We start from the raw sequence: 72,089 nt of genomic DNA, 5'->3' as shown, positions 1-72,089 counted from the left end.
GCCTTCCAGGTAACTTTGACTAGGATCGAGAATAACAGTTTAATGGCAATTCTAAATACCTCAGCCAATCCTGATATGTGTTCAGGACTTTGCCAGAAGATATCATCATTTCTGCACAATTATGCAACAGTTACTTTCATTATCTGTGGATATTATGTATTGCCGTTAATCCTGAAATATATACGATATGTGCATAAAAGTTAAGGTGAGGCTCAAGACTCCGAGGGTTGGGTCATGACGGTGATGAGGGAGAGCGCGTGCTGATTGCCCTTCTGGGTAAGGTTGGCAGTGGATTGTATCAGGTGGGAGGTGGGACTCTGCAGTAGTCTGGTAGGCAGTGTCACAGGGGCTGCCTTGAGCCTGGGTTCCCACAGTGAGATGAGTAAGAGGTTGTTCTCTGAGAGAGATGAATGACCGGGATCAAGGGGCCCACACAAAATCCCTAAAAGGAATCCCATGCAGGCTGCTCCCATAGAACCGGTCAGCCTGCCCTTTAACATGTGCAGAAGATGCTGTGCCTCTGTTGAATCTGCTACTTCTACAAGAAGTGCATCTTCTATGCAAAATTGTTAAATGAGTAATGTGAAAATGTGCACTGCACACTGTCTGATACCACTCAGGTTGGCCACACACCTCTGTAACTAAACCCTTCACATGCCTGGAGGTCAAGCAGCTTGGACTCAATGCTGCTGACGTGGAGTTTGCATGTTCCTGCTCTGCCCACACAGGATACCTTCATGTACTCTGGTTGTCTTTCATATCCAAAAGATCTGCTGGCTAGTAGGTTAATTAACCACTGTAAGTTGCTCTGATCATGTAGATAACTGGCCGTTGATGGGAATGTGCAGAGAACAATAAATGAAAGTAGTGCAACTGGGAGCTTGATGGTTGGTACATAAACATCATTTTTTATTACATGACTCTGTGACCCAGTGACCAACTTTAAGAGTCATAGCACAATAGGTTGCTTAATTCTCTCATACCACACAAAAAAATTTCAAACTAGCATTTTTAGTCCTGCCGAAGGGTTTCAGCCCGAAACGTTGACTGTACTTTTTTCCATGGATGCTGCCTGGCCTGCTGAGTTCCTCCAGCATTTTGTGTGTGTTGCTTGGATTTCCAGCATCTGCAGATTTTCCCTTGCTTGTGATTTTTATGTAGAACTTATTTAAAGTTCCTGGTATTTTACGAAGTCACTCACAGCTAGTGATTCATTACCAGATTATGAATGTGTCGTACATGAGGCTGCTTAACAAGATAAGAGCCCATGGTATTACAGGAAAGATACTATCACATATAGAACACTGACTGATTGGCAAGGGCCAGTGAGAATAAAGGGGGCCTTTTCTGATTGGCTACCGGTGATTAGAGGTATTAGGACCGCTTCTTTTGGCGTTCTATGTCAATGGTTTGGATGATGGAATTGATGGCTTTATGGCCAAGTTTGAAGATGATACGAAGATAGGTGGAGGGGCAGTAGTATTGAGGAAGTAGAGAGTCTGCAGAAGGACTTGGATAGATTAGGAGAATGGGCAAAGAAGTGCAAAATGGAATACAGTGTCGGGAAGTAAATGGTCATGCATAAGAAATAAAAACCATAGACTATTTTCTAAAAGGGGAGAAAATTGAAAAATCCGAGTTTCTAAGGGATTTGGGAGTCCCTGTGTAGGATTCCCTGAAGGTTAATTTTCAGGTTGAGTTGGTAGTGAGGAAGGCAAACGCAGTGTTAGCATTCATTTTGAGAGGATTAGAATATTAGATCAAAGATGTAATGTTGAGATTTTGAGGCACTGGAGAGGCCTCACTTGGAGCATTGTGAAGAGTTTTTGGGCCCCTTATTTAAGAAATGATGTGCTGACATTGGAGAGGGTTCAGAGGAAGTTCACAAGAATGATTCGGGAATGAAAGATTTATCATGTGAGGAGCGATTGATACCTTTGGACCTTTACTCGCTGGAATTTAGAAGGATGAGGGGGAAACGTCACTGAAACTTGTCAAACGTTGTAAGGCCTAGATACAGTGGATGTGGAGAGGATGTTTCCTATGGTGGGTGAGTATAGGATCACAGGGCACATTCTTAGAATAGAGGGACATCCATTTATGAGAGATTTTAGGAGGAATTTTTTTAGCCAGAGAGTGGTGAATCTGTTGAATTTGTTGCCAAAGGTGGCTCGGGAAGCCAAGTCATTGGGTATGTTTAAGGCAGAGGTTGATAGGTTCTCCTTCAATCAGGGCATGAAAAGCTATGGGGAGAATGGATTTAAGATAGAAGTGGATCAGCCATAGGCTGAATGGCTTCATTCTGCTCCTATCCTTATGGTCTTACTATCAAGAAAGTAGCCAGTAAAAGAAAGACCAAATTCTGTGTTCAGCTACCAACTTAGAATGAGGAAAGAAAAGACTGAGTACCTGAAGTTATTAAATCAATCAGCGCTGATGGCTCTAATATATCCAAGCAAAAGATGAGTTGCCGTTCCTCAAATTCATCTGATGCATTTGGTGTTGCCAGCGAAGGACTGCACATGAGAAATGGAGAAGTGGGAAGTCGGGACTGTTTTCTGTAGAGCAGGAGAGGGTGAGAAGAAAACAAAGAACAGACCAAGTTGCCAAGATAGCAAATATTGTGGTGAGCACATGGTCCATAATGACAGACAAGGAAGCTTGTTAAACTCAACTATCGTTTTAATGTGATAAACACAAAACTGATCGGGCACTACTACCCGGAGAGTGAACCCCACCTGGTCTCACCAGACAGGGGAAGTGACCATTAGGTTACAGTCAGACCATCAAGTACACAAGTGTATTTGTGTAACTGTATAACCCAAGCTAAAATGTAAAAATAAATGAACTTGAACTTCCCAACATAATCCCACAAAAGCATTTTAACAAAAGAACAATAAACAGTACAGGTCATTAAAAATGCAGAGGCGGGCTGTGACCACGTCCCTCCAAGAGTATCACATTGCCCCCACCCAAAGAGTTAGCCCTCCCGGGCGGCCCTAGAGTCCATGACAAAGTTCAGAAGTCCCGGTGGGCGTTAACACTGCTGCCTGTTTGTGTGAGGCAAGAGGCAGGGCACCCAGTGTCACCTCCTTCCCTCAGCCTCGCTGGGTTAGTGGTGGCCAAGGCCTGACACGGTGCCAGCCCGTCCCGGTGCAGCACGACTGCCTTCTGCCGCTCAGGCAGCCGCACCCGATATACCACATTGGAGATGCGGTTGAGCACCTCTCCCGGCCCCTTCCAGTGGCTTCCAAGCCTGGGGTATAGTCCCTTTTCTGGAAAGGGCAATAGACCCATACTGGGGCCCCCACCATGTACTGCTGTATTGGCACCCTAGACTGCCGGCTGGCCCCCTCTGGGATGTGCAAACGTCACAGCAGTGCAGGAACAGCTCCACATCCTGCCTGTACCCAGGCCAGTAGAAGCGTTCACACAGCCTGCCCAACGTCTTTGCAACTCCGAGATGGCCGGCCCCCACCAGCCCATGCACCGACCGCAGCACCATGGCGCGGAGCCCTGAGGGGACCAGCTGCAAAAGATGTCTGTCACCATCAGACAACTGCCACCGCTGAAACAGCAATCTGTCGCGTTCCCCCAGCATTCCCCACTGCTAGTACAGGGCCTTGGTCTCCAGGTTCAGGGCAGAGACCTCGGCCCACTCCGGCCGTCGTCCCACAGTCAGCCATTCCCTCACCCGGCCCAACATGGGATCGCTCACCTGTTCGCTGCACGGCTGCTGGTCCATAGTGGGGAGGTGTCACTGGCTGTCAGCTGAAGTGCCGTCACCGTCGCTTACCCCGGTTCAGCTGTGTTGCGTTGGGCTGCTGCCGGGGCTGCTGCACTGCCGTGGGCCGCTGTGAAAGCGGGAGTGGTTGCTGCTCCTCCCGCTGGGACTGCTTCCTGGAGCTGCCCCGCTGGAGAGCCACGGCTTCAGCACCAAGTTAAGGCTGATTTATACTTTTGCATCAGCTCAACGCCGTAGGTACAGTGTCGCTGCAAACCCTACGCAGAGCCTACACGGATCCCTACGCCGTAGCCTGACGCGCACCTCTCCCAAAATGTAACTACACATCGCACAACGCAGACCACAACAACTGTGATTGGTCCACCTGGGAGCATCGTATTTCCTCCTACGCTGCAATCGCTTCCCATTGGGCGACTGAAGGGCAGGGAGGGAACTCTGGCTGCAATGCTTTCCATAAAGCTTTACAGACCTCCAAAATTATGGAGGACACATTTCGCTTTTACGAAAAAAGACACTCGCTTTTAACTTGTTTACCCCAAGAAAGACTACCATGACCATGAAGCCTTGCACAGCCAGGTGTGTGCGCATGCGCGACATGCCCGAATTGCAGAGCGATGCAGACACACCAACGCACAAGTATAAATGCTCACAATGCACGTAGGCCACTTGTGTAGGTTACGGCGTCCATTTGATGCACAAGTATAAATCAGCCTTTAGAGTGTTGCTCCCGACAGATCCACATGGGCTCCCCAGCGGGACAGTAGGTCCAGTCCAAGGATGCAGGACTCTCGGATGTCAGCAACCCACACCTCGTGCTCCACTGTGTTTCTCCCCACTGCGCTGCGCAGCCTCCTCTTCCCTCGCATCGCCGCACAGTCACCGGTGACCATAGCCAGCTCAACCGCCGTCGTTGTCCACCCAGGCAGGGGTGGCTGGTCTGTGTTGGGGAGAACACCGGGACAAATGACGGTGATGGTTGACCCCGTGTCCACCAACGTACAGCATCTGATACCCTCCACCACGCAGTCCACAATAAACTTTGCTCTTCACCCAAACGGCCCGCCCAGAGGGGCGACAACGGAGGGATTCTGCTGGTGCTGCTCATTCGGCATTTCCCGATGGCTGCTCTGAGCTGTGGCGTGGTGCCGGTGCGGGGAAGTCCCGGGCCAAGTCACCTGCCTCACCGCACCCGCAGCAGAGATTGTTTCGTGGCTGCCGGCGGGATCGGCGTGGTGCTGGCTGGACCTGTCTCACGAGCTCCAACCTCATCGGTTTCTTCCTCACCTTTGGTGACACAAGCCCGGTACTGGAACGCCTTGGGGTCTAAAATTGCCTCTGCCCTCTCCGCCTCAGCCAGCGCCTTGTCCAGCAACGATGGTGACGTCAGGAGAACTTGTTGCGAAGGCGTTCCGGCGTCAGCGCCTTTACAAAAGTGTGGAGGGCAAGCTCTTCCTGGGCTGCCGGAGGGAACTCGGGGTAGCCACGCTGATTACAGTGGCAGAGATCTGCTGCCAATGCCCCCAGACTTTCTCCCATTCGATGCCATCTGCTGCATTGTTCTTCCCTTATTGTTTCTGTCCACGGCCTCTGCTCGACACGCCACTCCAAGCGCCCTGTAGTCTCGCTGCTCCACCAGCGTTAGGTCGAGGAGGGCCCGCAGGGCATTTCCCTGCAGTGACAGGGCAAGGTGTACCACCCGTTATGCCATGCAGCAAGTTTGACTTGCGCCAGGTAAGGCTCCAGGCAGCTGGTACCGTCGTATCTGGGGAGCTTTGGGGTGAACCTTGAGGCACAAATCGTTGAGACCCTTCGATCTTCCTGTTGCTCCAGCAGTGTCTGCCATGGTGCCTATCCTCCCATGGCTATAGCATCTTGGGTTCCCCGGTGTGGGTCACTGCGGAGGGGAGTGATGCGCTCTGCTCTGTCCCCCAGGTTGGGGAGCCTGGGTACGCTCGCTCCATCGGGGCTCCCTGGGAAGGACAATGCTTGGTTGCCAGGTCCTCCCTCCGGGTCTCGTCTTCACAAGCCCTGCCCGAGGGTGCGGGGGAAACGTACTGCTCGGTCCCTCGTCTTATCCTGGGGTGTTAAGGAACTCTATCCGATGTCATAGCTCTTCAGTCTCGTCGTCAATCTCGCAACCCACTCCTGACACCAGTGTGGTGAGCATTTGGTCCATAATGACAGACAAGGAAGCTCGTTAACTTAACAACCATTTTATTGTGACAGACACAAAACAGACCAGGCACCATGACCCGGACAGTGAACCCCACCCAGTCTCACCAGACAGGGGAGGTGACCATCATGCACCCCAATTTCAGTCAGGGTGACCCACAAATACACAAGTGAATAACTGTATAACCCAAGCTAAAATGTAACAATAAATGAATTGGAACTTCCCACCATAATCCCACAAAAGCATTTTAACACAAGAACAATAAACATACTGGTCATTAGAAATGCAGGGGTAGGCTGTCGACCACCCCCTCCCCCCAGGAGCATTACAATATTTTAAAAACTGGCAATTAAAGTCAAAGAGAAATTTAAAAATTCAGAACATGGATTGTTCTGCAAATTAGAATGAGGAAAGAAAAGACGGGGTACCTGAAATTATTAAATCCATCAGTGCTGATGGCTGCAATATATTTGAACAATTGCTCTTTTAGTATTAAAAGTTATAACTATGTTGACACAGGCTATTAAGCGTATGCAAAAATGCCCCAGTCCTTTGAGACTTGTATTTAAGGTAAAACTATTGGTTAAGTTTAATTTTATTCAGTGGAATATTGTGCAAAATTTTGGATGACTGGACTCTTCACACATTCCCTTACTGAATGCTATTAAATCATTCTTAATATCTTACTGTAGAATAAATTAATTAGTAATTGTTTTTATCCCCCTCTCGTTAGTTCACCTTGCAAAAAGCAATCCAGTCGTTCTTCAGTTTAAAGGATGCATGTATAACTCCTGACCTTGGTTTGGAATTCACGTGTGAATATAAATGTGATTCGTCAGATGTTTTCCATGAGTGTACTACAAAAACAAAGGAACTGAATGGAAAAATCTTTGATCTCTCTTCTGTAACTGAAGATGGGCAAAGTAAAGTGATGAAGTTGTTGGACCAGATGAGTGAGGACTTTGCTGAAACGGAGACTGGACCTGCTGAGGTTTCTTCATTTCAAGCAGGTTTGTGCTAGTTCTGTGTAACACTGGTTTAATCGACATTGACATTTTCTTCACCTATTGTCTCTACATGGTAGTTGACCCTCCTTGACAGTACATTTTCCACCTTCTCTCTGGTTCCTTATTCCAGATGTGCTTTGACTCCTCTGTTTCCAGCTCTGCCACTGAGCACCTGCGTTAGTTCCTGATTTTGGAAAGTCTCACTGTCCAAATCCTCTCCCAACATTAAACACAGGACACATTTCATGCTCAGGTCTGTAAAAGACCTACTGGTGGCCATTCCAGATCAGGGGCATCGGTGCACCCGTACTGCCCACCTGAAGGTCACGGAGCAATGCAAACGGATGCCAGATTCCCATCTCTCCAGCTGGGATGTTTGCTGGCTGAACCCATGTCAGGATAACATAGCACAAGTATAACAACCCTGCAGGATCAGCTACTGGAAGAAAAATAAATAAATCTCATGGATTGATTTAACTAGAGATTTGTACCTATGTTTTAAATTCTGAGTTTCAAAGATTTCAAGGGTACATTTAATGTCAAGAGAAATGTATACAATATACATCCTGAAATGCTTTTTCTTTGCAAACATCCACGAAAACAGAGGAGTGTCCCCAAAGAATGAATAACAGTTAAATATTAGAACCCTAAGGTCCCCCCCAGCTCTCCACCCTCCCGCGCGTAAGCAGCAGTAAGCAACGATCCCCCCTCCCTCACTAGCAAAAAAAAGCATCGGCACCCGCCACCCGCCACCGAGCACACAAGTGTGAGCAAAGACACAGACTTGCGATACTCCAAAGACTACACATAACGGCCAGTCGTGAAACACTGAGAGCGGATCCCATTCCTGCAAAGAACCGGGCTGTGGTGGCCTGTAAAAAGCTGGTCTACTGGGTGTCTGCCATCGTTGGAAGACTTCCTACCATGGTTCAGGGTACAGACTACTGGCAAACTCAGGCTAGAAGAAGATCTCTATTACTTTTCAGTCTTCACTGTGGAAGTATTACTGTTCTGTTCACCAGTTGCCCATTTTCATATGGCTGTTCCTTCCCCAACATTTGCCTTTTCCCTCTACAGATTCTGGAGTATCCCAGCAAAGAAACAGTAGCTAGCCCAAATAAATAGAAATTAACACCTCTATGGTTCATGTTTCCTTTCAGCATCCCATTTCATAATCAAAACATTTACTTTATTGATCCTTTGATTGCTTTCCTCTTCTTACAGTGCTGTTACATAGGTGTTTATGTAAGCCAGTTAAATTTGTAAATTAATCCAAGGTAAACAAAGGGGCAGTTGAATCAAAGGAGACAGATAGGAATCTACACTATGGATCAGATAAAGTATTAAAATGAACAGACAGCTGCAGCTGAAATTTAATGCATAGTATTGGAAAACATTGTGCAGAAGGAGAAAATTAATGACTTGGTACTTTATTAATACCACATTAAAAATCTTCTTAGAAGTTTATTGGACAATGTACTTAATATTATACTGATACAGCTATCGACCTACCCAACTTTCTTTCCTCACATTACAAGATGACAACATGTTGACTTTGATCAGAAGTTATGGCTATACCCCTTAAAGTAAACTTGTGTATTAGATGATCTGCTAAAATACTTTATTAATGATAGTTAACACATTATAGTAGACTAATATAACAATCTGCTCTTTGGTAATTTAATTATAAGTATCTGGTTTATAATAAGGTAATATTTTGGAAACCAGCTACAATAGTTCACTTTAATGATACTAATGACACTCTCCAAATTAAGACCCACCTTGCTGTAGGTTTCTTTTTACCCCCGTTATAAGACCATAAGACGTAGGAGAAGAATTAGGACATTCAGCCCATGGAGTCTGCTCCGCCGTTAAATAGAGTCATAGAAAAGTACAGCACAGAAACAGACCCTTTGGCCTATCTAGTCCATGCCCAACCATTTAAACTGCCTATTCCCATCGGCCTGCACCGGGACCATTAGCCCTCCATATCCCTACTGTTAATGTACCGATCCAAACTTCTCTTAAATGTTGAAATCGAGCTTGCATGCCCCACTTGTGCTGGCAACTCTTTCCACACTCTCACGGTCCTCTGAGTGAAGAAGTTTCCCCTCATGTTCCCCTTAAAGTTCTCACCTATCACCCTTAACCCATGACCTCTAGTTGTAATCCCACCCAACCTCAGTGGAAAAAGCCTGCTTGCATTTACCCTATCTGTACACCTGATAATTTTGTATACTTCTATCAAAGTTCCCCTCAGTCTTCTACATTCCAAGAAATAAAGTCCTAACGTATTCAATCTTTTCTTATAACTCAGGTCCTCCAGTCCTGGTAACATCCTTGTAATTTTTTTCTGTGCTCTTTCAACCTTATTTACATCATTACTGTAGGTAGGTAACCAAAAACTGCACACAATACTCCAAATTAGGCCTCACTAATGTCTTACATAACTTCAGCATAACATCCCATCTTCTGTACTCAGTGCTTTGATTCATACAGGCCTATGTGCGAAAAGCATTCTTTATGACCCTATCTACCTGTGACAACACTTTCAAAGAATCATGGACCTGTATTCCCTGATCCCTTTTTCTGCTGTACTCCTCAGTGCCCTGCCGTTCATTGTGTAAAAGACAGTGGTTGGTTGGTCCTACCAAAGGTCACCTTGCTCTTGTCTACATTAAATTCTATCTGCCACTTTTCCAGCTGGTCCAGATCCCTCTTTAAGATCTCTAGTCTTCCTCACTGTTCACTGTGCTCTCAATCTTGGTGTCAGCTGCAAATTGGCTGATCCAGTTAACCACATAATCATCCAGATCATAACCACATAGACGGCAAACAACAAACGACCCAGCACTGATCCCTGCAGCACTCCACAAGTCAAAGGCCTCCAGTCAGAGAGGTAACATCTAGTACCACTCTCTGGCTTCTCCCACAGAGCCACTGTCTAATCCAATTTATTACCTCATCGAGCAACTGAACCTTCGTGATCAACCTCCCGTGTAGGATCTTGTCAAATGCCTTGCTAAAGTCCATGCCTTGCCTTCATCAACTTTCCTCAAAAAACTCTGTAAGACTGGTTAGACACAACCTACCCTGCACAAAACCATGCTGACTATCCCGAATCAGTCCATCTCCATCCAAATACTCATATATCCAGTTCCCTAGAATACCTTCAAATAACTTTCCCACATCTGCTGTCAGACTCACCAGCCTATAATTTCCTGGTTTATGTTTAGGGCCTTTTTTTAAACAGCAGAACAACATTGACTAACCTCCAATCCTCTGATACCTCTCCTGTCACTAAGGGTGATTTATGTATCTCTGCTAGGGCCCTGGCAATTTCTGCACTTGCCTCCCATGGGGTCCGAGGAAACACCTTGTCAAGCCTTGGGGATTTATTCACCCTGATTTGCCTCAGGACAGCAAACACCTCCTCCTCTGTAATCTATACAGTCCATGAAGTTGATGCCACTTTGCCTCACTTCTATAGACACTGAGTCTGTCTCCCAACTAAACACTGTTGTAAAAGAACATTTAATATCTCCCCTTTCTGCTTTGGCTCCACACATGGATTACCACGCTGATCTTCCAGAGGACCATTTTTGTCCCTTTAATCCTTTTGCTCTTAACATATCTGTAGAGTCCATGAGAATTCTCCTCCACCTTGTCTGCTAAGGCAACCTCATGTCTTCTTTTAGCCCTTCCAATTTCTTTCTTAAGTGTTCTCTTGCATTTCTTACACTCTTAAATCTTATACTCTACATTGTTCCTACCTGCCTATACCTGCCATGCACCTCCTCTTTTTTTTTCTTTACCAGGGCCTCAACACCTCTTGAGAACAAAGGTTCCCTTTATTCTGACAGGCACGTACAAGCTTTGTACTCTCAAAATTGCACTTTTGAAGGCCTCCCACTTACCAAGTACACCAGTGCCAGCAAACAGCCTGTCTCAATATATACACACCAGTTCTTTTCTGATACCATCAAAATTGGCCTTTTTCCAATTTAGAATCTCAACCTGGGGAACAGACCTATCCTTTTTCCATAATTACATTGAAACTAATGGCATTATGATCACTCGATGCAAAGTGTTCCCCTACAGAAACTTCTGTTACCTGCCCTGTCTTATTCCCTAATAGCAGATCAAGTATCATACAATCTCTCATTGAGACTTATACGTACTGATTAAGGAAACTTTCCTGAACACGTTTGACCAAGTCCATCCCATCTCCTCCTTTTACAGTATGGGAATTCCAGTCAATATGTGGAAAGTTAAAGTCACCTTTTTCAACAAACTTATGTTTCTTACAGCAGTCTGCAATCTCTTTACAAATTTGTTCCACTACATCCCTAAGCCTGTTAGCCCCATTAATGTGGTCATCCCTTTCTTATTCCTCAGTTCCACCCATGATGACTCACTAGACAATGTTCTTCACTCTGTGCTGACTGAGCACTGCCGTGACATTTCCCTGACTAGCAGCACCACCCCTCCTCCTTTAATCCCTCGCACTCTGTCATGTCTAAAACAACGGAATACTGAGCAGCCAGTCCTACCCCTCCTGCAACCAAGTCTCTCTAATGGCTACAATATCCTAATTCCACATGTTGGCTCATCTGCCTTTCCTACGATACTTCTTGCAATGAAATATATGCAACTTAATGATGAGTTGCATCACGGCTGATTTATTATTCTGCTCAACCCCATTTTCCTGCCTTCTCCCTGTAACCATTGATGTCCTGACTAATCAAGAACCTATCAACCTCCACATCAAATATGCCCAATGACTTGGCCTCCACAGCCATATTTGGCAAAGAATTTAACAGATTCACCACCCTCTGGCTAATATACCTGTATATTAAACTATTCAGGAATCAAGGGCTTGAGAGTCACCTTGGCAGATGGACAGATTTACTGGAATTAAAAGTAAAATAAAAATAAAGTTACCTGATTTTAGTAAACCCCCACCCCCAACTCCTTCCAGAAAGAAAATATGCCATCATTAGCTATTTAGATGTATGTGCCCTTGTCTCTTGCACTGGCCCAGCAAGACAATAACTACAGAGAGTAGTTGGGATGAATAATATTGTGTAATAATATTCAATTCATTTCAAACAGTTTAGTTTGATGCAGCTTTTCCTCCTTTCAAGAACTTCTAATAAGCACCCAAAATGTAATCATCTTTTTTAAAACAGACTTTTCGGGGGATAAGGTAGTCCATTCAACTCAACAATTTGCAAAGCGTTCATCTGTGAAGGAAACATCTTCATCGCAGTGGCCTGCAGTGAATGAGAAGTCGTACCTCCTTCAGTTTACACAACACTTGCCCAAATATATAGAATGAATGCCTGGAGGAAAATAAAATAAATTGCTACCATTTCAACTGAAAAAGAATGGCGATGTCCTGATTTATTACTTTGGATAAATGGAATGTGTACTTCTCAATCTGCTTGATGTTTGGTCTAAGCTGGTTTGTTTTGTGATGTCTTCTGCAACTACTTTATTGGTAAAGGTTGGAGTGATGTGTGAAACTATTAATATGAGTTAATACGGGTTGGCACAACATTGTGGGCTGAAGGGCCTGTACTGTGCTGTACTATTCTATGTTCTATGAGAGGAGGTAACGCTGGCTTATCTTTCACTCATCAGGAGATAGTCACACATGAAAATGTTGGGGGAAAGTGCAGATGCTGGAAATCTGAAACAACTAATTCCTGTCCAATGTGAATTCCACACACATTTGGAAGGACATTTTCATTTGATCCATGATTTCTACTGAGATAAAATCCCAGCTGAGCTCCATGGGTCATGGTATGAGTTAGAGGCACAGGGAGGTCCCCTAGCCCCTTGACCATTCAATAAGGTCACAACTGATATGATTTTAACTTCAGCTCCGTATTCTCGTCTACCAGTAGTAATCTTTCAACCTCAGCTTTCAAGAACCTACTTATCTGTTTTAAAACTGATCAAAGATTTTGCTTCCATAGCTCTTTCGGGAAGACTCAAAGCATTCTGGGGAAAAGATCACCCCCATATGGCTCATATGTGTGACCTATTATTTCAAAATAGTGCCCCCTAGTTTTAGTTTCTCATTCAGAACAAGAATCCTCTCCACATCCACCTTATTGCAAACCCCTTGGGATGCAATGAGAAGTCCTGCAAATTCTCATCATTGATATGCTTTTGTTCCAGTTTTTTGTTGCTAAAATACACAATTTATCATCTTCCAACAATATGCTTCATTAGTCAAATCTTTGTCTGCTCACTTAAGCCATCCACAGCCTTTTATCACCTCATTACCTTCTTTTAACTATTTACTCACATGACTCATCTTTGACTACGTCTACACTAGACCGGATAAATCCGTAACCGAAGCTTTTTCTCTTCGTTTTGACCCTCTGTCCAAATTGAAATGGCATTTTCCTCCCCTGAAAACAGAGCTTTTCTAAAACACTCTCCAGTGTTTAAATCTGAAAACGCCGGTTGGCTGTTGTAGTGTGTACAGGGTAACCGGTTACTTTTAAAACCGCTACCATGACGTGCCGGATCAAATGGTGGCGGCAGCGTGGCATTTCATTGTTTTCTTGAACGCAACCTCCAACACCACAACAATATCTGACAATAGACGTGTAACAGCCTCATGTAACATTGTATGGAAATACAAGATAACACTGATGCAGACATGTTTTATACATTTAACAAGGTGCTTTATTAATGTAATGCTTGTGCAAACATTCAATAGATGTAATTGTCACTTTTGCCCAGTAACTCGTTTTATTGCATATGTTAAATACAGCAAAATAATACACAAAGACATGGCAAAAGTAAAGGCAAAAAAAATGAGGTAACAGCAAATTTCACTTTTGCCCAGTAACAAGCCTTAATGTATTTAGTTGTAGCTGTCGTCCCTTTCATCGCTGAAGAGACTATGGCTGTAGGAAATGTTTCTGGACAAACGTGCACCAAGTCTCTCGTTTGGCAATTTCCTTTTAAGTTTTTCTAGTCTGTAACTGGACAAACGCGCACCAAGTATACCGTTTCCTCCTCGCTTGTTTTCTGTGTGTCCTGCACATGCCCAGTAGGAGGAGATTCGCCCAAATATCCGTTTTAATGTGGATGGAGGTATTTTCAAAAACGCCTGGTGTAGACGCCTATTGTTTTTACGTAAAACCGGCATTTTCAAAATTATCCGGTCTAGTGTGGACGTAGCCTAAGTTTCACCAGCAAACTTAGCAACTGTACCTTTGATGCAAAATCATTTATGGAAATTGTAAAGAGTTGAAGTCCCAGTAGTTCGCCACTAATTCTATCTAGCCACCCAGATAAGAGACATAAATGTTTGTTTATTGTTCGCCAGACAATCTTACATCCATACAAATGTCATCTCTCACAGCATAATACTAATTTTTCTGCAATAGCTTTTGGCGGAAAAATTTATGAAATGATTTCTGGATTCTGCTGGTCTCCTTTATCCACAGTATGTTATTTCCTCAAAGGATTCCAGTAAATTGATTGTCCTGTTTCCCTTATTTGTCTCTTGTTCTTGCGAAATACCATGCTATCCAATCCATAGTGTTGATATGTGTACAGAGGTGGCTGATTAGACCAATCTGGTGTAAGGATGCTATAGATAGACCCGTGACATTTAAAAAGAACAGGAAGATGGAGAATTTTTAAAAATACTAAAGATTGGTTTTATTTGTCATACTTACATCAAAACTTGCAGTGAAATGTGCCTTTTGTGTCAGATCAACTCAGGAAGGATTTTACTGGGTAACTCACAAGTGTTGCCCACTTCTGTCACCCACAAATCATGCACAGAACTCACCAAGCCTAAACCTACTTAAGACTCTTTATCCCATTGAGGTTGCTCTGCCATTTCATCATGGCTGATCCAACTTTCCTCTCAGTCCCAATCTCCTGCTTTTTCCCCATATCCCGTCATGCTCTCACCAATCAAGAATCTATCAACCTCTGCCTTAAATATACATAAAGACTGTGGCAAAGAGTTCCACAGATTAGCCACTAAAGAAATTCTTCTTCATCTCTGTTCCAAAAGGATGCTCCTCTATTCTGAGGCTGTGTCCTCTGGTCTTAGACTCTCCCACCATAAGAAACATCCTCTCCATATCCACTCTATCAATGCCTTTCACCATTCGATAGGTCTCAATTGAATTCTTTCTTCTGAATTCCAGTGAATACAGGCCCTGAGCCATCAAACACTCTTCATATGACAAGCCATTCAATCCTGGAATCATTTTGGTGAACCTCCTTTGAATCCTCTCCAGTTTCAGCAAATCCTTTCTAAGATAAACTGCTCACAATTCTCCAAGTGAGGCCTGACCAGTGCTTTATAAAGTCTCAAGTTGAGTTTATTGTCTTTTTACTGTCTTCATGTATGCAATGTATATAGAAATGAGACAATGCTTCTCTGAATCGTGGCCTAAAGCAAGTAGTTTGCATAATACATGATAACACGTGATAACTTAAGAAGGTAAGGATAAAATCTACAGATGAATCGCATATAAGTAACAAACTAAAGTGCATTAATATTAAATATTGTAAGATAGAGAACAAATTAACCTGTGGCATTTCGAGTATGATGCGGCAGAGAGTTCATAAGCCTAATGGCCTGGGGGAAGCAATTGTTTCCCATTCTGACTGTTCTAGTTTAACACATCATAGTCTCCTGCCTGATGGTAGAATGTCAAAGAGCATTCTGGGTGGATGGGTGGGATCCCAAATAATACTAATGGCCCTGTGTACACTGCGCTCCCGATAAATGTCCCCGATGGACGGTAGAGTGACCCCTGTGATCCTCTCAGCTGTTCTCACAGTACTTTGTAGGGACTCCTGGTCCGATGCTCGACTGCTCCCATACCAGATGGAGATTCAACTTGTCAGGACACTCTCAATGGTGCTTCTGCAAAATGCAGTTAAGATGGGGTGAGGGAGCCTTGTTTGCTTCAAACTTCTTAGGAACTGGAGGCACTGTTCTGCCTTCCTGTTCAGGGAGGAGATATTAAGGGAACAGGTGAGGTCATGCATGATGTGAACTCCCAGGTGCACTTAACTCTCTATTGAGGACCTACATATTCACAGAGGAGACGGTTTGTCTGAATCTTCCTGAAGTCCACAATGACTTCCTTTGTCTTCTCCAAGTTCAGGCTTAGGTTGTTCCTCTCACACCAATCGACCAACTGCTGCACTTCCTCTCTCTACTCCATCTCATCATCATTCTTGATAACGCCAACCATTGTAGATGACATGGTTTGAGTTGGATCTTGCGGGCTGAGCACGCAGCCTTGAGGAGTGCTAGTGCTCAGCGTGATGGGACTAGAGACGTTGCTGCCCACACAGACTGACTATGACCTCACTGTTAAGAAACACAGTATCCAATTGACTCAACATCCTTGTTTTAACATTCTAGTTGTCTTGAAATGAATAGTAACATCACATTTGCCTTCATCACCACAGACTCAACCTGTAAATTAACCCTTAGGGAATCCTACACAAGGACTGTCAAGTCCCTTTGCATCTCAGTTTTTTGCACTTTCTCTCCATTTAGAAAATTGTCAACCCTTGCATTTCTTCTACCAAAGTGCAGGACCAAACACTTCCTGTATTCCATCTGCCACTTCTTTGCTTATTCTCGCAATGTGTTTAAGTCTTTCTGTAGCCTCTCTACTTCCTCAAAACTACCTACCGCTCCACCTACCTTCATATCATCTGCAGACTTGGCCATAGAGCCAGCAATTCCATCATCCAAATCATTGACATATAATGTAAAAAGAATTGGTCCCAACACAGATCCCTGTGGAACACTACTAATCTTCGGCAGCCAACCAAAAAAGTCTCTCTTTATTCCCACTCTTTGACTCCTGACAATTACCCACTACTTTATCCATGCTGGAATCTTTCCTGTAATACCATGGGCTCGTAGTTTGTCAGGCAGCCTCACGTGTGGCACCTTGTCAAAGGCCTCCTGAAAATCCAAGAACATACCATTAAGTGATTCTCCTTTGTCTATCCTGCTTGTTATTTCTTCAAAGAATCCCAGCAGATTTGTCTGGCAAGATTTTGCCTTGAGAAAATCATGCTGACTAAGACCTATTTTATTATGTCCCCACAAGTACCCTGAGACCCAATTCTTAATAATGAACAACATCTTCCCAAACACTGAGGTCAGACTAACTAGCCTATAGTTACCTGCCTCTCTCCCTTCATGAAGAGTGGAGTGACATTTGCAATTTTCCTGTCTTCCAGAACCATTCCAGAATCTAGTGATTCTTAAAAGATCATTACTCATGCCTCCATAATCTCTTCAGCCACCTCTTTCAGAACTCTCGGTGTATACCATCTCATCCAGATGACTTATCTACAGTTGAAGTCAGAAGTTTGCATACACCTTAGCCAAATACATTTAAACTCAGTTTTTCACAATTCCTGACATTTAATCCTAGAAAACATTCCCTGTCTTAGGTCAGTTAGGATCACTACTTTATTTTAAGAATGTGAAATGTAAGAATAATAGTAGAGAGAATGATTTATTTCTGCTTTTACTTCTTTCATCACTTTCCCAGTGGTTCAGAAGTTTACATATACTTTGTTAGTATTTGGTAGCATTGCCTTGAAATTGTTTAACTTGGGTCAAATGTTTTGGGTGGCCTTCCAGAAGATTCTCACAGTAAGTTGCTGCAATTTTGTTCCATTCCTCCAGACAGAACTGGTGTAACTGAGTCAGGTTTGTCGGTCTCCTTGCTCGCACACGCTTTTTCAGTTCTGCCCACAAATTTTCTATCGGATTGAGGCCAGAAAATGATGTCAAGTCTGGTTCATCCATCCTTGGAAGCAATTTCCAAATGCGTGAAGGTACCACGTTCATCTGTACAAACAACAGTTATATATATATATATATAGGCATCCATTAGTCTCATGAGACCATGGAATTGCGCCTTGGAAGGTTTCCAGGACGCAGGCCTGGGCAAGGTTGTATGGAAGACCAGCAGCTGCCCATGCTGCAAGTCTCCCCTCTCCATGCCACTGATATTGTCCAATGGAAGGGCATTAGGACCCATACAGCTTGGCACCAGTGTTGTCGCAGAGCAATGTGTGGTTAAGTGCCTTGTTCAAGGACACAACACACTGCCTCAGCCGAGGCTCGAACTAGTGACCTTCAGATCACTAGACGAATGCCTTAACCTCTCGGCCACATGCCAAACAATAGTACGCAAGTATAAACACCATGGGACCACGCAACCGTCATACCGCTCAAGAAGGAGACGCATTCTGTCTCAGAGAGATCAATGTACTTTGGCGCGAAAAGTGCAAATCAATCCCAGAACGACAGTAAAGGACCTTGTGAAGATGCTGAAGGAAACAGGTAGACAAGTATCTATATCCACAGTAGAACGAGTCCTATATTGACATAACCTGAAAGGCTGCTTAGCAAGGGAGAAGCCACTGCTCCAAAACCACCATAAGTGAAGCATGGGGGTGGCAGCATCATGTTGTGGGGTGCTTTGCTGAAGGAGGGACTGGTGCACTTCACAAAATAGATGGCATCATGAGGAAGGAAAATTATTTGGATATATTGAATCAACATCTCAAGACATCAGCCAGGGAGTTAAAGCTTGGTTCCAAATGGGTCTTCCAAATGGACAATGACCCCAAGAATACCTCCAAAGTTGTGGGAAAATTGCTTAAGAACAACAAAGTTAAGGTATTGGAGTGGCATCACAAAGCCCTGACCCCAATCCGATAGAAAATTTGTGGGCAGAACTGAAAAAGCGTGTGCGAGCAAGGAGGCCTACAAACCTGACTCAGTTACACCAGTTCTGTCTGGAGGAATGGAACAAAATTCCAGCAACTTACTGTGAGAAGCTTCTGGAAGGCCACCCAAAACGTTTGACCCAAGTTAAACAATTTAAAGGCAATGCTACCAAATACTAACAAAGTGTATGTAAACTTCTGACCCACTGGGAAAGTGATGAAAGAAGTAAAAGCTGAAATAAATCATTCTCTCTGCTATTATTCTGACATTTCACATTCTTAAAATAAAGTAGTGATCCTAACTGACCTAAGACAGGGAATGTTTTCTAGGATTAAATGTCAGGAATTGTGAAAACTGAGTTTAAATGTATTTGGCTAAGGTATATGTAAACTCCTGACTTCAACTGTACATTCAGACCTTTCTATTTTCCAAGTATCTTCTCACTAGTAATGGTAACCACACACCTCATGATCCCTGACACCTGGAACTTCCACCAAACTGCCACCACAGTGAAGACTGATACAAAATAGTTATTTAATCTGTCCACCATTTCGTTGTCACCCATTGCTATCTCTCCAGTATTGTTTTCCAGCAGTCCAATATCCACTCTCGCTTCTCTTTTACATTTTACACATCTGAAGAAACTTTTGGTATTCTCTTTAATATTATTGGCTAGCCTAGTTTCATAGTCCTTCTTTACCATCTTTATGACTTTTTAAATTGCCTTCTGTTGGTTTTTAAAAGCTTACCAATCCTCTTACTTCCCACCAATTTTTGCTCTATTATATGTCCTCTCTTTGGCTTTTATGTTAGCTTTGACATATCTTGTTAGCCAAGGTTGTGTCATCTTGCCTTTAGAATACTTCTTCCTCATTGGGATGCATATATCCTGTGCCTTCTGTATTGCTTCCAGAAATTCCAGCCATTGCTGCTCTGCCATCATCCCTGCCAGTGTTCTTTTCCAATCATTTCTGGCCAACTCATCTCTCAAGCCTCTGTAATTCCCATTACTCCACTGTAATAATGATACATCTGACTTTAGCTTCTGCTTCTAAAATTGCAGGGCGAATTGGATCATATTATGATCACTTCCCCTTGTGGATATTTTACTTTAAGCTCACTGATCAATTCTGGTTCACTGCATAACACCCAATCCAGAATAGTGATCCATTAGTGGGCTCAACCATGAGCTGCTCTAAAAAGTCATCTTGTAGGCATTCTAGAATCTCTTCCTCTTGGAATCTAGCACTTACCTGATTTCCCCAATCTACCTGCATATTGAAATCCCCCATGACTATTGTAACATTATTACAATGTAACATTAAAACATTATTGTAACATTATTCCGGTTAGGAGTGGGAAGGGGAAGAGTCAGGTAATAGGGAGTACCCCGATGGCTGTACCCCTTAACAATAGGTACTCCTGTTTGAGTACTGTTGTGGGGGACAGCTTACCCGGGGGAAGCGACAGTGGCCGTGCCTCCGGCCCAGAGTCCGGCCCTGTAGCTCAGAAGGGTAGGGCAAGGAAGAGGAGGGCAGTTGTGATAGGGGACTCGATAGTAAGGGGGTCAGATAGGGGATTCTGTGGACGCAGTCCAGAGACCCGGATGGTAGTCTGCCGCCCTGGTGCCAGGGTCCGGGATATTTCTGATCGTGTCCAAGATATCCTGAAGTGGGAGGGTGAGGAGCCAGAGGTCGTGGTACATATAGGTACCAATGACATAGGTAGGAAAAGGGATGAGGTCCTGAAAGGAGAATATAGGGAGCTAGGAAGGGAGTTGAGAAAAAGGACTGCAAAGGTAGTAATCTCGGGATTACTGCCTGTGCCACGCGACAGTGAGAGTAGGAATGTGATGAGGTGGAGGATAAATGCGTGGCTGAGGGATTGGAGCAGGGGACAGGGATTCAAGTTTTTGGATCATTGGGACCTCTTTTGGCGCAGGCGTGACCTGTACAAAAAGGACAGGTTACACTTGAATCCTAGGGGGACCAATATCCTGGCAGGGAGATTAGCGAGGGCTACTGAGGTGACTTTAAACTAGAATGGTTGGGGGGTGGGAATGAAATTAAAGAGGCTAGGCGTGAGGAGGTTAGTTCACAACAGGGGGATGGGAACCAGTGCAGAGAGACAGGGGGGTGTAAAGTGAGGGTAGAAGCAAAAAGTACTAAGGAGAGGAGTAAAAGTGGCAGGCCGACAAATCCAGGGCAAGCATTAAAAAGGGCCACTTTCAACATAATTGTATAAGGGTTGTAAAAGAGCGCCTGAAGGCTTTGTGTGTCAATGCAAGGAGCATTCGTAATAAGGTGGATGAATTGAAAGTGCAGATTGTTATTAATGATTATGATATAGTTGGGATCACAGAGACATGGCTCCAGGGTGACCAAGGATGGGAGCTCAACGTTCAGGGATATTCAATATTCAGGAGGGATAGACATGAAGGGAGGGGAGGTGGGGTGGCGTTGCTGGTTAAAGAAGAGACTAACGCAATAGAAAGGAAGGACATAAGCCAGGAAGATGTGGAATCGATATGGGTAGAGCTGCGTAACACTAAGGGGCAGAAGACGCTGGTGGGAGTTGTGTACAGGCCACCTAACAGTAGTAGTGAGGTTGGAGATGGTATTAAACAGGAAATTAGAAACGTGTGCAATAAAGGAACAGCAGTTATAATGGGTGACTTCAATCTACATGTAGTTTGGGTGAACCAAATTGGTAAAGGTGCTGAGGAAGAGGATTTCTTGGAATGCATGCGGGATGGTTTTTAACTTTTTAAAAAAGGAGGGAGAGAGAAACCGGGGAATTATAGACCGGTTAGCCTAACGTCGGTGGTGGGGAAACTGCTGGAGTCAGTTATCAAAGATGTGATAACAGCACATTTGGAAAGTGGTGAAATCATCGGACAAAGTCAACATGGATTTGTGAAGGGAAAATCATGTCTGACGAATCTCATTGAATTTTTTAAGGATGTAACTAGTAGAGTGGATAGGGGAGAACCAGTGGATGTGGTATATTTGGATTTTCAAAAGGCTTTTGACAAGGTCCCACACAGGAGATTAGTGTGCAAACTTAAAGCACATGATATTGGGGGTAAGGTGTTGATGTGGATGGAGAATTGGTTAGCAGACAGGAAGCAAAGAGTGGGAATAAACGGGACCTTTTCAGAATGGCAGGCGGTGACTAGTGGGGTACCACAAGGCTCAGTGCTGGGACCCCAGTTGTTTACAATATATATTAATGACTTGGATGAGGGAATTAAATGCAGCATCTCCAAGTTTGCGGATGACACGAAGCTGGGTGGCAGTGTTAGCTGTGAGGAGGATGCTAGGAGGATGCTAAGAGGATGCAGAGTGACTTGGATAGGTTGGGTGAGTGGGCAAATTCATGGCAGATGCAATTTAATGTGGATAAATGTGAAGTTATCCAATTTGGTGGCAAAAATAGGAAAACAGATTATTATCTGAATGGTGGCCGATTAGGAAAAGGGGAGGTGCAACGAGACCTGGGTGTCATTATACATCAGTCATTGAAAGTGGGCATGCAGGTACAGCAGGCGATGAAAAAGGCGAATGGTATGCTGGCATTTATAGCGAGAGGATTTGAGTACAGGAGCAGGGAGGTACTACTGCAGTTGTACAAGGCCTTGGTGAGACCACACCTGGAGTATTGTGCGCAGTTTTGGTCCCCTAATCTGAGGAAAGACATCCTTGCCATAGAGGGAGTCCAAAGAAGGTTCACCAGATTGATTCCTGGGATGGCAGGACTTTCATATGAAGAAAGACTGGATGAACTGGGCTTGTACTCGTTGGAATTTAGAAGATTGAGGGGGGATCTGATTGAAACGTATAAAATCCTAAAGGGATTGGACAGGCTAGATGCAGGAAGATTGTTCCCGATGTTGGGGAAGTCCAGAACGAGGGGTCACAGTTTGAGGATAAAGGGGAAGCCTTTTAGGACCGAGATTAGGAAAAACTTCTTCACTCAGGGTGTGGTGAATCTGTGGAATTCTCTGCCACAGGAAGCAGTTGAGGCCAGTACATTGGCTATATTTAAGAGGGAGTTAGATATGGCCCTTGTGGCTACGGGGATCAGGGGGTATGGAGGGAAGGCTGGGGCAGGGTTCTGAGTTGGATGATCAGCCATGATCATAATAAATGGCAGTGCAGGCTCGAAGGGCCGAATGGCCTATTCCTGCACCTATTTTCTATGTTTCTATGTTTCTATGTTTATTCTGTTGGCATGCATTTTCTATTTCCTGTTGTTATTTGTAGACCACGACCTTCCTACTGTTTGGAGGTCTCTATACAATTCCCATCAAGGTCTTTTTACCCTTGCAGTTCTTTAGCTCTATCCACAATGATTCAACACCTTCTGACCCTCTGTTACTTCTTTCTAATGATTTGATTTCATTTTTTTACCAAAAGAGCAACACCGTCCCCTATGCCTTCCTGCCCGTCTTTTTGAGACAATGTTTATCTTTGGACATTAAGCTCCCAGTTATAATTTTCTTTCAGTCATTATTCAGTGATGCCTTCAACATCATACATGCCAATCTGTAACTGTGCTACAAATTCATCTATCTTATTCCATCTACTGTGTGCACTCAAATATAACACCTTCAGGTCTGTATTCACCCTTTTCGACTTTGTCCGCCTTTTATGTTGCAACTCATCCTGTTGACTGCAGTTTTGCCCCATCAATGTCCTCTCCTCGTTACACATTGCTTCTGTTTGTAAACAAGCTACCTCATCTTCCACACTATTACTCCGGTTCCCAATCCCCTGCCAAATAGGTTAAACACACCTGAAGAATTCTAGCCAACCTGCCTGCAAGGATATTGGACCCCTTCTGGTTCAGGTGTAACCCATCCTTTTTGTACAGGTCATTCCTTCCCCAGAAGAGATCCCAATGATCCATAAATCTGAACCCCTGCTCCCTGCACCTGTCCCTCAGTCGTGCATTCAAATCATCTGATTCCTACCCTCACTGGCACGTGGCACAGGCAGCAAGTCAGAGATTACTACTCTGGAAATCCTATTTCTCAGCCTTCTACCTAGCTCCCAAAAATCTCTCTTCAGGACCTCCTCACCTTATCCACTTATATCATTGGTGCCAAATGCACCAAGACCTCTTGCTGCTCACCCTTGAGAATGCCATGGACCTGATTTGAGATATCCCTGATTCTGGCACCAGGGAGGTAACATACCATCCAGATGTCTCTTTCATGCCCACGGAACCTTGTATCTGTTCCTCTGACTACGGAATCTCCTATCAACACTGCAGTTCTATTCACCTCTCTGCTGAGAAGTGGCAGATGGAGTTCAACCCAGATAAGAGTGACGTGGTTCATTTTGATAGGTCAAACTTGAAGACAGGATATAGTATTAATGGTAAGACTTGGCAATGTGGAGGATCAGTGAGATCTTGGGGTCTGTGTCGATAGGACACTCAAAGCTGTGGCACAGGTTGACAGTGTTGTTAAGAAGGCATCTGGTGAGTTAGCATTCAGCAACCATGGGATTGAGTTCAAGAGCCGTATAAGACCTTGGTCAAACCCCACTTAGAGTACTGTGTTCGGTTCTGGTCACCTCACTACAGGAAGGATGTAGATACTATAGAGAGAGAGTGCAGAGGAGATTTACAAGGATGTTGCCTGCATTGGCGAGCGTGCCTTATGAGAATAGATTGAGTGAAATTGGCCTTTCCTTCTTGGAACGATGAAGGATGAGAGGTGACCTATTAGAGGTGTTTAAGATAATGAGAGGCATTGATTGCGTCAATAGCCAGAAGCTTTTTCTCAGGGCTGAAATGGCTGAAAGATGCTTGGAAGTAGGTACAGAGGGGATGTCAGGGGTAAGTTTTTCACACAGAGCGTGCTGGGTGGGTGGAATGCACTGTTGGTGATGGTGGTAGAGGCGGATACAATGGGGTCACTTCAGAGCCTCTTAGATAGCTACATGGAGCTTAGAAAAATAGAGGGCTATGCAGTAGGGTAATTCTAGACAGCTTCTACAGTAAGTTACATGGTTGACTCAACTTTGTGGATTGAAGGGCTTGTAATGTGATGTAGATTTCTATGGTCTATGTTCCGCTCTTTTGAGCCGTAACACCAGACTCAGTGCCAGAGACCCCGTTTAGTGTAGCACCTTCCGGTAGGTCACCCCCTCAGTAGTATTTAAAGTTGTATAATTATTATTGAGGGGAATGGCCACAGGTATACTCTGCACTGGCTGTGCATTTCCCTTCCATCTCCTGACAGTCACCCAGTTACTTGTCTCCTGCAACCTCAGGGTGACTACCTCCTTGTAGCTCCTGTCGATCTCCTCACTCTCACGTATGAGCGGAAGGTCATCGAGCTGCAGTTCCCGTTCCTTAATACGTTCTCTCAGGAGCTACCCCTTTGGAATAGAACAACATATAACATAAAATAGTGCAGCACAGTACAGGCCCTTCGGCCCACAATATTGTGCCGACCCTCAAACCCTGCCTCCCATATAACCCCCAACATTGAATTCCTCCGTGTACCTGTCTAGCAGTCTCTTAAATTTCACTGGTGTATCTGCCTCCACCACTGACTCAGGCAGTGCATTCCAGGCACCAACCACTCTCTGAGTAAAAAACCTTCCTCTAATATCCCCCTTGAACTTCACACCCCTTACCTTAAAGCCATGTCCTCTTGTATTGAGCAGTGGTGCCCTGGGGAAGAGGCGCTGGCTATCCATTCTATCTATTCCTCTTATTATCTTGTACACCTCTATCATGTCTCCTCTCATCCTCCTTCTCTCCAGAGAGTAAAGCCCTAGCTCCCTTAATCTCTCATCATAATGCACACTCTCTAAACCAGGCAGCATCCTGGTAAATCTCCTCTGTACCCTTTCCAATGCTTCCACATCCTTCCTATAGCGAGGCAACAAGAACTGGACACAATACTCCAAGTGTGGCCTAACCAGAGTTTTATAAAGCTGCATCATTACCACGCGACTCTTAAACTCTATCCCTCGACTTATGAAAGCTAACACTCCATAAGCTTTCTTAACTACCCTATCCACCTGTGAAGCAACTTTCAGGGATCTGTGGACATGTACCCCGAGATCCCTCTGCTCCTCCACACTACCAAGTATCCTGCCATTTACTTTGTACTCTGCGTTGGAGTTTGTCCTTCCAAAGTGTACCACCTCACACTTCTCCAGGTTGAACTCCATCTGCCACTTCTCAGCCCATTTCTGCATCCTTTCAATGTCTCTCTACAGTCTTCGACAATCCTCTACACTATCTACAACACCACTAACCATTGTGTTGTCTGCAAATTTGCCAACCCACCCTTCTACCCCCACATCCAGGTCGTTAATAAAAATCACGAAAAGTAGAGATCCCAGATCCGACCCTTGTGGGACACCACTAGTCACAATCCTCCAATCTGAATGTACTCCCTCCACCACGACCCTCTGCCTTCTGCAAGCAAGCCAATTCTGGATCCACCTGGCCAAACTTCCCTGGATCCCATGCCTTCTGACTTTCTGAATAAGCCTACCTTGTGGAACCTTGTCAAATGCCTTACTAAAATCCATATAGATCACATCCACTGCACTACCCTCATCTATATGCCTGGTCACCTCCTCAAAGAACTCTATCAGGCTTGTTAGACATGATCTGCCCTTCAGAAAGCCGTGCTGACTGTCCCTGATCAGACCATGATTCTCTAAATGCCCATAGATCCTATCCCTAAGGATCTTTTCCAACAACTTTCCCACCACAGACATAAGGCTCACTGGTTTATAATTACCCAGACTATCCCTACTACCTTTTTTGAACAAGGGGACAACATTCGTCTCCCTCCAATCCTCTGGTCCATTCTCGTGGACAACAAGGACATAAAGATCCTAGCCAGAGGCTCAGCAATCTCTTCCCTCGCCTCGTGGAGCAACCTGGGGAATATTCCGTCAGGCCCCGGGGACATATCTGTCCTGATGTATTTTAACAACTCCAACACCTCCTCTCCCTTAATATCAACATGCTCCAGAACATCAACCTCACTCATATTGTCCTTACCGTTATCAAGTTCCCTCTCATTGGTGAATACCGAAGGGAAATATTCATTGAGGACCTCGCTCACTTCCACAGCCTCCAGGCACATCTTCCCACCTTTATCCTTTTGTTCTTCACATAATTGAAGAATGCCTTGGTGTTTTCCTTTACCCTATTTGCCAAGGCCTTCTCATGCCCCCTTGCTCTTCTCAGCCCCTTCTTAAGCTCCTTTCTTGCTTCCCTATATTCCTCAATAGACCCATCCGATCCTTGCTTCCTAAACCTCATGTATGCTGCGTTCTTCCACTTTACTAGATTTTCCACCTCACTTGTCACCCATGGTTCCTTCACCCTACCATTCTTTATCTTCCTCACCAGGACAAATTTATCCCTAACATCCTGCAAGAGGTCCCTAAACATCAACCACATGTCCGTAGTACATTTCCCTGCAAAAACATCATCCCAATTCACACCCGCAAGTTCTAGCCTTATAGCCTTATAATTTGCCCTTCCCCAATTAAAAATTTTCCTATCCTCTCTGATTCTATCCTTTTCCATGGTAATGGTAAAGGCCAGGGAGCAGTTGTCACTGTCCCCCAGATGCTCACCCACTGAGAGATCTGTGACCTGACCCGGTTCGTTATCTAATACTAGATCTAGTATGGCATTCCCCCTAGTCGGCCTGTCAACATACAGTGACAGGACATCCATCCTGGACACACTCAACAAACTCTGCCCCATCTAAACCCTTGGAACTAATCAGGTGCCAATCAATATTAGGGAAGTTAAAGTCACCCATGATAACAACCCTGTTATTTTTGCACCTTTCCAAAATCTGCCTCCCAATCCGCTCCTCGGTATCTCTGCTGCCACCAGGGGGCCTATAGAATACTCCCAATAGAGTAACTGCTCCCTTCCTGTTTCTGACTTCCACCCATACAGACTCAAAAGAAGATCCTGCTACATTACCCACCCTTTCTGTAGCTGTAATAGTATCCCTGACCAGTAATGCCACCCCCCCTCCCCTTTCTCCCCCCTCTCTATCCCTTTTAAAGCACTGAAATCCAGGACTATTGAGAATCCATTCCCGCCCTGGTGCCAGCCAAGTCCCTGTAATGGCCACTACATCATAATTCCATGTATGTATCCAAGCTTTCAGTTCATCACCTTTGTTCCTGATGCTTCTCGCATTGAAGTACACACACTTTAGCCCTTCTACCTTACTACCTTTACACCCTTTATTCTGCTTCCCTTTCCTCAAATCCTCTCTATATGTTAGATCTGGCTTTACTCCATGCATTTCTTCCACTGCTCTATCGCTCTGGGTCCCATCCCCCTTGCAAATTAGTTTAAACCCTCCCGAACCATGTTAGCAAACCTACCTGCAAGGATATTGCTCCCCCTCGAGTTCAGGTGCAACTCATCCAATCTGTACAGGTCCCACCTTCCCCGGAAGAGATCCCAATTATCCAAAAATCTAAAATCCTGCCCCTTGCACCAACTCTTCAGCCACGCATTCAACTGCCATCTCCTCCAATTCTTACCATCGCTGTCACGTAGCACTGGCAGCAATCCCGAGAACGCCAACCTTGAGGTCCTGTTCTTCAGCCTTCTGCCTAGTTCCCGAAACTCACACTTCAGGACCTCATCCCTCTTCCTGCCTATGTCATTGGTCCCAACGTGTATCATGACTTCTGGTTGCTTTCCCTCTCGTACCAGGATGCCGTGCACCCAGTTAGAGACATCCCGGACCCTGGCACCTGGGAGGCAATAAACTATGTGGGTGTCCTTTTCACGTCCGCAAAATCTTCTGTCTGCTCCCCTGACTATAGAGTCTCCAGTGACGACAGCTCTCCTCTTCTCCATCCCACCCTTCTGCACCACAGGGTCAGACTCAGTGCCGGAGGCCCTGCCACCGTGGCTCACACCTGGTCGGTCGTCCCCGCCAACAGTATCAAGGACAGTAAACTTATTATTCAGGGGAATGACTACAGGGGTGCTCTGCACTACCTGTCTACTCACCTTTGCTTTCCCCCCTCTGACTGTCACCCAACGACCTGCTTCCGACAGCCCACATGTGACTACCTCCCTGTAGCTCTCATCTATGGCTGCCTCATTCTTCCTTATGAATCGAAGGTCATCCAGCTGCTGCTCCAGATTCCTTACACGGTCTTCCTTATCGCCCAGCCGCATGCACTTCTGGCAGATATGACTGTGGGAGAGGGGAGTTCCCCCAAGACTGTCACATCTCACATGAGAGGCACATCACCGTCTCAGGAGGCATTGTAAAGACTAACTGGGAACAAGCCCGTCCTCCACCTCTTCTCGTCGAAATCTCTTGAGTCAAAGCCTCAAAGCTCCACTCCTTCACTGGCCCACTCACTCACTGGCCGCTTTCCCAGTGGGAATATGGGAGGGAACCGGAGTATTTGGAGGAAACCAATGCGGTCATGGGGAGAATGTGTAAACTCCTTTCAGACAGAAGCAGGAATTGAACTGGTCTCTTATGTAAAGTGCTGCGCTAACCACATCTTACTATGAGTGCAAAAGAGAGGGATGACCAGGTTTAAGTATACTGGGATATGGAAGCTGTTCGGATAAAGATGAGAAATAATAATGGCAAAATGTGTACGTGTCCTAATAGGAACCAGAGAATAAACAAAGAAATAGTGGGAGCTTGTCTGGAAGGTACAGTATAATCATAGAGGACTTTATCACATGGACTGGAGAAAAAAATCAAATGGACAATGGTAGCCTGAATGAATAGTTCATACTGTTTTGGATGTTTTTTTTTTAAACAGCCCTTCTGAAGTCATCCAGAAACTGTGACCATAAGATGTAGGAGCAGGATTAGGTCATTTGGCCCATCAATTCTGCTCTGCAATTCAATCATGCCCGCTTCTTTTCTTTCTCAACCCCCATTTTCCAATCTTCTCTTCGAAACTTTAACTCCCTTATCAACGCCTGCCTTAAATACACTCAATGATTTGTCTGTGCAACAAATTTGACATTCACCACCTTCGGGCTGAAGAAATTCCTCCTTATCTTGGCTTTAAAGTGATGTCCCATTAAAGGGACGACGACTCTGTGAACTGTGATGAGATTAAATAATAACATTCCAGAGATGCTCCTAGATGGCAGTGATCTGTGCATAGTTCCAATTCAACACTCATTTATTTATCACACATATATCGAAACACACAGTGAAAAGCCAGCACAATGCTGAGGGAAGCCCACAAGTGTTGCCACACACTCCGGTGCCAACATTGTGTGCTCACAATGTTCACCAGAACACCACATGCAAAAAAACCAAAAACAACAACAACAACAAAAAAAACAAAATAACAACAGCAAGACAAGAACCTTTCACACCATCTCATCCACCCCACCCACCCATGACATACACCCAGGACAGGCCAGCTCTGGCCCTCTGACCCCAGTTTTGGCTCTGGACTCTCAGACTCACAGGCATCGGGCCTCCAACCTCCAGTCCTTGGGCCAAACTCACAGACGTGCAGACATTGGGCCTCTGACTTCCACATACACAGACCTAGGGCCATTGACCTTCAGACGTCAACCTCCTACTCACCGATTTCAGTCTTTGACCTTCAGGTTTTGACCTCTGTATCAACTCCAGGACTCGTTGATCACAGACCTTTGAATTCCACACCTCGAAGTCTGGATTTGCATAGACATTCAATCGCAGGACTTACTGTCCTTGGGGACCACCAGCCACGGTTCTTGAGCACAGGTCTTTGTCCTCAGCTGCCTGCCAACTCCCAGGAATTCCTGCCCTTTGATCATGAGCACTCCCACCACTGGTTCCTGCCCTGATTCTTCCTTTACTGCCCCCGACCTTTAACTCTCCCTCATCCTTGTCCCTAAACCAGAAATTGACTCCCAACTCTCTGCATTGTTGCAAAATCATTCCAATATATCTAATAAAAATTGAAAGCTGAGTTTATGGAGAGATCAGCCATGATCTTAATGAATGCCAGGGCAGGCTCGATGGGCTGGATGGCCTACTCCTGCTCCTATTTCTTATGTTCTTATGTAAATAATAAGTCTGAGCCACAACCTTAATGGCTATTGTTTGGCACCAACTTGACCGAATGCCGCATTTTTGAATTTTATATTTAATTTGAGGGAGATAAAAATGAGTTTGAGTCTTAGATTTGAAACTTAAATAAATGCAAAAATAATGACTTGAGAGGAGAGTAGCTAAAGGAACATGCAAATTAATGATTAAGGAATGGTCAGCTTGGAACAGATAATGTTCCAATTGGGACATTGTCTGTGCTTAGCAAAAACAATTGAGGATCAAACAAACTTGAAGAAAAAGTAGACAGTTGTACAATGTTAGGCGGCAGGTCAGAAGATGAGATAGAGTATAACTAACAAAGAAAGGAATGACCAAAAAGTTAACAAAAACTATAAAACTGGAGTATGGGGAAGCTAGCTAGAAATATAAAAAAAAGATTCTAAAAGTTATTTTTTAAGAAGTATTAACAAAGTGTGTGACAAAGCTGGGAAATGAATAATACAAAGCCATCACTTGTCAACATATTTTATTCATGCTTTAAACTCTTGTTCTACGATGACAGCTTTATAATCTGGAGTCATGTTTAATTTAGCAATTAACCCCCTTACAGCTGAACTCTCTGTAGTTACCTTAGAGAGTCAGATAATTTATAAAAACTATCATGTCTTCAGTGACTCAGGGATATACTCTGGGTTAAGGTGAAAAGAAAACTTCATTGAATAGAATAGGGAGGAAAAATAAAGTACTGCAGGTACAGGAAACCTGAAATAAAAGCAGAAAATCATGGCGGTATGCAGCCGCTTCCATGGAAAGGAAAACAGAAATACCAAGATTAATTCAACAAACTCTTTTGTTGTTCCATTGGATTTAGTATACAACGATAGTTCAGTCTCTGTAATATTGCAATATTACTCCTAATTGACCTTTTCTTCTATCCAGGGGGCTCTGTTAGGAGCCAGCAGCAAGAAGATGTACTTCAAAGTTCCAAGTTCAAAGTAAATCTATTTCAAAGGCATAAATGTCACTAAATGCTACCTTGTGATTCGTTTTCTTGCGGTACTTACAGGAAAATAAAGAAATACAATACAATTTATATAAAAAACTAAACATAAGGAAGTCTGATAAATATTATATGTGCAAAAGAGGGCAAAATATGCCAATAATAAACAAAAATAAGTAAATAATACTGAGAACAAGTTGTAGAGTCCTTGAAAGTGAATCTACAGGCTGTGGAATCAGTTCAGTGTTGAGATGCGTGATGTTATCTGTGCTGGTTCAGAGACAGGATGATTGTGGGGTGTTTACTGTTCTTGATCCTGGTGGTGTATCTCCTGCCTGATCGTAATAGTCGGAAGAGATCATGGCCTGGATGGTGGGGGTCCTTGATTAGGGCTTTGGACTTGGCTTGGGAAAACAACAAGATTCCAACAATCTGGTAAGCTTTTTGGTGGTATAGGACTGGCTGATTTTCCAGACTGGTGAGTTTCAGGGAAATTCAGAAAAAAGGGCCCGCTGTGTTTTAGTGGAACCTGTGAACCAGGGTCTCACTGAGTTTGAGAGGGAAGTGGGAACAAGAATTCCGGTAAGATTCAGTGGAGCACAAAAGTTGAAATGCTGAGATAGGTGCCGAACCATGAGGATTTCCAGTTTAGAGAGGATAATCACAATTTTACTATACACACACATTTACCTGAATTAGGTATTCATTCTCAGCCCCTGCTAGGCATAAAATGCAAAAAGTCAGATGACTTAAGCTGGTCGCCACAACTGCCTTTTAGTACATACACAGGTCTAAATCCGGCCATTCAGCCTAGCATCGATGTTTCTAATCAAACCCCAGTCTTTTATAAAAATAGCACTGATTCACTTATCCAGTTCTTTTTTGACGGAAACTCTCAATCGTATTGCTCAATTGCTTAGTAATTTGAATGAAAGTTAGAAAAGTGCCTTTCTTAAAAGCAGTTCAAATCAGCTATGGTGAAGTCACAATACAACCAACAGTATTCTGTGATGATGCTGATGAAACAATTTAAGTGTCATCGGATATTTAATCATTGTTCTGAATTGCAACATGTAGAGAGAAAATCATTTGTGAAGACAAAATTTAACAAAAAATCCAATTCAGGTGATCTTTACAGAATGAAGCTTGCAGTTAGAGTTTTTTTGGTGAATGAATTTAACCATTGGTAAGGTAACTAGTTGTTTCATATTTTGGTAACAAATTCACATTTCAGCTGAAATCTTTTTCCATCATTCTCTATTTCCCATACTCATTTAACCTGACTGGCAAATATAGCAAAGCTGAAGGATTTATCCCACCACTTATATATAATTCCTCAATCTACTGAGCTACCTCAAGCAACCCCTAAAAAATGCATTCTCAGTGATCACATTCCTGCTTGCAAGAATGTGCTCTGCCCAAGTTTTCTGCCATGGTAGCACTTCAAAGAAGTTCACTTGCCCCACCTTATGGACAAATTTACATAAGAATATTATTAAATTCCAGAGCCCAATATACATGCATACATTTGTTTCCATGAATGGCTGAAATTGTTCTCCCTCACGTTGAATGCTTCTTGTGACTTCACAGACACATTTGACTCATGGACATGTGAAAATGAAACGCCACTTGTTACCCAGGGTTGACTGTAAATTAAAACATCAAAAAGGCATTTAAGCAGGTACTTGGGTAGGAAAGGAGTGGAGGAATAGGTGCCTAGTTGTAGGCATCATGGTTGGAAAGGACGAATTGGACTACACAGTCTGTTTCAGCACTCCATGGCTCTAAGAGATAAGATCCAATACGAGAAGAGGTTTAAGGATGGTCTTTTGGCAGCGGTAAAAAAAAATGAGTTCATGTTGAAAGTTTAGTTCACTTTTACAACTCTTCTGATTACCTTTTGCATTGATCTTGGTAGGAAGAAAAATGCATGTTGTTAAAACAGGTACTGTGCTACAACAGAATACCTGCTGACAGACCAACATGCCCCTGGTTCAGCAGCAAAATTGGTCCTAAAAAACTGCAGGCACTTTATTGTGACTTCTGTTCATTTGACTGGGTAACTACATTACTGTTCTTATGTCTGTCATACAGTACTGTTGAGATATGAAGGCAGAATGTTGTCATATGGACATCGTGTGTTAGAAAATCAAATTAGTCATTGATATTTGACAATTCATTGATCATGGAGAGGAGTAGAGTCAAAATATTGCTATTTATGATGATATATAAAGTGATCAATAAAAATATTTGGGATGAATGAGCAGTTGAAATAAAAGTCGAATGCGTAGTTGGCAAAATCCAGACCTTTCCCATTTTTGAGAGTGACAGGCGTTGAATGCAGCCTGAATACACAACAGGCCAAGGGCTGCTTTGCAGTCATAAGAACATAAGAAGTAGGAGTAGGAGTAGGCCATCTGGCCTGTCGAGCCCGCTCCGCCAATCAATAGGATCATGGCTGACCTGACCATGGACTCATTTCCAGCTACCAGCCTTTTCCCCATAACCCTTAATTCCCTAAATGTTAGTGTGGAGGGAGAAGAGAGAAACTGCTGGAGACCGGTGAATGGTCCAGTGCAGTGGGTGTAGAAATGTAACCAATACCATGTGACCCTCTCCGTGTGCATCCTTTGCAATTTAACATTGTATTGTTTCAAGTAGCACCATGGTCCTGAAAAACGTTGTCTCATTTTTACTGTGTACTGTACCAGCTGTTATGGTCGAAATGACAATAAAAAGTGACTTGACTTGACTTGACTTGACTGTCCTGATGACCCCTACTGTGAGAAGGTCACACACATTCCCTCCACTCCCTCCCCCCATTTTTCAATTTCTCTTTTTGGTTTTCTGTTTATTTTCTTTTGTTCATATTCTTCCATCTTTTTTTGAAAGTTGGCTACCTGTAATTGTCAAGATCCCAGACCAGTGCATCAAAGGCATGGGTGGGTACAGGGGGAATTGGGATACAGAGACAAAGAAGACATGGTGTTGTAAAACCAAATGGATGAAGGGAAGTAGTTGTTCTTGAACCTGGGGTTGTAGTGTTTCAAGCTGCCTGATGGTAGCTGTGAAAAATGCCATTGATGGGTGGTGTGGATCTTCGACGGAAGTTGCATTCTTGAGGCTGTACCTATTGAAGATATTACGAGTAGTGGGAAAGGTATGCTGTTCCTTTGATGTACCGGGTAGAGTCCACTACTCTCTGTAGCTTCTTCTGTTCCTGCATATTTTAATCACCCATGGTGCAACCAGTCAGAATATTTTCAACAGTACATCTGTAGAAGATTGAGAGTCTTCAATGACCAGCTGAACCTCCTTAATCTCCTAAGAAGGCTCCTCTCTTGTTCCTCGTAGGATGTTCTCGGATTTGACATTTATAGATTTGGTTTCTCAGGAGTTTCAGGAGAAATCTTCATTGGATGTATTCTGTCCTATTGGATAGTGTGAACTAGAACAAGGATCATAGTATCTCCAGCTGATGTCTTGATACTTCCACCAGGTTGGAGCTTAGGCAAACCTGTGAAAGTCTGTATCAAGTAAGGAAGCCTGGGGGGGCGGATTTCAGAAGTGTTTGCATATCATCCACCAAGTGCTAGAGGATGACTACACTTAATACTGCAGCACGTTTCGAAACGACCCATGTCACCATAGATGTTGCTGTGAGCATGTTGCAACATCTACGCCATTTGCCTCAGCCTTGACATTGGGGGTCTGACCCTCATAAGACCAGACCAAGTACTCAAGATTTTATGTTACACAAAATATAAAGGGGTGCTGGAAAAAGTGCAAGAACTCTAAAGTTATGCCAATCAAGAAAAAGAAAAAAAACTGGATCACTTTCATTTGAAAAGGGAAGTCTAAGGATTAAGTGAGCAACATTTTTAAAGTCAGTAAGTTGTGGAATAGGATAGATACAGTTAGGACTTGAAGCAAAGGATATAACTGTAATTTATGCTATCAAAAAGGAAAAAGAACGATATTCTTCTCCTGGAGTAATTGAGCCAAATGGTCCAGTTCGGTGGAAGGGGAAGCTGGACGATCACTGATGGTTATGTTAAGGGAATTGGATGGGAAATGAGTGAATTATGACTGAAGCATAAACATTGACATTCACTGCTTGGATTAAATTAACTCTTCTGAAGCTGTGGCTTAAATGTGATTTTAACGTGTTAATGTATATTAAAACTAAAATATGCATGAACTGGATGATGCAATAAATTGAATTAGACATGGCTTCATGGGAGAATCCAGAGAATGGTAGTAGATAGTTGCCTCTCTGACGGGACGTCTGTGACTAGTGTGTGCCACAGGAATCAGAGCAGCCACAGTTGTTGATTGTCATCTACATCAATGATCTAGATGATAATATAGTAAACTGGATCAGTAAATTTGTCGATGACGTTATGATTGGAGACGTAGTGGATAGCAAGGAACGATATCAAAGTTTTAAGTTTAATCTGGACCAGCTGTAAAATGGGCCGAAAAATGGCATATGGAATTTAATGCAGGATAGTGTGAGGTGTTGCTCTTTGGGAGGAAAGACCAAGGTAGGACTGTCACAGTGAGTGGTAGGGCACTGAAGAGTGTGGTAGAACAGAGAGATTTGGGAATACTGATCAATAATTCCTTGAAATTGGCATCACAGGTAGAAGTGGTCGTTTTGAGAGCTTTTGGCACATTGGCCTTCACACATCAAAGTATTAAGTACGTAAGTTGGGATATTACATTGAAGTTGTACAAGACATTGGTGAGGCCATATTTGGAGTATTGTGTGCAGTTCTGGTCACCTACCTACAGGGAAGAGTGCAGAAAATAACTACATGGATGATGCCAGGACTTGAGCAACGAGTTTTAGGGAAAGGTTGAATAAGTTACCACTTTATTCCCTAGAGCATAGGAGAATGAGGGGAGATTTGTTAGAGGTGTGCAAAATTATGAGGGTCTAGATAAGCAGGCTTTTTCCACCGAGGTTGGGTGAGAGGTCATGGGTTAAAGATGAAAGGTGAAATGTTTAAGGGGAACATGAGGGAGAATTTCTTCACTCAGAGATAGGCAAGAGTGTGGAAAGAGCTGCCAGCGGAAATGGTGGATGCGGGTTTGATTTCACATTTAAGAGAGATTTGGGTAGGTACATGGATGGGAGGGATATGGAGGGCTATGGACTAGGTGCAGGTCGATGGGACTAAGCAGATTAACAGTTCAGTACAGACTAGATGGGCAAACTATCCTTACATTACCTATTACAGGCTTAACTTTTCTGATAGGATAAATATTTCATTTACAACAAATTCAAGAAGTTACATTAAGTTTAATTACCCAATGTCCTCAAACTGAATTTTTGTACAAGTCTCACAAAGTGGAAGTGTTAACTGTGTGTGATATCTTTGTTTGGAAATAGCATGTAGCCAAAGTACAAGTGAGACAACACTTCACCTGCAAATCTGTTGGAGTTGTTTATTGTGTTCAGTGCTCTCGATGTGGCCCCCTTTTCATTGGTAAGACTTGATGTAGATTGGGAACCGCACTGTCGAGCAACTTCACTCCATCCGCAAAGGGCAGGGTTACCCAGTGGCCACCATTTCAATTCCAATTCCCAATACTAATCTACCATCTCGGTCCATAGCTTCCTTTTCTTCTATGATGAAGCCACTCTCAGGCTGGAGGAGCAACACCTTATATTCCATCTAGGTAGCCTTCAAGCTGATGGTGTGAACATTGATTTTGCCAACTTTAGGTAATTTTTTTCCTCCCTCCCTTCTTCATTTCCCCACTCTGACCTCTTAACCCTTCTCCTCACCTGCCTATCACCTCCCCCAGTTGCCCCTCCTCCTTCCCTTTCTCCCATGATCCACTCTCCTCTTGTACCAGATTTCTTCTTTCTCAGCCCTTTGCCTTTACCCCGATCTCCTCCCTGGTTCTAACTTCAACTCCATCCCTTAACCACCGGGCTTCACCTATGACCTTCTAGCTTGCTTTCTTTTCCCTCCCTCCACTTTCTTATTCTGGCTTCTTCCCCCTTCCTTTCCAGACCTGATGAAGAGTCTTGGCCTGAAATGCTGCCTAGACTGATGAGTTCTGCCAGCATTTTATGCTTGTTGCTATGGGTAACCTCATGCTGGTAGAATGCCATTTTAAGAGAGTAATGTAGACGACTACTGCTTTAAGGCCTTTAATTGAAGTGCATTGGCAGTACTTTTCTTTTATCAGCTCTTTGTTTATTCTAGACCAGGGAACCAGTCTGTATTGCTCAGCAACAGCAGCTAGTTGTGATGACAGCCTCAACTAGGTTCATCTACAGAGCAGTCTGAAAGAAACGGTTCTAATTGCAAAGTTACCGCACTTCTGAAAGATGGAACTGTGTCTAACATCATACATAAAGGAAGCCCCAAATTACAAAAGTATCCAAGTAAGTATTAATTAAACCTAACTCATGTTTATGAACAAGAAACAGTTCTAATTGATTTTGTAAATGTGAATTTATTCTTTGTACTTCAGAATGCTGGCATTCAAGGACACCATTGTCCCAATCAACTACAAGGCACTGAGGAAGAAAGGAACGATCGAACAGAAAAGAAAAGCAAACAGCTACACAATCCTTGTAAAGCGGAAATAGGAAAAAAGATTAAGAAGCGTGAAAAGGAAAAGATGGCAAACATCGTGTCGAGTATGAATGATCCTTGCTCGGGTGAGTCAGTAACAGGATTCTTTCTGGACAATGAATGCAAACATTTATGCAAAAATATTTTGAAACTGAATAGTCATTCAGAAACAGCAATTATGAAACTTGATACCACAGCTTTAATTTCATGGGGACAGAAGTTTCCATTATGTGTGGGGCGTAATCTAAGCCAGAAATGAAGGAGTGGCCATACTACAGCAACTCAAGTAGTGCAGGGTGGACCAGAGGGATGGTTCTTCGCAACTCCTTCCTCTCTCTCCATTGCTGCCTCCTCTCATCTGCTGATTGCTGTCTATAGCCTTCTGGCTACATTCCACTGAGCTATTTATCACTGTGGTTGGTTGTGGCCCATAAAATAGGGACAACAATGTTAAATATACAGTAGTAATGTTTGCAATTAATTATCTGTAATTATTGTTCCAAGATCTTGCTCATATAAAATCAATCTGCATTATCAGTATCTGATAGGGAGAGCAGATTAACACTTTATCATCAGACTTGATTACTGTGAAGTCAGAATTGGAAAAAAAGATGGAAAAGTGGGAACATCTATGGGGAGAAAGAGAGAGAAAGTGTGTGTGTGTGTGTGTGTGTGTGTGTATGAGAGAGAGAGAGAGAGAGAGAGAGAGAGAGAGAGTGAGAGAGAGAGAGAGAGTATTCAGACTCTGCCTCGACTGCGGATTGAAGAAGAGAGGCTCACAATCATCTGAGAGAAGGAAGTTGCCTCATCTTTGTCTTAAATGGGTTTATTTTTCAAACCTATCCCTTACTTCTATATTCTCCCACTGCAGCAAACACCCTCTGCTTATCAGTTATGTACAGAGCCTATAAAGTATTCACCCCCTTGAAGGTTTTCATGTTTTTCTGTTTTACAGCATTGAACCATGGTGGATTTAATTTGGCTATTTTGACACTGATTAACAGAAAAAAAAACTCGTGCCAAAGTGAAAACAGATCTCTACAAAATGATCTAAATTAATTACGTATAAAACAAAAAAGAAGCTTAAGTATTCATCTGCTTTAATATGACACATCAAATCCTCACTGGTGCAGCCAATTGGTTTTAGAGGTCACATGATTAGTTAAATGGAGATCACTGTGTGCAGTCAAGGGGTTTCAATAGATTGCAGTAAAAATACACCTGTATCCAGAAGGTTCAACCACGGTGAGTTAGTATCCTGCCAAAAATTGCACCATGAAGACAAAAGAGCACTCCAAGCAACTCTGTGAAAAGATTATTGAAAAGCACAAGTCGGGGGATGGATGCAACAGTTGCCCAGGTGCTTCACCAGTTGCGGTTTTATGGGAGAGTGACAAAAAGAAAGTCACTCTTGAAAAAAACCCATATGGAATCTCGGCTAGAGTTTGCCAGAAGGCATATGGGAGACTCCGAAGTCAGTTGGAAGAAAGTTCTGTGGTCTGATGAAACCAAAATTGAGCTGTCTGGCCATCAGACTTAACACTCTGTTTGGCGTAAGCCGAACTCTACACTTCATCAAAAACATACCATCCCTACCTTGAAGCATGGTGGTGGCTGCATCATGTTGTGGGGATGCTTCACTGCAGCAGGCCCTGGAAGGCTCATGAAGGTAGAGGGTAAAATGAATGCAGCAAAATACAGGGAACTCCTGGAGGAAAACTTGATGCAGTCTGCAAAAGAACTGCGACTGGGGAGCAGATTTGTTTTCCATCAAGAAAATGACAATCAAGCATAAAGCCAAAACTACATGGGAATGGCTTAAAAACAACAAAGCTGATGTCCTGGAGTGGCCAAATCAGAGTCTAGACCTCAATCCAATTGAGAATTTGTGGATGGACTTGGAAAGGTCTGTTCACTCACAATCCCCGTGCAATCTGACAGAGCTTGAGCAGTTTTGTAAAGAAGAATGGGGGAAAATTCCAGATATGTAAAGCTGATAGAGACCTATCCACACAGAGTCAAGGCTGTAATTGCTGCCAAAGGTGCATCTACTAAATACCGACTAGAAGAGGGTGAATACGTATGCAATCAATTATCTTATGTTCATATTTGTAATCACTTTAGAACACTTCGTAAAAATCTGTTTCCACTTTGACATGAAAGAGTCTTTTTCTGTTGATCAGTGTCAAAAAAGACAATTTAAAACCACCGTGATTCAATACTGTAAAACAATAAAACACAAAAACTTCCCTGGGGGGGGGCGGGGGTGAATACTTTTTATAGGCACTGTATCTAATCAAGTCCCACCCTACACTTTTAAACTAGAGAATAAAAGTCTGTGTTAATATTATTGACTGGTTTTATCTCATACTCCATTTTTCCTTCCTCATCTTCCTTCCTTTTCTCATTATTCTCTGTGTATTCTATACAATTTTCTGACCTGTAAACTGTGATAATGTCCATTTTCTTTAAATTTGAAGCTATCTTTAACTCTTCTAGTAATCATAGATTCTTTCTCATTGGAATGTATCTATTCTGATTAAATGTCTACCTCTGTAGCTCATCCGACTGATCCTTACTTAATTTGTCAGATTAAATTGACAACTTTCTCTCCTTTAAAAACTCTAACATTTAGAATAGTAAGAACAGCACAGTTTTGGCAATATCAAAGTTTTCTTCAAGTTACTTGCCACCCTAACTTGGATATGATTACTTTCCTTGACTGTTGTGGGGGAATAATGTGGAATTGACAGAACCATTAAAAGCCATCATCACTATACAGGCTGTATCAATCAATAATTATGAAACAAGTTTAGCATTTCCCATGAAAACAAAGAGGAATGGAGATTGGGAAAAAACATCCCAGTGCAAGATATTTACATTGAAAAAGGTGATGCAAAAATGAATGGCTCGTTCGAGATGAATCTAGGAAAATTTATGACCTGGAGGGAAACAACTCAGTAAATGCATCCATACTAGATGAGAAAGAGTAACCTACCTATTTCCACTACTAAGGATTCTATCCTCAGTTCTGTAGTCACAGCTCAAGCTCACAACCCATATATTGTTTAAAGTTGCCAAGTTTCTGTCCCCATTCTTTTAAGCAATGATCTCAGACCCCTTCCACTCTCTGAGTGAAAGATCTCTAGTCCTCTCTAAACTTTCTACCATCACTTTAAATCAATGTCCCATGACAAGAAGGTGCATAGTGGACAGGGTAAGGTAAAATAAAGCAAGCTCATGTCAGATATCCTTAGATTATCCAAATCCTTTCTTATGACTACAACTTTACAGTTTGGCAACATCTCAGTAAACCCCCTTGCACCAAGTACAATCACATCTTTGCCTGTAATACAACGAACAAAATGATAGATAATTCCCAAGCTGTGGCCTAACCAGCAATGCATACAGTCCTAGTGTAATCTTCTCTTATTCTCTGCATTTTGTCCAACAAAAGCACACGGTATGCCTTTTAACCACTTTAATGACTTGTCCTGTTATCTTTATGATCCACAAATATACATTCCAAGGTCACTTTGTTCCTTAATATTTCTCAACATTCTCTTATTTATTGTGATTTCTGCTGCTATGTTCAACCACCTCAGATGCCATTCCTCTGGATTAAATACTGTTCACTAATTTTCTGCTCAGCTGAAAAGTTTTCTGTTGTTTTCATTTATTTGTATCTGGCATAAGATTGCTTTATTTTGCCTTATTCCACCCTCCCTGCACCTTTTCATACAGCAAAATCTAGATTTGGTATTCTTACCCTATTTGTGGAAGCATGTTTATCTCGAGTTCCATGGATTTTCATAGTAGCCTCCTATTTGGTCTGAAAGGCTTTTTGACCTGAAATGTTAACTCTGTTTCTTTTTCCACAGATGCAGCCTGACCTGTTAAATGTTTCTGCATTCTCTGCATTTTTCTAGAACATAAGAAGCTAAGAGCAGGAATAGGTCACTGGGCCCTCAAGCCTGCCTTGCCAGCCAATACCATCACAGATAATCTGCCCAAGGTTTCAGTTAGGTGTCAGTTCCCAACACACCCCAGTTCCCTTAACTTTCTTATTGACATCTTCTTTAAATATCCACCAATTACCTAAACTCCATATCCATCTTGTATGAATTTCAGAGACTCATTAGCCTCTGTGAGAAGAAATTCCTACGTGCTGCAGTTTTAAAGGGCAGCTCCATAATCTTGTAACTGTGTTCTCTAGTGGAAACAGCACAGCATCTTGTCGTTCCCCTTGAAGATCTTACATGCTTCATTTAGATCTCTCCACCATTCTTCTAACCTCCAAAAATCATATTGACAAACTTCAACTCAATCAGAATGCCACAGCTGCGCTTCTAACTAAAACCAGGACAAGGGAACATATCACTTCTGTCCTAGCTACTCTGCATTGGTTTCCTGCTGTATCTTCTAGAATTGATTTTAAAATTCTTTAATTTGTTTTTAAAGCTCTTCGTGGTCTGGGTCAGAGTACATTACAGAATTGGCAGGACAGCTTTTTTGAACTATACTCCTAAACTGTGAAATTCAATACCTAAAACTATAAGGGATACAGACTCAGTTAACACTTATAAACGTCAGCTTAAAACCTAATTATTTAATCTTGCTTTTAACTGATATCTTTTTGCCTTTTATTTTCGTGTTTACTTTTATTTTTATTTTGTCTTCTATTTTTATGTTTGCACTTTATCCTATTGTAAAGCACTTTGACCTATATGAAAAGTGCTCAGTAAATAAGTTATGATTATTATTAATATTATTATAAATTTTATTTCTTTAACTGCTCACTTTATCCCAGAAATGATAATTTCAAATCTTTTTCAGACTGTCTTCAATGTGATTATAAACTTTGTTAAATAATGGAATTGTATGCAATACCTTCAGTGTAGATACAACAATTTTCAATTTCTAAAGCTCCAGCCTTCTTGCAATGGATGCCAGTTTGTCTTCCTACCACTTGCTGCAACTTCTTACTTTATTTCAGATTTCCAGCATCTGCACTCAAACATCACTTCTCACCTGAGTAAAGCTGGCCTTCTCACAATTAAAAATTTTTATTCTCCAAGTGTAGACTAGGCGACTGTTTCATAAAACACCTGCATTGGTTATCTCAAGCTTCTGATTACACTTCATTTTAATTCTCCTTCCCTCTTCAAAATTCAAAGTTAAATTTATTATCAGATTACATACATCTCACCACATACAATAGAGATTTATATACATACCTGAGATTCTTTTTCTGCAGGCATACTTAGCAAATTTATAGAAAAGTAACTATAAATCGGATCAATGAACACAAACCGTGCAAATGCAGGTATTAATAAATAGCAATAAATAATGAGAGCATGAAATAACAAGATAAAGAGCACACTCGCCTGTCTGTTCTCAGTCTCCCCCATTGCAAATGGGAGACCAACACAGAATGAAACATGGTACAAATATTAAATTTTTCAGTGTTTTTATTCACTCAAGGGGCGTGGCCTGATTGGGCAATCAGAGCCAGCATTTAATTTCCCATCTCTAATTGCCCTTTCAGGTAACCTACACCCATATTACTTTCCTCCTTCACACACTCATCTTTTCATTTTGTTTTCTTCCCCCTTTATTCATCAGTCCTATCCCATTCCTCCACCTAGTTCTATCTGCTTATCATCACCTCCCCATTCAGTTCCAACTATCACCTACCAGCTTACTTCATACTACTATATGCAGTACTAACAAACTCCCCTGAAGCCTCTCAGTCTTCATGCAGAGCCCTGATCCGAAATATCAACTCACATATTTTGTCTCCCCAGATGGTGTTTGACCCCTGAGTTCTCCCAGCCTTTGCAGTATTTAATCCTGTTTTATTTTGCCCTTGAATGGTGATCACTACTACCAAAGTGCTCTCTAACTGGTAATCATTCCACATATGTCATTCCCTAAACTAAGTACAGAATTCCACCCCTACTTGTTGGTAAATATGTGAAACAGAGTAAAAGAGAGAGCAAACAAGAGACTACTGGGTAGCAAGAATAGGTATGAATTGTTGTAGGAACAAACCAACCAAGCATATTTGCCATTTCATTGTAAGATGTTGAGACTGCAAATATACAGAACTCCATCTTCAGAATTCAGGAGTAGATCCTGATATTAACATGCTTGATATAAAATATTTTAAAGTATATTTTAATCTTTCTTTTTGTAGAAATTTTTGATAATAATTTGAACAATCTTTAATATCTTTAGGAAGGTCATCGGCCTTTGACCCCTACCAAACAACATTCATGCGGGACTTTGTTTATCGTCCAGGATCCATAGCTGAACCCATTCGGTGAGTCTGTACAAGAACCACTGTCAATATCAGCTTAACCAACTTCAAGTTCCTCTGCTAACTTCAAGTGTGGATGAAATGTGTGCCTAGCAAGCGAATTAATTGGCATTTGCCGATATTATTCATTCATATTAGGATGTGGGGTTGATATATTCACCACCTATTAGTGTCAAGACTAACTGATGCTTCCAATATTTTCTGATCACAGAGCTCTCTCCATAAACGTTTTAGAGAAAGTGATGCAAGTAATTGTTGTCCTGCTGCTCAGGACTCTGCCAGAAAATGAAGTAACTTCAAGCCTTGCTTCCTCTTTACCACTGGGAGCTCTTCTCTGGCATCCAGTAAATTACCATTTAATCTAGATAAGTAGGAAAGAATGAAAGCAGAGCTAATGAGCATGTTAGAGAATGTTGTGCAGCATCGAGAGGAAATATGTCACGTAGCTTAGCAGTTAGTATAACGCTCTTAAAGTGTCATCTGTAAGATGGGATTCAGTTACCACCATTGTCTATAAGGAGTCTATACGTTCTCCCTGCGACCACGTGGGTTTCCTCTGGGTGCTCCGGTTTCTGTCTACATTGCAAAGATGTATGGTTAGGGTTAGTGAGCCGTGGGCATAATACTGACGTGCTGGAAGTGTGGCAACACTTGCGGGCTGCCAAGCACAATCCCCGCTCATTTGATTTGACAAAAATGGTGCATTGCACTGTATGTTTTGATGTACATGTGACTAGGGGTGCGGTGCTAATTTTTTAGGTGCTGGAGCTGACAAAAATGTTTGCCATTTCCTATATCCTCTCTATATATATGTCACACCCAATTTGTGTACCTGCTCATTTCATGTACTGGGCTACTTCCTTGCCCCATTCATGTAATGAGCAGGTACACAAATTGGGTGTGACATATATATATATGAATAGGGCTTCTTATAATGTCAAGCACTAAACCAAGATAATAGAAATATATGAATTCTAGAGCTCCACAGAAATATAGTGATAGTTAAGACATTAACAAGATTATAGCCTATCACTACATTTCAGTGTATAACTGGTACAATAAAACATATAATACTTAGTTTAATAATATGACAAAGTATTGCATGGTTGCACTCACTAATTATCATAAAATATAATTATCAAGTAAAGAAAAAGACGGTAATCATGTATTTTACCAATTTAAAAGTAATTACCTACTTACCAAATGCCACCAATGAGAAGTTTCACAATAGTTTCCACAAAGGGTCAGGCGTAATATGTGTTCAGGGATCTGAAGCAACTCTTGTCCTGGTGTCATCTGCTGATCTGTGATACCGCAGCCATGATGTGATATAAAGCTCAGGATTCCACTGAACTAGAGGAGGTCTGTGCAGTTTAATAAACATAAGTGCTGATACATGATTTATGAGAATTCTTGAGCATTGTGTTGTTATTATCAAGCTCATGTGACTAAATCCTCTCTCACACTCAGCAGTACTAATAGGAATAACTTGTGAACAGCTCAGTAATGGGAGTAAATCTTGGGGGATGCGAGTCCATGACCCTCCACACAATCTCTGAAGGCATTTATTACAGAGGAAGAAGAAAGCTTAAACATCTTACAAAGAGATGATATTGCAGCTTCTCCATAATTAGGTGGTAATTCAGCAGGCCAGTTACCTGTATCAAGGACACACATTTCACTTAGCAGGGATTTATACATACTTTGAGGTTTAGAAGTTTGAGAACCTTTCAAGGATGTTGCTGTGAACATACGTTGCTGGTACCCATCGCAAAGAGCAGAAAAATGCTCACACTTGTGTACAGTCATCCCTCGGTATCCACGGGGGATTGGTTCCAGGACCCCCAGTGGATACCAAGATCCACAGATGCTCAGGTTCCTTATATAAAATGGCATAGTATTTGTATATAACCTACGCACATCCTCCCGTATACTTTAAATCATCTCTAGATTACTTGTAATACCTAATACAATGTAAATGCTATGTGAATAGTTGTTATACTGTATTGTTTAGGGAATAATGCTCAAACAACGTGTGCTGGAGAGAGACTGAGGATCTGTGAAATGGCGGGAGGCTACAGCAGGGTATGCTGGGACAACGGGTCGAGTGAGGAGGAATTTCACAAAACAGTCACAGCTCCAGGATTTCACCAAAAACGTTCAAATATCCTCATGTTACTAGTGGTATTTTCCCCACCAGCCACCACCCCCTTTCCCCAACCCTCACTTCCATAAAATTCCCTCTATTTAATATGCGGCCACTGTTAAATTCCCCACTTGTTTATTTTGACGTTTTTTTTTACCGAGGTGCCAGAGCGGTGCTCCAGTGATCCCCAGCAGCTCTGCATCCCTGCATGTGACAAATAAAGCTGATCTTTATAAGGACGGGAGAATGGAACTTAAGGGTTTGCTGTGCTGGGAGTTGTCACTGTCTAGGTGGCCTCCTTCTGTGCTGTAGTGTAGGAAGTCTCTTCAGGAAGTGGACTGAGTGTATTACTGTGGTGCTCCATCTGCAGAGCTACCGCACAGCTTGGCATCAATCAGCGGTCCGGAGGTAGCGTTCGGTGTTTTTGATTTTGATGGAGTGTCCAGCTGTTGTCACCACCCAGAATGATCCAAGGAGATGTCACCAACAGACAAGGGACTGCTGGAAGATGACATCCGTTTACTCTTCAGTGCTTCTGATCTGGGCTGCATTAACTCACTGGAGCAGAGGGCCTTTATACCAAACACTCTGGTTGCAAAGCACAAGCGATGACTAGGATTCTGCCATCCTCCCCACCCTCAGCTGAACACCCAGGCCAGAGAAACCCCATTTGTTGCCTCCTCATCAGGTTGATTGCCCTAGAAAGCCCTTCTCTGGTTAAATCAGTATGATGCCCTTGAATTTGATTAAGTATCTCAAGGTCAAAACACATCATACATTCAGGACATCTCTGAGACACCTAGATAGGTATGTCGATGAAAGAAAAATGGACTGTTATGTGGGAGGGAAGGGTTAGATTGATCTTGGAGTAGTTTAAAGATTTGGCACAACATAGTGGGCTGAAGGGCCTGTACTGTTCCATGTTCTACGTTCTTTTGGATTCACTGTGGTGTTGTTTGTGGGATCTTGGTATTCTCAAAACATCTGCAGAATTTGTTCACGTAAAGGTAGTTTGTTGTGTGTGAAGTGCTTTGAGATGACCAGGAGTGATGAAAACAGTTCTCTAAAAATGCAAGTCCTTTATATTTCAGTATTGGGTCTTGCTGAAGGCGCTGGATGGTGACAGTAGTCATTCAATATATAGAGAATATTTCTCAACACTTATGTACTGCGCCTTGGAAGAGAACATGTTTGAAACTTCAAACTGCAGTCTTTCAAACTCACCTTGGCTTCTTCAATTCAGACAACCAGATGAAGTATGTAGTTCTGTTCATCCTCAGCTGACCTGGCACATAGAAGTTCACTGGACTAACTGCTTTTGCTTTTAGTGTAACACATTTGTCAAAACCTTCCACAGAAACACCGATAATCATCTGGGAACGGTCCTTGGAGGTTCTGTTATCAAGATCCATTTTGTTTTTGTCTTCTGTCTGTTGAATCACAGAGACTACACAAAGATTTTCAAATAAAATTGATAAATTTATTTACTACAGTCATATCTATGCAGAAGAGTGAAAAAAATTGCTTTGCATGCCACCCATACAGATCCTTCCATCACCTGAGGTAGCACAAGGGGAAAGCGATCACAAACTGCAGAATGAAATGTTACGGTCACAGAGAAAATGCAGAACAGGCAGGCAACAGGGTGCAAGGCTATGACGAGGTAGATTGTGTGGTCAATGGGTGGGACCTGTTGCAATTTATCCACTGCTGCAACATTTCTACAACCAGGAATTCCTTATTAGGAGACCACAGCCAGTGTGGATAGGTGATAACAACTCCTTCTCACTGACTATCAACACAGACACACTTCAAAGATGCATGCTTAGCCCACTGCTCTTCTCCCCCTACACTTACAACAATGCAACTAAGCACAGCTCCAACATCATCTAGGTCATCTCACTGTTGGTAGAAGCTCAGGTGGTGATGAGGAAGCGTACAGGAGTGGGATAAGTCGGCAGGCTGAGTCATATCTCAACAACAACCTTGCATTCCACATCAGCAAGACCAAAGAACTGATTGTAGATTTCAGGAAGGGGAGGTCAGGAGAACACACACTACTTTTCATTGAGGGGTCAGCGGTAGAAAGGATGAGCAGCTTCAAGTTTCTAGGTATCAATGTCACTGAGTATCTGTCCTGGGCCCAATACATTGATGTAATCACAAAGAAGGCGGACCAGCAGCTTCAGTTCATTAGGAACTTGGCCTGTCACCAGAGACTCTTCAAAAAATTTCTATCCATGTACAATGGAGAGCATTCTTACCGGCTGCATCACTGCCTGGTATGGAGGCTCCAATAGACTGCATTGCAAGAGATTACAGAGGGCTATAGTCAGCTGCACAATCCTCCCCATTATCGAGGTCATTTTCAAGAGGAGGTACCTCAAGATAGTGGCACCGATCATTAAAAGCCCTCATCATCCAGGACTTACCTCTTCTTATTACTACCATCAGAAAGGAGGTACAGGAGCCTCAAGATGCACTCGCAATGGTTTAGGAACAGTTTCTTCCCCATCATCATCAGATTTCTGAACAGTCCATGAATCCACAAATACTACCCTGTTATTCCTTTCTTTTGCACAATTAATTTATTTTGTAATTTATAGATCTTTATTGTCTTTGCACTGTGGTAGTTGTCCATCATGACATGATTTCCGATGAGGACAGGAAACCTGTGCAGGGAGGTTTTTAAAGTGGAAAAGCCATTGCTCTTGGGCAGTTCCACTCTCTCAACTTCAGAAGTCTTGTCCAGTGGTACAAACAAGGATCATAAACTGGGTTCTTCCTTGGTTGCAATGGATGATAACGATGTCCTCTGTGCCTTGTCATGCCCTTCGCTCTCCATGGAGTGTACTTCCTGGTGGAGGGATCTCACTTTAGATCTCCTCTGCCCAATCTGCATGAGCTGACTTTGCAGGCTAGGACAGACAGGTCCCTATCTCACTGGGGTGTGAGGTCACCGGCTACCCTCACCGGATTTAGCCCACCTTTCAAAACGGTGTATTGTGTGTATGGGGTGTCCAGGGAGGGGTAGTAACGCTGGTGAAGGGGTTTGTCATGTCCATTCCAGGGCAGCTCACTCACCTTTGGTCCCCACCGGACACTCAGCTCTCACCTCTGACTCCAAGTAGCTGTTAGCTTGCAACAGGGGCTACACTTTGCACTGTACTGCTGCCACAAAACAACAAATTTCATGTCTTGTGTCGGTGATAATAAATCTGATTCTGATTCTGAAGGGTCCACCTTCTCATACAAGAGGACCATTCAATAGTTCTATGCCAGAGAGACAGAAGCTCTCCTAGAGCCTGGTGGCTTGTGCTTTAAGGCTTTTGTATCTTCTGCCTGATGGGATGGGAGGCAAAGAGCAAATGTCAGGCATGAGTGGGGTCTTTGATTATGTTGGCTGCTTTACTAAGGTGGATTTAATAAAATCTATTTATATAACTAAAATTACAGTACTGATATAATGTGAAAATTCTACTACAGTCCTTTAACGTACTTTATTTACTTGTGCCTGTTTTCTCTCTGCCTTACAATAGACCTAAATCATCAGATGGGTTTACTTACCCATATCAGCTCCATGAGCCTATTGGTGACACTTCATATTCAGATGACTATGCCTGGAAATTACTGACCAGTCCACAGCCTTTGCAAAGAAGCAGAGGATCCTCCAGCAATGAACCTCACCCATGTGATGTAAGCAACAGTCTGTGCATAGGAAACCCCAGAGATAAATTGCATTTTAGTTACATACATGAAAGCAAGAACGTAACAAAACAATAATAGCCTTCTGATCATAACTTTATTAAAAACTGTACTATTGTAGGTTTTGTGGCTATGGAAACAACTCAAGAAGAATCCAGATTCCTTCCCAAGGGTCAACTCATATTTCCCTCAACCAATGTCTTCTGATGACATCAGCAGACTAAAAACGCATCAGTATGATACAATGTACCGGCAGGATTACTTGGGACTACAGCAAGGTAGGACGGCATTGAAATTCATCATTCAGTTACAGAAGGATGTATATAGCACTGAGATGAAAGGTGTTATTGCAATTGATTTGAGTAAGTGCTAAGTATATGAGGTCATTTCAGTCTACCATTAGTTGAGATGACACCTCCTCCCTCCACCAACTTTGCATCTTTTACATCAATAGGAGACAACTGATGGAATTAAGTTTTCAGTACATATTATAGCTGATAATGGATTGAGGGGGAATCCATAGGGAACAGCATTTGGAAGCTTTCAAAGAAAACATGTTGAAGAAGAGCATTGAATGTGAGCAGGCATTTTAGACAATTAGTATTTAGATTAAAACTGGATATCACCAATAGTGAATTTTCGCAAAGATTAATGTAAGTGTTACTGTATTTTTAAATGCAATCTTCATGATTGCAAGGCCCTGCGGGACATTAAGAACGTAAAGTCCTGTGGGTCTGCTCCATCAGCAAGATACTCATTGGTGGGGAAACTGAAGGAGCTGGACTTGGTGTGGACCGTGATGCTGCCCGCATCAGAGGAATCGGGGCGTGAAGGGGGTGTGCAGCCGACAGTACATGATCATCTTTAGTCGATTTTCTTGTGATTGTAAGATCTTGTTGGACATTGTTAATGTGGAGTGCTGCAAGTCTGATCCATGGATTTATTGGCGTATGGCGGGGGAGCCGCGTGGCCTCGGTCGCAGCAAGGACTAGGCCTCAAGCCGCAGTGTCGCCGGTTTACAGCCGCCCAGGAGAGAGGGGTCGCGGTGGCTGCGCTCTGCCGGGGGCGGAGTGGCACATCCAAGCTGGAGTCGGTGCTGCCCCCCGTGCTCGCTCGGCAGAAGACAAGGTGCGTTGTGTTCAGCTGCCGACTGTTCCAATATTCATGGTCCCAGGGTCTTGGACTATACATATTTGGTGTGACTGTATTTTACTGGTATCTTAATTGTGTTTGCTATCTTATAGGTGCACTATCTGCCTTGTGCTGTGTTTGACTGTTGGTACCTTTGGCCCCAGAGTAACACGCTTTCATTTGGTTGCATTCATGGGTGTTCATGTTTGGTTGATTGACGATTAAACTTCAACTTGAACCTGAAGTGGCCACTCAGTTTATTTAGCACAAATGTTCTGTCTTCCCTGACTGAATTATTTTAGATTTGTTGGTGTTGCTAATCATTTCAAGGTTCCTGCTGTTGCTGAGGGAGACAATACATGCAGTATGGAGAAATGGAGCCCGCTAGTCCAACAAAAGGAGTATTGCTTGACTCATGGGAACGGAAATTAAGCAAGCTTTAAAATGACAAATGAAATGAAAGGAAATATATATTGGGGTACAGATTCATAAGAAGAGAATAAACAGTAATTAAAGATCATTTAAAAATTAATGATGAGAATGATTGGACCAATCTTTGATATACATAAGGAAATGGATATCATGGTGGAAGCAGAATTGAAGGTGGAAAAATATTTTTAAGTGGGAACACAATGAAATGGAAACAAAATTTAGAGAGATCTTTTCCCCATAAAAATATGTATTGTTCATAAAATTTATAGAGGAAGGAAGTTCTTTACACAGAGTGGAGAATGAATGGAATACCTTGACAGGGGTGGTGGTAGAGGCAAATACATTCGGGGGATTTAACGAACTCTTTGATAGGCACATGAATGACAGAAAAATGGAGGGCTATGAAGGATGCAAAGGTTCAACTGATCTTAGAGTAGGTTAAAAGGTCATCACAAAGGGCCTGCTCTATTCTATAATGTTCAATATTCGGTGTTCTTAAAATGCAATTGGGACATACCTCCCTTTGTGTTCATTTCACCACCGATTCCATACTTTCTGCAACAAGGTCATGCAGGTCTCACCCTTAACCAGCACACCAGTGACGGTTTGAGATGCTGTTACAGTTCAGTGACTAGACCACAGTCCTCCTCCATTAAACCTTTGCAGTGGTAGTACCATGCTTCCGTGCAGGCACTCCTTCTCCTTGGAAGGTGCAGCAACCGAATGTGGTGTCTCCATAATACTGATCAGTTTCAGGCAGACCATCCACCGAGTTGATAATCTTCCAGTGGCAGCTGGTGTTTGCCTCAGTATGTAACTCTGGGAATGGCCCATAAATTGGAAATTTATGCTGCTGCTTGGGAGAACTTCAACAAGGATCACTGGCAGATGGACAGTCTATCAGGTGAATAATTGTCTCTTCTATACCATAGCCCTCTTGCAGTCAGAGTGCCTTGGGAGTGAGGCCTCCTCTGTGCATCAAGGATCTGACAGGAAGGATAATTCTCACTGTTGTCCAAGTGAGGTGCTGGCGGTTATTTGTTTGTGAGTTCTTGTGAAGAGTCCAAATCACTTTGACCTCGTGAGCCCATCCCACTGTCCTCTTCCCTTTCTCTTCTTCCCCTCCTGTACCTGTTTCCTTTAGGTGCTTGTAAATCATGACCTGATAGACGTGATCTATTCTGGATCTCCGGATGAAAAGGCAGATGGCTTGGGTGACTGTCTGGGCAGGGTATTACGGCCCTCCCCCCTCCTTCAGCGGGAGCACAAAAAGTACCTGCCTCCTGATCACCTGCTTCTTGCCAGCCACCCAGAGAGAATATTGCTCCACGTTCCATTGGCTTTCTTCTCCAGCCGATTCTTGTGGAAAGACCTTACTTCTTCAAACCAGATTCCCGGTGCTTTCAAATAATTGGACCTGACAGTGAAGGGAACTGAGGACTACTTTTGTGAGTTTAGCAAAGAAGATGAGAAGAGGTTTTGATGAGGTGAGAAGGAATATATGATTCCCTGGCAGATGCTGTCACCAACCAGAGCCCTGAGCACTATGATCTGCACCCAGCTGTGGCACTGGATCCTGCCTCAGGCCAACCACAGTTAATGAAGATTCACACAATGGAGGCTGACCTCAAACATCAGGGCCTCAGGTTATGCTCAGTGTGGTAGCAACCTCAGCATAGATCCCTGGCTGCATCTGACAGATCTGTTGTATTCCATCCAGTTACAAACAACCGAGGAGGAGAGAGGAACACCCTCAATATATAATCCCGAGTGTAGACATTCTAACCAAGCATATAAAGATGCTCAGTGAGCAATTAGAGTGATATTGTCTTTGAAGTGTTTGGAATTTTCTTTCCAGAGTTCAAGGTGAAATGCCCCCCGTGCGTGCCTATCCAAAGAATGGGGGAACAGTGTCGTCCTCTCACAGATAACCAGTATCACTGTAGAAAACCGAACCGAAAACCCGAGCTGGCAGCCTGCACTTCCCGATATGGCAGCAATAAACAATGGAATATCGCTGCTAAAGGAATAGGTGAGAGCAACTGAACACGCCACTCAGCTTGTCTTTGTGTGTACTGTAATAATACAGTCCACGAGAGAGTTTTCCTTTTATCTGCTATCGGTGTCTATTGCTCCATCTTCCTGTTAATGTGTAAAACTGTATCTTTATCAACTGGTGTCTACCATGTTAGTTTAGATATACACTATTATTGCATCAGGACATTAGTTTCCTGACTTCAGTAAAGGATCTTCTGTTGTTAGTTTTCCTTCTGTTATTTGCCTTTGCAAGCAGCACCAGCTGCCACGTGAGGCTAAAGGTTGTCTGGAAGTCGTGCTTGCCCCGCAGAGTCATGAGACTGGCAAAAGAGCCAGGGCTTTCTCACGTAATGAGTCCTGAGGATTAGCACAGCACTGCCTGTAGGATGATGGATGCAGTTTATTACATGAAAATTGGACAAGGACTTGCAAGAGAAGAGGGTTGTAGGTATATCAGGAAAGGTGAGGGAAGGTGGAATCTTTACAGACATGATGCTGATTAACCTCTTTCTGTGTTGCATTACAGTCATAGAGTCATAGAGAAGTACAGCACAGACACAGGCCCTTCAGCCCATCTAGTCCATGCTGAAACCACTTAATCTGCTTACTCCCATTGACCTGCACCAGGACCATTGGCCTCTAGACCTTAGCTACCCGCATACCTATCCAGGTTTCTCTTAAACATTGAAATTGAGCTCACAGACACTACTTGTGCTGGCAGCTCACTCCACACTCTCGTGACTAGGTGAAAAAGTTTCCCCTCCTGTTCCCCTTAAACCTTTCACCTTTCACCTTTAACCCATGACCTCTGGTTATAGTCCCACCCAACCTTAGTGGAAAAAGCTTGTTTGTATTTACTCTATCTACACCACTCATAATTTTGTCTACCTCTTTCAAATCTCCTCACAGTCTTCTACATCCTAAGGAGTACAGTCCTAACCTATAAAATCTTTCCTTATAACCCAGGTCCCCCAAACCTGGCAACATCCTTGTAAATTTTCACCGCATTCTTTCAACCTTGTTTACATCTTTCCTGTAGGTAGGTGACCAAAACTGCATACAATACTCCAAATTAGGCTGCACCAACATCTTACACAACTTCAAAATACATCTGATTTATGAAGGCCAATGTGCCAAAAGCTTTCTTTATGACTCTATCTACCTGTGACACTATTTTCAATGAATAATGAATCTGTATTCCCTGATCCCTTTGTTCTACAGCACTCCTCAGTGCCCTGCTGTTCACTGTCCAAGACCTACGTTAGTTGGTCCTACCGAAGTGCAAAACCTCACACTTGTCTGCACTAAATTCCATCTGCCATTTTTCCAGCAAATGCAGATCTCTCTGCAAGCCATGATAGTCTTCCTCACTGTCCACTACACCCCCAATCTCGGTGTGTTCCACAAATTCGCTGAGCCGGTTAACCACATTATCATCCAGATCGTTAATATAGATGACAGACAACAAAGGACAAACAACAAAGCAACCCATGTGGGACCTTGTCAAATGCCTTCTTAAAGTCCATGTAGACAACATCCACTGCTTTGTCTTCATCCACTTTCCTGGTAGCTTCCTTGAAAAACTCTATAAGATTGGTTAGACATGACCTACTATGCACAAAACCATGCTGACTAACCTTAATCAGTCCATGTGTATCCAAATATTTACGATTTTCTACTATCTACTAAGTCCCCTCCTTTACCCCCTGTATACCTGTGACTGTGTTGCCACCCACAGCTCTAATCTGCTAATTAGATTTACCGATGACACTACACTGATTGGCCTTATCTCAAATTATAACAAGGTGGCCTACAGGGAGGAAGTCACCTCTCTGACACAGTGGTGTCAAGAAAACAACCCCTCCCTCAATGTCGCAAAAGCAAAGGAACTGGTTGTGGATTACAGGAGGAATGGAGACAGGCTGACCCCTATTGACATCAATGGATCTGGGGTTGAGAGGGTAAACAGCTTTAAGTTTCTCGGCATCCACATCACCAAGGACCTCACGTGGTCTGTACGCACCAGCTATGTGGTGAAAAAGGCCTCTTTCACCTCAGGTGGTTGAGGAAGTTTGATATGGGCCCCAAAAACCTAAGAACTTTCTACAGGGGCACATTTGAGAGCACCCTGACAGGCTGCATCACTGCCTGGTATGGGAACTGTACCTCTCTTAATCGCAGGACTCTGCAGAGAATGGTGTGGACAGCCCAGTGCATCTGTAGATGTGGACTTCCCATGATTCTGGACATTTACAAAGACAGGTGTGTAAAAAGGGCCTGAAGGATCATTGGGGACCCGAGTCACTCCAACCACAATCTATTCCAGCTGCTACCATCCGGAAAATGGTACCGCATCATAAAAGCCAGGACCAACAGGCTCTGGGATAGCTTCTTCCACCAGGCCATCAGACTGATTAGCTCATGCTGATTTGAGTGTATTCTATATTACATTGACTGTTCTATTTACTATAAATTATTATAAATTACTATGATTGCATGTTGCACATTTAGACAGAGATGTAGCGTAAAGATTTTTATTCCTCATGTATTTGAAAGATGTAAGAAATAAAGTCAATTCAATTCAATTCAATTCAACATATCCAGTTCTTTAGAATACCTTCCAATAACTTTCCACAACCGATGTCAGACTAACTGGCTTATAATTTTCTGGTTTATGTTTTGAGACTTTTTAAAACAGTGGAACAACATTGGTTGTTGTCTAATCCCCTGATAGTTCTCCTGTTACAAAGGATAATTTAAATATCTCTGCTAGGGCCCCGGCAAGTTCTGCACTTGCCTCCTGCAGGCCTGAAGGAACATTTTGTCAGGCCCTGGGGATTTATCCACCCAGATTTGCCTTAACCAGGGCCCGAACACCTCTTGAAAACCAATGTCCTTACACTTGTCTTTACCTTTTATTCTGACAGGCACACACAGGCCTTGTACCCTCAAAATGTCATTTTTGAAGGCCTCCAACTTAACAAGTACCCCACTGTCAGAAAACAGCCTGTCCCAATCCACACTTGCCAGATCATTTCTGATACCATCAAAACTGGCCTTTCTCCATTGTACTGTGATTTTGTGAAGGCTGTAAGTTCAAATTCTGTTGGAGTATGAAATATGGACTGACATTGCAGTCAGAGCAGTGGTATAGATCTGTAGTCTTGGTTGCCAATTACTAGAGTCTTAGAACACTACAACACAAAAGCAGCCCCTTTAGCCCATCTAGTCTGTGCCTAGTCCCACCAGCCCACACATGAACCATAGCTCTTCATAGCCCTCCATCACTTGGATATTGAAATGGAACTGCCATCCAGCACATCCATAGTCAGCTCGTTCCACAATCGCAACACCCTCTGAGTGAAGACCCCAATTATTTCACTTTTCAACCATAACCTAGAAACTCTACTTTTAGTATCACCCAACCTCAATGGAAAACCTACCTGTATTCATCCTATTGCAGGTGATAAGAAGTTGTTCCTGTTATGTGGATTCTCACTGACAACATTGGTAATATTTCTCCCTATTCATTGAAGCAGAGAGCTTTAGGCCATTATCTCACTGGTGCTTCTAGAACCTTGTTGAGTATAAATATTTTTTTCCATTTTGACATAAAAAGGCCATTCAGCTTTGTGAGTCTCTATCAACTCACGTTGCAAACCCATTCCTTACAACTTTCCCCTGAATATCTACTCAATTGAATTGAATATTGAATTGACTTTATTTCTTACATTCTTCACATACATGAGGAGTAAAAATCTTTACGTTACATCTCCATCTAAATGTGCAATGTGCTATCATAGTAATTTATAATAATTTATAATAAATAGAACAGTCAATGTAACATAGAAATACACTCAAACCAGTGCGAGTTAATCAGCCTGATGGCCTGGTAGAAGAAGCTGTCCCAGAGCCTGTTGGTCCTGGCTTTTATGCTGTGGTACCTCTTCCCGGATGGTAGCAGCTGGAATAGATTCTGGTTGGGGTGACTCGGGTCCCCAATGATCTTTCGGGCCCTTTTCTCACACCTGTCTTTGTAAGTGTCCTGAATCATGGGAAGTTCACATCTACAGAGGCACTGGGCTGTCCGCACCACTTTCTGCAGAATCCTGTGATTGAGGGAGGTACAGTTCCCATACCAGGCAGTGATGCAGCCAGTCAGGATGCTCTCAATTGTGCCCCTGTAGAAAGTTCTTAGGATTTGGGGGCCCGTACCAAACTTCCTCAATCGTCTGAGGTGAAAGAGATGCTGTTGTGCCTTTTTCACCGCACAGCTGGTACGTACAGACCATGTGATGTGGATGCCAAGGAACTTGAAGCTGTTTACCCTCTCAACTCCAGATCCATTGATATCAGTAGGGGTTAGCCTGTCTCCATTCCTCCTGTAATCCACAACCAGCTCCTTTGTTTTTGCGATTTTGAGGGAGAGACTGTTTTCTTGACACCACCGTGTCAGAGAGATGATTTCTTCCCTGTAGGTCACCTTGTTAATGTTTGAGATTAGGCCAATCTATGCGGTGTTGTCGGCAAATTAAATTTTTCTTCCCATATTCCCATCAACTCTGCCAGCCACTACCCCAGGAGCAACCTACACTGGTTCATTAAACCTACAAATCTGCAGTTTGGGGAGAAGGAAGAAACCGAGGCACTTGGAGGAACTCCACATACCCATAGGGAGAATGTGCAGACTCATCACAGACACCACTGGAGGTCAGGATTGAATCCGGGTCTCTGTGAACGTCAGGTCATAGTTTACATGCTATGTCACAGTGCTCGCCCTCCACTGATCTGCAGTGTTTCCCATTTTACCATAGCAAGGCATTGTAGATGTTTCAATTATTGAGGTCTTTAAAAAGAGTGGATTATTTGAAAATGTTCATTGTATCATTTCTATCACCAACAAGTATTTAAACTCTTCCCTTTGTGGTTTACTTACAGTGCCCAAGTTGACACAAGCACATATGAAAATCCAGGAGAGCAGCAAGCATCCAACCACATATGAGAGAGAGTATGGGAGTGCTGTTATGGATATTACTAGTCTATTGAAATCCCTTGAACCAAAAACAATTAAAAACTATCTGGAGTCACTTCCAAGTAAAGGTATTAGTTTGTATAGGAAATCTTTGCCAAATATTATATTTATTAAGCTGTAGCAATGAAATCCAATTCCGGTAGAAAAACGCCTCGGTCATTACTGTGCCTACAGTACCATAATGAAGTTGCTACTGTGTTGGCAGTTTATCGTAAGGACCTTACAGCCAGCAGTTAATGAAACAGTGGCCTTGGTAGTAGATCAAAATCCTGCACACTTAGCTGACAATGACTTCCAAAAGCTGCGGCCAAAAATCTATATGAAGAAAGCAGCCCATTTTGCTAAAAAAGTGTTGAACTTATTGGTTCGGAAAACTGTCATACCATGTCGAGCTATCACACCATTTGCTGGTAGAGTGGTGGCTTTTGAACAGAGATTATTGTGTGGTAGAATGTTAATCATCCAGCAATTCTTCTCTTTTGAAGAAGAAAACATGCGGCACTAAGTAAATTCCAGTAGACTTGGAAAGTGCTAAAGGCATAAAGAAAATGCCTTCACTTACAAGCTGGAAATTCTGTGCCTAAGCACTGTAATTCAATACAAGCTGCCATTTTAATTCTTTTTCATTGCATACACTTTTGATTAAAAATTTTAAAAAGTTCCTTTGGAGAATAGCTGCTGTAAAAACTGGTGGAATTGGTGTAAAATTAGTAATGTTAATTCTTTTCCAATTTACTCATCTATCTGTGATGAAGGATGACAATATCCATCTTCCATGACCAGTAGTAAATTAGTGCCCTCCCAGGATATTCAGAGCAAATGACTTTGGTCAAGTTTCTAGCTTTCACACAGGCTTACTATGGACTGTGGTTCAAATGGAATTCAAATTGATCTTGTGTGAATCCCCAAGCAATTGCATATTTAATTTTTTTTTTGTCCTGCCTTTCCCTGATACCAGTATTACCACATTTGAATGATTATCTTGTCTAGGGTACTAGCCTCCGTAGTATCCAAGACATCGCCAAGGAGCAGTGCCTCAGGAAGGCAGCGTCCATTACTAAGGACCCCCGTCACCCAGGACATGCCCTCTCTTCGTTGTTACCATCAGGAAGGAGATACAGAAACCTGAAAGCACACACTTAATGACTCAGGAACAGCTTCTTCCCCTCTGCCATACAATTCCTGAATGGACATTGAACCCATGAACTCTACCTCTCTCTTTTTTATATATATCTTATTTCTGCTTTTGCACTATTTTTAATCTATTTAATATGTATATACATATATATTTACAGAAAATAATTCATTTATTTTTCTTACTATATTATCATGTATTGCATTGAACTGCTGTTGCTAAGTTAACAAATTTCACAACACATGCCGGTGATAATAAACCTGATAACCTGATTCTGATTTTAACCCTTCCCTCCTAAATAACCCTCAATTTTTATATCTTCCATGTGCCTATCCAAGAGTTTTGTGAATGTTCCTAACGTATCTGCCTCTACCACAGCCCTGGCAGGGTGTTCCATGCACTCACCACTCTCTGTGTAAAGAACTTACCTCTGGCATTCCTCCATTCCACCCACCACCCCCCAATACGGAGGGCTGCAAGAATGTGCAGCGGTTTCATGTAGAATCATTTTTGATTTGGAAAAACATTTTTTGTGTACTTCAATTTCTTGTACGCACACCTTACAAAGCAATAAAATAATAGATTGTGAATAGATGGCCAGGGATTCAAGAATAAACAGGCCACAGTTGAGTGCTGAGTTTCATCAAACTCTTGGTATCTGTTATGATGGCCTCTGAGGCAGGCTGCTGAACATATTTGGGAAAATAAGCTAGATTAGTCATAAAGGAAACAAATAATTTGGATCCATATTATAGATACAGAAATAAATCAGTTGTTTTAAGCAAATAAACATAGTATTTGTTTGCGTTATTTTGCAGAGCAGCAAGTTTTATTGCAATTTTTAAATAAGTAACTCCAGGAAGTGAAGCAAACTAAAAGCAGCATCTAACTTCCTCATCCAATGGATCCAGGGTGACAACGTGAATGGTCCAGCACAGATAATGAACTGTGATAATAAATGTCACAATCTGAAAATATGAAGATCTGTAATTTATTGTTTATAGGCTTTCTGGAAGCCTCCACGTGTGTAATAGCTACTTAATTAAATCAAATATTAAAAATTATTAAGTATTTTATTTTCTGAATTTTGGAAATAAATCAATTTTCTATGGTTCTTCAATTTTTGCTTTACTTCGCCGATATTAACTGATTGAAGAGATATTTACAAAATTTTCTGTTAAGATATCATCAATGATTAAATATGAAAGACTTATTTTCTTGTTCTGAGAATTTCCTTCTGTAGCTTAAACCTGTATGTTTCTTCTCAAGTATATGATAATGTAAATTCTAGCAATTTCTCTTATTTGGGGAAAACAGAATATTGAGTATATATCACTGTCTTTCTGTTTTTGTACGCTATTTCACTGGCTAAATTGCTTCAGCCCATGCATACACACGTTATTGTTTCCATTGCTTGAGTGACTGATGTATATCCTGGGTATTCCATATACAATATTCCCCACTGCAACCAGATATCTTGTTCCACTTAAGTAACTTGTCTTCTAACCTTGCCAATGATTAAGGTATTGTAAAATTGTCCAATCTGTCATGTGGGTATATTAGCCTAGAAACTCTGTCACATTATATTTTGTAAGTGCTACTTGCTTCCATGCATGTGATGATCTTACGCTTAGTGAGTGCAGACCGTGCATGGTTGATATCAGTCCTCATGCGAAGCTCAGATCAGTGCTCCTCTATGAAAAGGTAACATGGGAATGTAATGAGCTCTCAGAAAAGAAGTTATGAACAGCCATGCAAATCTGCAACACACACAAAATGCTGGTGGAATGCAGCAGGCCAGGCAGCATCTATAGGAAGAAGTACAGTCAACCTTTCGGGCCGAGACCCTTCGTCAGGACTAACTGAAAGAAGAGATAGTAACAGATTTGAAAGTGGGAGGGGGAGGGGGAGATCTGAAATGATAGGAGAAGATAGGAGAGAGAGGGATGGAGCTAAGAGCTGGAAAGTTGATTGGCAAAAGGGATACAAGGCTGGAGAAGGGAGAGGACCATGGGACGGGAGGCCTAGGGAGAAAGAAAGGGGAGGGGAGCACCAGAGGAAGATGAAGAGCAGGCCAGGAGTGATTGTGAGAAGGACAGAGAGAGAAAAGAGAGAGAGAGAGAGAAAAGGGGGGGGGGGAATAAATAAATAAATAAGGGATGGGGTACGAAGGGAAGGAGGGGCATTAACGAAAGTTAGGGAAGTCAATGTTTATGCCATCAGGTTGGAGGCTACCCAGATGGAATATCCAGCATCTGCAAATTTCCTCGTGTATGCAGATCTGCACTTAAGAAGGATAATCAGTCACTACTAATTTTGTCTGGAAATATTTGTAGAAGAGCTCAGGTAGATTTCTCACATATACTGCAAAACATAGAATGCATCATTTGCGTCAATAACCAACACAGTTGTAATCTGTGGCCTGTGTAATCTCACACCTCTCCTTTGCTTCTTTATTGACACGTCCTATATCATTTCAGTAATGACTATGCAAAAGAGAAATATATAATTGAAATACTGAAAAGCTAGTTAATGCCAAAGAAACCAAGAAGCCAAAACTTACCCACTGCAGAAATTAATAATAAATTATTCATTTTCTCTACTTCAGATAAGTGCTGTATTTACAAAATTTTCTGTTAAGATATCATCAATGATTAAATATGAAAGACTTATTTTCTTGTTCTGAGGGTCATATTCGTCATCTCTCATCGATTTCTTCATGAGATAAAATTGAACTAAGTTATGTTTATATAAATGCAAATGCTTAATTTTCATTATTTGTTTTGGAAATATTAACTAATATTAGGTTCTAATTAGATATTAATGAGAATGAAAAAGAAATAACTTTTAACTGGCAATGCAGGGGAAGTATAGAATGTTTGCAAATCTAATTACCAGCATACGGGCAGGACATGCTTACACTGAAAAGGGTGCAGGGAAGATTTATGAAGATATTGCCAGAAATGGGAACTCTTTGTTAAGAGGGAAAATGAGAAAACCTCTTTTCTGTGGAGGCTGAGTTCTTTTTGGGACTACCAGAGGCTTAGCCTGCAAAGCTCATGTCCTTTGAATGAATATATTAAAATAATGAGATATATAAAATGATAAGGAGGGAGGGAAGAATGATTAAACATGAAAGATCTGTTTTCCTGTTCTGAGCAACTAAATCTAGAGGGCACAGAGTAAATAGTAAATGAAGAATTAAAGAGGAGATGAAGAAAAATGTTTTCAGGACTTAAAATCAATCACTGTCTTCAACTTTTCATTTTGCATTTCCAGCATTCTTTTATCTTCTTCCTTCTCTTCTGTTTTTTCAGCTCTCAATTGTCTACTCTCATCTAGATCTCTCCTTGACTTACCTTTGTATCACCAGTCTTTACCCAAAAATATAGTGTCCTTCTGTCCTCTCAGTCTCCATGCGGTAATGGATCTTCCTGGCTATTCTCTCCCCCAGTGACCTGGCCTCCACAGCCACCTGTGGCAATGAATTCCACAGTTTCCCCATCCTCTGGCAAAAGAAACCTTGGATTTTTAAATTTTCTGCTTTATTCCTTCTACCAAAATGCATGACCATACATTTCTGGGCTCTGTATTCCATTTGTCACCTCTCTGCTTCCTCAAAACTACCTGCCCCTCCACCTATCTTCATATCATCCGCAAAGCCATCAATTTCATTATCCAAATCATTGACACACAATGCAAAAAGAAGCAGTCCCAACACAGACCCCTGTGGAACAGCACTAGTCACTGGTAGCCAATCCAATCCTTTTATTCCCACTCTTTACCTCCTTCCAATCAGCCAATGTTAGTATCCTTCCTATAATACCATGGGCTCTCATCTTATTTAGCAGCCTCATGCGCGGCATCTTGTCAAAGGCCTTCTGAAAGTCCAAGTGCATAATATCCACTGATTCTCCTTTGTCTATTCTGCTTGTTATTTCTTCAAAGGACTGCAACAGATTTTTCAGGCAAGATTTTCCCTTGAGGAAACCATGTTGATGTTGGCCTATTTTGTCATGCGCCTGCAAGTACCCTGAAACCACATTCTTAACAATCGACTCCAACATCTTCCCAACCACTGTAGTCAGGCTAACTGGTATATAATTTCAAAGTTGCTGGTGAACGCAGCAGGCCAGGCAGCATCTCTAGGAAGAGGTGCAGTCGATGTTTCAGGCCGAGACCCTTCATCAGGACTAACTGAAGGAAGAGTGAGTAAGGGATTTGAAAGTTGGAGGGGGGGGGGAGATCCAAAATGATAGGAGAAGACAGGAGGGGGAGGGATGGAGCCAAGAGCTGGACAGGTGATTGGCAAAAGGGATACGAGGGGATCATGGGACAGGAGGTCTGGGAAGAAAGACAAGGGGGGGGAACCCAGAGGATGGGCAAGTGCTATATTCAGAGGGACAGAGGGAGAAAAAGGACAGTGAGAGAAAGAATGTGTGTATAAAAATAAGTAACAGATGGGGTACGAGGGGAAGGTGAGGCATTAGCGGAAGTTAGAGAAGTCAATGTTCATGCCATCAGGTTGGAGGCTACCCAGACGGAATATAAGGTGTTGTTCCTCCAACATTTACAGCATCTGCAGAATTCCTATTGTTTGGTATATAATTTCCTTTTTTTGCCTCCCTCCCTTCTTGAAGAGTGGAGTGACATTTGCAATTTTCCAGTCCTCTGGAACCATGCCAGAATCTATTGATTCTTGAAATATAAAAACTAATGCTTGCACAATCTCTTCAGCTACCTCTTTTAGATCCCTGGGGATTAGTCCATCGGGTCTAGGTGACTGATCTACCTTCAGATCTTTCAGTTTCCCAAGCAACATCTCTCTAGTAATAGCAACTGCACCCACTTCTGCCCTAAAGATAAAGTTGTTAAGTTCTCCACACTTTTCAAAAGTCTGCTGACTTTTCACACCTTTTAGTTTCGACAAAAGGTGATTGCTGATAGAGCTTAGTCAAGATATTCCTTTATCAATTAAAATTTAAATTTCAGTGGAGTCTTTTATCTAAGTCATTAATTTTTGCTCTATTTGAGTAGCTGGGAGAACTTTCAGTATAATGCTGGTGCCTTCCACGGTGAAGACTAATGCAAAATATTTATTCAGTTCACCCACAGTTTCCTTGTTCACAGTTACAATCTGTGCAGCATCATTTTGCAGTAGTCCAATATCTAATCTTGTCTCTCTTTCAGTCTTTATATATCTAAAAAACCTTTTGGTATTATTTTTGATATTGTTAGCTAGCTTACCTTCATATTTCATCATTTCTCCCTTATGGTTTTTTTTTAAGTTACTTTCTGTTGGTTTTTAAAAAATTCCCAATCCCAGTCCTAATCATCTACAGTTGCACAGTTTGTTGTCCACTGATCCTGTTTACAGTTACTGTTCTATAGATTTGCTAAATATCCCCACAGAAAAAGAATCTCAGGGTTGTATGTGGTGACATGATAATACATTTTCCTTAAACTTTTCCCAATAATATTTGTTCTATTATAGGCCCTCTCTTTGATTTTTATGTTGGCTTTGATTTTCCTTGTCAGCCACAGTTGTGTCATTCTGCTTTTACAATACTTCCTCTTCTTTGGGGTGTATCTATGGTGCACCTTCCAAATTGCATCCAGAAACTCCAGCCATTGCTGCTCTGCCATCATCCCTGCTAGTGACCCCTTCCAATCAAATTTAGCCAGCTCCTCCATCATGTCTCTGTAATTCCCATTACTCCTCTGTAATACTGTTACATCCGACTTTATCTTCTCTCTCTCAAATTGCAGGGTGAATTCAATTATATCATGATCACTATTTCCTACAGTTGCCTTTACCTTAAACTCTCTAATCATATCCAGTTAATTACACAACACCCAATCCAGAAATGCTGATTCCCTAGTGGGATTAACCACAAGCTGCTCCAAATTGCCAGCTCGGGGGCATTCCACAGATTTTCTCTCTTGGGATCCAGCATCAGCTTAATTTTCCCAATTTATCTGCGTATTGAAATCCCCATGACTAACTCAACATTGCCTTTTTGACACGTTTTCTATCTCCCACTGTAATTTGTAGCCACATCCTGGCTTCTGTTTGGAGGCCTGTAAGTACCTCCCATCAGGGTCTTTTTACCCTTGCAGTTTCCTAACTCTACACACATGGATTCTGCAACTTCCGATCCTATGCCACCTCTTTCTAAAGATTTGATTTTATTTTTTACCAGCAGTGCCACCCCTCCTCCTCTGCTTACCTGCTTGTCCTTTTGATAGATTGTGTATCCTTGGATAATAAGCTCCCAATTACAATCATCTTTCAGCCATGACTCCTTGATAGCCACGATGTCATACCTGGCAATCTCTAACAGCACAACAAGATCATCTACTCTTTTTCATATACTGTTTCCTTGTATTTGTCACCTTTTTAAATGTTGTCCCCCTTTTACACTGCAACCCATCCAACTGACTGCAATTTTTCCCAATCATCTGTCTATCCTTCCTCACAGTCTCACTATACACTACCTCTGCTTGTAAACCAACATCCCTATCCTTGGCCCTCTCACTCCGGTTCCCATCCACCTGCCAAATTAGTTCAAACCCTCCCCAACAGCTCCAGCAAACATGGCCACAAGGATGTTGGTCCCCCTCAGGTTCAGATCTAGTCCATCCCTTTTGTTCAGATCATAGCTTCACCAGAAGAGTCTCAATAAATTGGAAACTCTTAGTCTCTCGGTCACATCCATAGATTCTCCTATCTACTCCACTAAGTATGGAATCTCCTAACACCAGTGCCTTCCTTCTCTGCCCCCTTCCCTTCTGAGCCAAAGTTCCCATCTCAGTTTCAGAGACCCGGTCCCTGTGGCTCCCCATTAGTAAGTCATTTCCCACCATCCCCCCCCCCCCCCACCACCACACCCAAACAGTCTTCAAAATGGTATACTTGTTATTGAGAGGAATGGCCACAGGGGTACCCTGTACCGGCTGCCTATTTCCCTTCCCTCTCCTGCAGTCACCCATTCACCTGCCTCTTGCAACCTAGGGGTGACTACCTCCCTGTAGCTCCCATCTACCATCTTCTCAGCTTCCCTAATGAGCTGAAGGCCATCAAGCTGCAGCTCCAGTAACCTGTTCTCTGAGGAGCTACAGCTTAGTGTAGCTGGTGCAGATATGGTTATCCGGGAGGCTGCAGTTCTTTCAGAATTCCCACATCTTGCACACAGAACAAAACACAGCACCTGGAGCCATTCTCAGTGCCCAAACTATACACTTGCAGATAAAGAATGAGCAAGAAATAGTTTATTAGATACATGTCGCCCATGGCTGTTATCGCCCAAGCCCATAACATTTTCTTGTAATTGTTTTTTAATCTCCAACTTTTCCGAGAAACAATGAAAGACTGTTAAGCTGAAATGTTAGCTCTGTAATTAAAAAGGCTAATGGAAAGTTATCCTTTATTGCAAGGAATATGAAGGATGGAAGTAGAGATGCTTTGACATATTTTTACAGTGCATTGAAAACTTGCTCCTAAGGTTGTTCATATAGTGTGGTCTCCATTTTCAATGATGGACTCACATTGGAGCTAGTATTGAAAAGATTGATTAGGTTGATTATTGGGAAGAATGAATTAATGGATGAAGAGGAGCTGAGCAGGTTGGGCTTACAGTCTTTGAAGTTCAGGAAAAAGAGAAGTGATCTTTTTCAAACTTAGGAGATTAACAGGATGGATGCTGAAAGGAATTTTCCTTTATGGGAGTATTAATAATTTATTTTTTTTATTTTGGCAGAGCAAAGTTTCTCTGACTCTATCTTGTCTAATTCTTCACACCTACATCACTTCTCAGTAGCAACTCTTAACTGAACTGTGGTCGAACTGCAAAAAGGCGTGTTGTGGGTCTTTGCTGCTGTAGACCTTGACTGCCAATACCTGGACTCTATGAAAGGTGTGTTGGCTGAGTGGTGTGGATAGCTTCTCCTTGCAGAGCTGAAGCACTGTAATTTTTATAGTCAAATTGCTTTGGACATACTGTATTATTTAACAAGATGCAGTGACTGTGTGATGACGAAGTATGACTGGTTCTGCTTATAGATTCACAACTGTCTAAGTCAGCTGTAACTTCATACATGTTTGCCTCTGCTAAGGCAGCCCCAGCTTCACAATCTTTTTAGATTGCACTTAAAGTAGCCTCTATAAGTGCCCTCTCAGTTCTATACGTGCTTTTTCCATCTTTATTACACAGTTAGCATACACAGCACTCTTTCTTGCCACTTCAGCTTTTACGTGAGCTCATGCTGCAGCTATGCTAGTTGTGGTTTTGCTTGACTGTCGTAAAGACATTGTAGATGAGCCACATTATAACCTGACCTCCAGTTCTTGATAACTGATGTTGCTTGAGTTGAAGGTCTACAGCGTCAGATGCATCTCCAGTCTGGGCATTGCCTTTGAAATGAGCATGAAGTTTTTGGTAATACGTATTGATAAATTCTACTGCCCTCACTGTGTGTATGGACACAGCTATGCTGTGAGCTAAACATCTTCTCAAAAATCATCCAAAATGGAAACTTTCTTTCAAGGCTATTAACAAGATTTCTTTTTTCTGTATAACTGCAAAGAGTAAAGTAAAATATGTGTTTAATTCAATACAGGGTCATCGCACACCTGTCTTAATACCCAATACTGTCTTAATACCCAATACTGTCAATATTTCTCACAACAGATGTTAGCCAATCTAGTAATTGTACGTAAAACAATATAGCTATACAGTGTAAACAAGAGTAAACGCAAAGATAAACCAGCATAACATTTCCTTCATTAATAGGATGGTAAAATGTAACCAAGGCAAGTACATGTCTGATAAAGCTATTTAGAAAAGCATATAATTCAGGCAACGGTAGTAGGATAATTTCAAGCGTGTATAAGGGTTTGTCAAATCTTAAAACACATTTGACTTCATACATTAAAACAAAATGGGAGAAGGAAGGAGGGATAATAATATCTGTGGAAGAGTGGACAATAATATAGAGGTATCAATGAAAGTGTACCAGTTCACAGAAATGGAGGGAGTTCAGGTGGAAGAACTTGATAAGATATTTTATTACACCCTCTCAGAAATCCCATTATGATAGTAACCCCCCTGTTTGCTGGAGAAATTGTGGAAATCAAAATGCAAACCATTATCATATTTTCTGGGAATGCCCCGTTATCATCCGTTAGTCTTGCGAGACCATGGATCTGCTCCTGGAAAGTCTTCACTCTCCAGGACGCAGGCCTGGGCAAGGTTGTATGGAAGATCAGCAGTTGCCTATGCTGCAAGTCTCCCCTCTCCACGACACCAATGTTGTCCAAGGGAAGGGCATTAGGACCCATACAGCTTGGCACCAGTGTCGTCGCAGAGCAATGTGTGATTAAGTGCCTTGCTCAAGGACACAACACGTTGCCTCGGCTGGGGCTCAAGCTCACGACTTCCATGTCGCTAGGTCCAATGCCTTAACCATTTGGCCACGTGCCCACAAAGACTATTGGAGTGGGATACATATTGCCCTACAAGATATCTTTAAATGTGGAATACCCTTAGAGAGTAAGACCATATATTTTGGGTATATACCTCAAGAATGGTTGAAAAGAGATAAATATTTAATGAATGTACTGCTGGTGGCTGGTAAAAAGACCCTTACCAGGAAATGGTTATCACAGGAGAACCCAACTTTAAATGTATGGACGGAAATTACAATGGACATTTACAAAATGGAGAAGATAACAGCATCTGTTAATCATAAGTTGGAACAATTTTATTCATACTGGAAAAAATGGTTTAACTACATAACACCTCACAGGCCTGACTTTATTCTCACAAGTCAATGAAAATGTTGTAAAAAAAAATCACTCCCTACTCTGCACATAGTTTTCTTCTTTCGATTGTTTTTTCTTTCCTCTCCTTTCTATAAGTGTATACCTCAGATAAATATTATGTGGAGATTTGTGACAAATATGATTATATGATATATATGTACAGTATCTGATGTACACCTTGTGGAAATGTTTATTTGATGATGAAATTCAATAAAAAATAAATTCCAAAAAAAAACATTTCCTTCAAAATATATCCACTAAATGTTTACCAATATTACCAGAAACTTAATGCTCACAGATACTGCTGTTTCAAGGCAAGTAAAGAGATGATGGAGATGAATGTCTTTCCACTGTGTGCTTCGAATCAGAATACAAAAGCGCAGGAAGTGGTGTAAAAACAGCTTATTAATAGGAAGTGATCATGGTGTGCCAGGATCTGTGGTGAGAGCAGATTTTGCTTGCTGTCCGTGATGGTCGCACCTCTCTCTCTCTGGCGCTGAGGCTACGAAGACTGGCCCAGCTGCCACGAACCGTGGCTGCTAATATGATGGCTTTGGGCATACTCTGGGCCGCTTCAGGGTTCAGATCTGAGGTCAAGATTTATTCAGTAAATTTCAAATGTAATCTATATGGGAACAGATTACAGTGGCATATCACTGTCACATCACTTCCTCACATTTATCTCAACTCCTTTTCAAAGATTCAAAAATTCAAAGATTCAAAAAAAACTTTATTGTCATTCTAACCGTACATCAGCTCTGCAGGGCAGAATGAGACAGTGTTCCGCAATGCAACCATAACATAACAAATGCAACACTAAATAATAAACGTAACAATAAATAGTAAAGCACGACAGCCACATGTCCATTAAAATCAAGTTATAAGTGTCCAGTGCAAGTTAAAAGTGTCCAAAGCAGAGTCAGGTGGAGCAGCTATTTAGCAGTCTGACTGCCTGTGGGAGGAAGCTGTTTAGTAGCCTTGTGGTTTTAGTTTTGATTCTCCTGTAACGTTTGCCTGATGGCAGAAGAACAAACAGTTCATGGAGAGGGTGTGAGGGGTCTTTAATGATGTACCGTGTCTTCTGGAGGCATCGACTCTGAAAGAGGTCTTGGGGACAGAAGGTAGGGAGACCCCAATAACCTTCTCTGCTCCACTAACCACCCTCTGCAAGGCTTTTTTGTTGACAGCACTGCAGCTGGAGTACCAGGTTGTGATGCAAAAGGTCAGCACACTCTCAACCACGCCTCTGTAGAATGTAGTTAAGATGTTAGTGGGGAGTGATGCTTGTTTAAACTACCTCAGAAAGTGCAATCTCTGCTGGGCCCGTTTCACAATCCCAGTGGTGTTCCTGGACCAGGTGAAATTATCCGAGATCTGTACCCCAAGGAACTTGATATTTTCCACTCTCTCCACTGTGGAGCCGCTGATGCTGAGGGGTGTGTGCTCAGGCTGAGACCATCTGAAGTCGACGATCATCTCCTTGGTTTTGGTGACATTAAGCATCAAGTTGTTATCCCTGCACCAGCTCTCTAGGTGTTTGACCTCCTCCCTGTACATTGTTTCATCATTTTTGCTGATGAGCCCCACCACTGAGGCATCATCTGCAAATTTAATGATCAGGTTCTCCTTGAATCTGGCTGCACAGTCATGTGTTAGCAGTGTAAACAGCAATGGGCTAAGCACACAGCCTTGTGGGGATCCAGTGCTCAGTGTGATGGAGTCAGAGATGTTCCTGCCAACAAGGACTGACTGTGGTCCCTCTGTCAAGAAATCCAGAATCCAGCGACACATGGCAGTGCTAAGGCCAAGCAGCGACAGTTTCTCCACTAGTCTCTGCGGGATGATGGTATTGAACGCTGAACTGAAATCAATGTACAGGATTCTGGCATAAGTGTCTTTGTTGTCCAAGTGAGAGAGAACTGTGTGCAGTGTGGTAGATATTGCGTCCTCCGTAGAGCGATTTGGACGATA

The 72,089-nt window shown here is 42.5% G+C and overlaps 2 protein-coding genes across 2 annotated transcripts in view; both read left to right on the top strand.

Moving 5' to 3' along the window:
* Window positions 1-12,266, top strand: part of LOC140200128 (mesenteric estrogen-dependent adipogenesis protein-like) — a 19,214-nt gene extending 6,948 nt beyond the window's left edge. Inside the window, exons 3-5 of the mRNA XM_072262955.1 lie at window positions 1-9; window positions 6,652-6,928; window positions 12,118-12,266. The exon at window positions 1-9 is cut by the window's left edge and continues 104 nt beyond it. Coding sequence (XP_072119056.1) covers window positions 1-9; window positions 6,652-6,928; window positions 12,118-12,266 — 435 coding nt within the window. The remainder of the gene's footprint in view (window positions 10-6,651; window positions 6,929-12,117) is intronic.
* Window positions 12,267-38,001: 25,735 nt separating this feature from the next.
* Window positions 38,002-61,410, top strand: tex26 (testis expressed 26). Its single transcript, XM_072262954.1, has 8 exons — window positions 38,002-38,162; window positions 38,252-38,441; window positions 44,596-44,680; window positions 50,363-50,519; window positions 50,650-50,806; window positions 53,950-54,123; window positions 59,067-59,228; window positions 61,114-61,410. Exons 1-8 carry the CDS (start codon window positions 38,106-38,108, stop codon window positions 61,146-61,148), a joined length of 1,017 nt encoding a protein of 338 aa, XP_072119055.1. The 5' UTR covers window positions 38,002-38,105; the 3' UTR covers window positions 61,149-61,410.
* The last annotated feature ends 10,679 nt before the right edge of the window (window positions 61,411-72,089 follow it).

This window comes from Mobula birostris, chromosome 7 (assembly GCF_030028105.1).
Source record: "Mobula birostris isolate sMobBir1 chromosome 7, sMobBir1.hap1, whole genome shotgun sequence".
NCBI classification, from domain to species: Eukaryota; Metazoa; Chordata; class Chondrichthyes; order Myliobatiformes; family Myliobatidae; genus Mobula; species Mobula birostris.
Note: the sequence above shows the minus strand (reverse complement) of the source record. Positions and strands in the feature narration are given on the sequence as shown.

Bases quoted from the DNA above. Each gene is read 5' to 3' on its own strand.
- tex26 (XM_072262954.1), top strand. From the start codon at position 38,106: ATGGAACTGTGTCTAACATCATACATAAAGGAAGCCCCAAATTACAAA. The intron at 38,163-38,251 runs GTAAGTATTAAT...TTTGTACTTCAG, and splicing joins CAAATTACAAAAGTATCCAA to AATGCTGGCATTCAAGGACA. The intron at 50,520-50,649 runs GTAAGCAACAGT...GTACTATTGTAG, and splicing joins ATGAACCTCACCCATGTGAT to GTTTTGTGGCTATGGAAACA.